Consider the following 72,089-nt stretch of genomic DNA (forward strand, 5'->3'; position numbering starts at 1 on the left):
TATATACACACAAAATATGAAATTTTATTTCTTAGACAATAAAGCTCTAAGAGTGTTAAATTTTCCTCTGGGTTGAGTTTTCATGGTAACTAGTGATAACACATAAAGTTCTATAAACACACTACAAAGTTTGATAAATATTTATTAATTATTATTAATTGTTTGAGACAGAGTCTCACTCCGTCACCCAGGCTGGAGTGCAGTGGCAAAACCTTGGCTCACTGCAACCTCTGCCTCTCGAGTTCAAGCAGTTCTCCTGCCTCAGTCTCCCGAGTAGCTGGGATTACAGGTATCCATCACAGCACCCGACTGATTTTTGTGTCTTTGGGAGAGACAGGGTTTCACCATGTTGGCCAGGCTTGTCTTGAACTCCTGGCCTCAAGTGATCTGCCCACCTCGGCCTCCCATTACAAGTGTGAGCCACCGTGCCCAGCCAAATTTTGATAACTGAGACATAAAAAGTAAACAGTTATTAGTAGAGCATTTGCTAATGAAAGTGATGGAGGACTTTTTTCCAATTAGTTCATGTATCCCGGGATAAATATTGTTTATGTATTGACTGGATGATACAAGATTCATTAGCAACTTCGTAATTGTATTTCTTATTTATTTATTTATTATTTTTTGAGACAGAGTCTAGCTCTGTTGCCCAGGCTGGAGTACAGTGGCATGATCTCAGCTCACTGCAACCTCCACCTCCCAGTTCAAGCAATTCTCCTGCCTCAGCCTTCGGAGTAGCTGGAATTATAGGTGCCTGCCACCACTCCTGGCTAATTTTTGTATTTTTAGTAGAGATGGGATTTTGCCATGTTGGTCAGGCTGGTCTCAAACTCCTGATCGCAGGTGATCCGCCCACCTTGGCCTCCCAAAGTGCTGGGATTACATGTGTGAGCCACCCTGCCTGGCTCATTTTTAAAGATTTAAGCATTAAGAATACTTATGAGTAGTTCAAGCATAAGTATATGGAAATGGAAGAAGTTTTAATATAATAATGACAACAAACTCTTTGTACTCCTTCTGAGTTACATGCCAAAAATCACGGAGTTACATCACTAAGTATAATTTTTAATGACCCATAGATTGACAAGTCAGGCCTCTTTCAATTCTGGGGAAAGCACAGAATTAGAAATCACCTGATTTGCAAATAATTTTTAAAATCCAGTTATTAGAGTAATTCACTTTCTCAACACCAACATCAATATTTCAAATCGTTCCTTTATGTGATGGCTTGAAAGTTTCATAGGATTGCAAATAGATGGGATATATACAGTTCCTTTGAAAGAAGACCTATTTTAAGAGGGAAAGTGAGCTTGGGTACCTTTCCTTCCATCACAGGTTATTTCTCAAGCAGACCAATTTTAGGAGACATTACATATAGAAATTAAATTACACGTCCACCTATCCCTCCGAAAGCTTGGAATGTTTCCAGGGCACACCTGTCCCATTGGTAGATCATCCATCTACCTTAAGACTAGGAAATAGATAATGGAGAGCAAATGGCAGGGTCAAGAGATTTAGGAAGAAAATTGACCTGATGGTGAGGAAATGAGAGAAAATGGTGAAATGTAATGACAGAGTTTCTATTGATCCAGGAAAGTGAACATGTTTTGAGCCCATGTGTTTTTAGCTACGTTAAGTTTAAGGGATGTGTGAAACATTCAACTGGATCTATTTAGAGGTAATGTACATATGTGGCTCTGGTCTTCAGGAGAAAGATCTGAGTTGGAATTATAGATTTGGAAATCCTTATTGTTTAGGTTATTATGGAAGGCACAAATGTACTTATCTTCTTAATGAGAACATTCAAAGTTGGAAGAGTTTTGCAAACATTTTCCCTACCCCTAGAAAGTAAACACTTTGAGAATCTGGTTCTAACTTATACCTTTAATTTTCCCAGGGACCCCAGTACAGGGTTTGGGCAATGTGAATGAGTAAATATCTCTTGCATAACTAGGAAAGCAGAGTGGGTGACTACAGCTAAGCCTTATGCAAGCATCTGGAATCCACAGATTCCTTCCTTAGGCTCCATGCAGACCTGGATGAAATTCTTTTTTGGGGGGAACGGAGTTTGGCGCTTTTTGCCCAGGCTGGAGTGCGATGGCACGCTCTCGGCTCACTGCAGCCTCCGCCTCCCGGGTTCAGCAATTCTCCTGCCTCAGCCTCCCAAGTAGCTGGAATTACAGGCGCCTACCACCATGCCTGGCTAATTCTGTAATTTTAGTAGAGACAGGGTTTCACCATGTTGGCCAAGTTGGTCTGGAACTCCTGACCTCAGGTGATCCGCCTGCCTCAGCCTCCCAAAGTGCTGGGATTACAGGCATGAGCCACCGCGCCTGGCCAGATGAAATTCTTGATAGCTGATAGCAGCGATGGCTTCTGGAACCAAGGGAAAGTATAGTAATACATTCAGCTTTGTAGTCTAACTCTGATTGAGGAAGGCGGTAGTTGTTACTTTACATCCAGAGTAGAGATTTCTAAGACAGCAGAAGTTACATAAATGGAAAGTAAGCCTGAATTCATGCCTCAAATTTCTTCACTTCTCTTAGTTCAACTCATGGACAAAGCTTTAATCATTGCCACATTAATAATTTAAAGAATTGCAGCAAATCCCTGAAAGCAATGACAATTCCCACATTTGTCTTACAAAGAAGAATTTTGACTACACTATGTAATAACGATTGCGTTTTCCCTAGCTTTCTTCTTTCAGGACAAATCAAAGATTTACCCAATGAATGCCAAATCAAATGGCTAAAGAGAATAGAGTGTCACTCGGCAATGTCAGGTTGAATTTTCTTTTCTTTTCTTTTTTAATGTAGAGGTTTTTAAAAATTCCAGATTGTATAGCATAGAACTTTTCTACTTTTAAGCACCTCTGTATCCTTGCCCTTCCTGAGTACACTTGCTTAATGATTCCATAGGAGTCCACTTTAAGAGGTTCATTGTTACAGATTTAGTCATAGTAATGGCCATTTCTCATTTGTGTATCTACTATTCTGTTGCATATTTTATATACATTATCTCTAATCTCCATTTTGAAGAAGATGAAACTGAGGTTCATATGTATGAAAACTTACCCAAGCCCTAACAGCTAGTTAGTAAGGGAGCCAGGATTTAAATTTTGTTCTTTTACTATCCCTTCTGATGCTTGCAGTCACTGAAAATATAGGTACTTAGAGAAAGAACACACTGAAGTCTATGATGGTAGTTTGTTTGTAAAACTGCCAGCCTTATGAAGTCAGTTCTTTTTATTTTTTACATCATACCAATTATATAAAACAATGTTAACTTTAAGAATATTCTGATTCCTATGGTTTAATATTCTTATTGTTATAATAGGTTTTCGTATTGACTTTTCTTTGTGGTTCCATTATTAGACAGGGAAAGGACGATAGTAAAAACTGAGGGTATTTTTAAAGGTATATACCTACTTAACCATTCTTTACTGTTTTACTGTTTCCAGTTTTAGAACTTCAAGTTTTTATGAACCTCAAATATAGCAGAATTTATCCATGTAACCTTACTGTTCATAAAGGCACAATGATGCAGTCACAATCGCAGATGTTAAGACCCAAGTGTAGTGTGGTTATAGACTGAGCAGATTAGCCCTAGATGGCTAGCTTTCCCTACAGGAAAACAGATGATTTCTACAGAAAAACACAATACTTGTTAATCTTACTGATTTCATTTTTGCATATTATCTTCCAATCTTTAACTGTATACATACAATCACAGTATAACCACGATTTTGAATTATATGTTTTCATACATTAGTCTCTCTTATTTTTAATGACTGCACAATACTCATTTGAGTTTCTTCTATTTGTTACCTATGGTGGGCATTAGATTTTTCCAAGTTTTTGCTTTCTAGAGACATTGTAAAGAATATCATCATGCATGTGGATCTTTAAAAAAATATGTCCCCAAGGTAATTCCTCCAATAGCGAATTGAGTTAGAGTATGAATAGTTTAATGATCCTTGATTCATATTTGGAAATATTCCTTCTAAAAAGATAATCAATTTATACTGTTACTAAAAATATAGGGCTAACCCTGACTTGAGCAACTTACAATGTTGGTGACGTGCTTAAAAACATGTTCTAATCCCACAGCTGTGAAAGGCACCCCTCATATGTAAAGCCTGCTGTCAGGGAATCATCAGTCTTCCAGACCCTTCACTCACTGAATTTCTTAGATGGTTTTAAACTTGATGTCAAAATAAGGTGAAGCCAGACTGCATAGGTTCAAAGTCAGTTCTGCCATCTGTCAGCTGTGTGATCCTTTGACAAATTATTGAATGACTTTGCATTTCAGTTTCCTCATCGGTTTAAGCAGAGTACCTACTTCACAGGGTTTTTCTGAGGGTTAAATGCGATGCCTACCACATTTTGAAATTAAGCATATGTTCTTTTGAAATGAAGCCTGTATCTTTTTTCAATATCCTAAATTGTGAACAACAGCAACAACTTTCAGGATAGATTTAATTTTGGTGAACAGCACAAAGCTATTTGGAGGCAGGTCTACAACAGAGTTCATTTACGAAGCTGGGTCATAAATATCTCATCTATCAAATATGTTTAACCTTTTTAAAATGCTGGCATTTAAGCATTAGCTTGGAAAGAAAATTTACATCTTTGGATTCATATTCTCGAGCCCGTCGTTTCATTGCTGATCAATGCCAAACTGAGTTACTGCTCTTTTATTTGTCCCCAGTCTGTGTAAGTTTGCCTTATTGTTTCCCCTTTAAATGGATGGATGAGCTTGATCCCAAAGTAAGTAAGGAGAATATTTTATTAGTCTTGAGCTCTGAGAAAATTAGCTTGTATTATTTACTTGTCTTCTACTCTCCTTAAGAAACTTCTGTTAGACAGATGCTAAAACTTTGTACCTATCCTCCATGTCTCAGTTTTTCTCTCATACTTCGAGTTTTGCTCTGTCTGCATTGTGTTCTATAAAGGAACCAAACTTAACCCTCCACCTCATTAATTCATTTTGTATCTGCATTCATTCTCCTACTGAGCTCATCTATCACGTTTATTTTCATGATTCATTCATTGACTCAGCAAACTTTATCAAATGCTTCTGTGGTGACAGGCGTTGTCTGAGGAACATTTTTTTAGATTCCCAGATCTTCTGGGGGATTGTAACATCCTCAAATCTAAGCTTATTTTGTTGTCTTATTTAGGGTGCTGATGTTCCTCAAATTTCTCGGATTCGATTCACTACTTTGTCCTTTGAGAATGCCTCTGTCCTCTAGGATCATCCATGTGGCATCGGTTCAGTCAAAGGTAGCCCATGTTGATCCTGTGGAACGCTGGCTCGTGCTGCCACATGAGGGAGGCCAGGAGCCCGCTCTCTGTGCAAAAGGGCCTCTCATCTCATTGGGGAGCTGTAGCTACTGAAGGTTTTGTGGGTATTCTCTGGCCCAAGGCCCACAGTCAGGGCTCTGGCCTGAGAACCACTGCTGCTGCCACCTCCTGCTCAGCCGAAGTGGGAGAGAGGGTCACATGATCCAGCTGTTTCAAGCGCAGCCTCCACAAGGGCATTTTCCAAGACCCACTCCTGGTTTGCGGCTTCCCTGTGGTTACTCCCATTTGACCTACACTCCTCATTTCTGCAAAGCCATGCTTTCCTCAGGTCTTATATATCAGATCCTGTTTCTATCTTTCAGAAACCCCTCAAAAGCATTGGTCAATTGATGAGATTTTGGTTGCATCATGCCATTATTTCATTTTTTTGTCTTTTTTTTTTTTCCTTTTTGGTGAGGGATGTTTGGGGAGGAAGAGAAGACAATGACATTTGCTCAGTCTAACCATCTTTATCCCATCTCCCTTCTTAAATGGCATTTACTTCATTTCTGTTCAGTGGTCAGCCTAGGTCTTGGAGCTTAAATCTGTCTAAACTGCCAGATACCAGTAATGATAGTCAGAAGACTGTTCATGTATTTAATTCTCCCTTATTTCATGTATTTATCTCCCTTAAGTGTCATAAGTGAAGTACAAGGAAAGTGCTCTCAAGTTCTGACTTCTCCTAGTTGAGTGAAGGCATCTGAGTTACACCTGGAAAAAAAGGAAGAATTTGACATGTAGGACAGGCATATAAGAAGATAGCAACTAGGCCAGGCACAGTGGCTCACGCCTGTAATCCCAGCACTTTGGGAGGCCAAGGTGGGTGGATCACCTGAGGTCAGGAGTTCGAGACCAGCCTGGCCAACATGGTGAAACCCTGTCTCTACTAAAAATACAAAAATTAGCCAGGCGTGGTGGCAGGTGCCTGTAATCCCAGCTACTTGGGAGGCTGAGGCAGGAGAATTGCTTGAACCCAGGAGGCGGAGGTTGCAGTGAGCCGAGATCATGACACTGCATTCCAGCCTGGGCGACCAGAGCAAGACTCCGTCTCAAAAAAAACAAAACAAAACAAAAAAAAGATAGCAACTAGTTTGGTTTGATGACAGACTAATTGATGACAGAACTTTTAGATACTTAAAGTAATAAGGAAAAAATATTTGCCAATTTTTTGAAAAAAGCTGTGTGAAAGATGCAATAGAAAAAAATTTCAAAAACTTAAAAAGTTATAAACAATAATCAGATCATTTATCACAAAAGTAATCAAGTGATAAGGCTAATATATTTCCATTAGTGTGTGCATAAACATATACAAACATATATACATGTGTATATATACATGTATATACACACACAAACACACTAATGGAAATATATTGGCATATATACATATATACACGTAGTGTGGGTGTGTCTATATATATGTAAATTCTTCATTTATATTACTAAGTCATTTTTTAAGCAAGCATCTGTTTTTATTACAAGAAAATTTAATCTAATACCTTAGAAACTATTGACAAGGTACTTTCGATGGAATGGCCCACTCTTTAGATGTTTTCTGCAGAACCATTGAATAGATTCTCAATCCCAATTGGCATAATTGTGACAGGGTTGATCCTCTAGGGAGTCATTTCTGAATATATAATTTTATTTTAATTCAATATTAAAAGATGATTTATGGCTGGGCATGGTGGTGCATGTCTGTAATCCCAGTGCTTTGGGAGGCTGAGGCAGGAGGATTGCTTGAGCCCAGGAGTTCGAGACCAGCCTAAGCAATATAGGAAGACCTCATCTGTACAACAAAAAAATTTAATTAGCCGTACACCTGTAGTCCCAGATACTCTGGAGGCTGAGGCAGGAGTGATGGCAGCAGTGGCCTGTCTGAAGCATCACGCTCCGTGGAGCCAGTAGGGATGGGAACAGGTGGGAGCCCCACCCCCTACTGAGTTGGCAGGGCAGGAGCCCCACACTCTTGGGCACAGTTGCAGCCACCCAGCTATGGCTCCAGACATGGGCATCCCTGCACTCCTGGAAGCCCCTCTGCCACCACAGGCTCCGAAGTGTCTGCTCCCGCTTCTCCCCACACCTGGCACCTGCTCCAATTCTGGAGCAAAGTTGAGGCTGAACCCAGGTGCTATCTCAACCTGGCTGGGTGTCCGTGTGCAAGGTGGTGCTAACACAGCAGTCCCACCACCTTGGCCCCCTTTGAATTCTGGGCACCAACAAGCAGGGGAGGGAGGCCGAGGGGCCACTGAGAGCAGGTTGGCACAAGTCTGCAGGTGCCCCTTGGTAGGAACAGCCTGGTTGCTGTGGATGACATGTTGATGGTGGCAGGATGGAAAAGGGTGGGTCCTGGTGAAACCTGACCTTCAAGCCAGGGATGGCCTGAAGCCTGGGGCCTGAGCTCCAAGTTCCACGTGGAGTCCACTGTCTGGAGTGAGAACATAAGGTGCTTTTTCCCCCTGACCCACCCATGGCCGCCCATGGACCAATCAGCACACACTTCCGCTTCTGAGCCCATAAAAACCCTAGACTCACTCAGACTCAAAACAGACCCTCAGGACTACCAGCTGCAGGAAGAAGCTACCCACTGCGGGCCTCCTTGACTCTTCTGGAAGCCCTGCCTGTGGAAAGGAGCTACCTACTTCGGGTCTCTTCCTTGCTGAGAACTGGACACTTTTGGGATGACCTGCCTGTGGAAAGGAGCTACCTAATGAGGGTCTTCTCTCCACTGAAAACTGGACACTCACCAGCATGACCTGCCTGCAGAAGGGAGCTACCCACTTTGGGTCTCCTGAGAGCTGTTCTATCACTCAATGAAGCTCCTCTCTGCCTTGCTCATGCTCCAGTTGTCTGTGCACCTCATTCTTCCTGGATGCAGGGCAAGAACTCAGGACCTGCTAAATGGTGAAACTGAAAGACTGTAACACAAACAGGGCTGAAACACGCACCTCCCTCGCCCCACCACTCACCACATTGTGGGTGACGAGAAGAGCTGCAGTTATCTGGGGAGTCCAGACCTAAGGGGTCCCTAAGCCAGGGCTGTGACACCCTCTTTGGCGCTCTGCCAAGCTTCCGGGTGCCACAGTGTTCCCCTTATCCAGATGTGGGTGCCTGCAGTGGAAGCCACATGTGGTACATCTGGTCCAGCTGCAGCCTCGCATGAAGCTGCCTGCGCCAACACAGCACCTGGTGTGCCTGGCTGTGTGCAGTGTCTGGACTCTGCATGCACTTGCCCACACACCCCTCGCTGCTCCGTGCCTGGCTTGCTCTTGGCAGGTGTGGGATCTGGACTGGAAGCAAAAGCCAAGCACAGCCTGCTAGGCTGAGTGGCCAGAACAAGCCCAGTGGGCATGATCAATAGGCAGAAGGCACCACCGGCCACAGATGTTTCTGGCTGGCAAAGTGACACCCCAAGGATCCTGTGACAGGAAGATCACTTGATCCCAGGAGTTTGAGGCTACAGCAAGATATGACTGTGCTACTGCATTCCAGCCTTGGCAATAGAGCAAGATCTTGTCTCAAAAAAAAAAAAAAAAAAAAAAAAAAGATTGACTGACATTTGCAAAATCCTAGCTGAGGAACTGGGGGCAGAAATGGTCAAGTCTATGTCACCAAGAGAAGTCTCAAATGGTGAGGCATAAAAGTAAGAATTTTAGCCTTACCCTAAAGGGACATGGATTTTTAAAAGGTTGAAAAATAGTGCTTTAGGGATGGTTCTAGGGCCTAAATCCTCAATAAATTGCTTTTTTTCTCAAAAATTAAAAATGACCAAAGTTTTTGGAAACCACAGCATATATCTAATGCCACCAAACCATAAGCAAAACTCATCTGTTCTTTAACATATGCAGTTTGGTTCTTCTACTGACTTTTTTTTAATAACACTGACCTACAATTTAAGAAAAAGTATTAGGAATTTAGCTTTTATTCAAAATTAAATAAGCAAAAGCAAAAATTTTAAGAAATTTTTACAAATTACTTACATAAAAGAAAGTTAATAAGGACAGTCACAAATTTGCAACAGATAATTACAAAAGTTTCTAGGGCAGCATGAATATAAACCATGTCGCAGCATGGTCATCTAACTGTGATATGAATAAGGCATAACTAACATTTGCACCGAGACCAGAATTAAAAACAAAAACAAACTTTACAAGCTTAGTTCTATATTAAACTTCTTCTCTTCTCCCAGATCCTTAATGGGTTTATACTATGCATTTTTTTTAAAAACACATCATGTCAAACTATAAATTACATAAATGGGCAGTTAATGTGAAAAGCCCCCTAAAATGTACAAACTAACTGGTACTGAATTGAGTTCTCCATTTACCTTTATGTACAATTAAATGTAAACCATATTTTCACAGTTTTGAGTGTTTTATGAATAGATGCACAGTACCATGTCAGGTTTACAATTGTTCCTGAAAACTGGCTCTAGGTTCTGCATCCAATGCCTGTCGGCCACTGTGATGCAAGTATTTACATAAATAAGAAACTGTGTCATAGTCAATGGTCAAGACAGTTCAGCAAGAGCAGTATTTCCAACAAAGAATGATCCTCAACACGATATTTTACATACTTGTGCAAATATAAGCATTAGGACAGATATATCTGAGGCAAATTCAATTTCCAAAAACTTGTATCGCTACTCTTGTAAACTTGGGCAACAAATGACCCTCAGCAAGTTCTGCTCTCTATGGCTTTTTTGTTTGTTTTAAAATTTTAAAGCCAGAGAAAATGCACACACACTACCCAACCCCCACAAGCACGCACGCACACACGCACGCACGCGCACACACACACACTCTCAGAGTTCTTATTTCATTTTAGAGTATGGTACATAGTGCAACTTCACAATGTAGAGGTTTAACACACATTCACTGCGTGTTTTTCTGTGCAAGTTCTTAGTGGTCTAAATCCTAGTCGAAGGTATTCATTTGCAGAACCACATGATTCAGGAGGTTGAAGGAAAAAGAAAAGTTTCATTACGTTTCTGAAACCAGCACTAGATGTGCAAAGGCAGCGGACAATCTGGCCATTGACGCAGCCAGATTAGGGTAACTTTAAAGGGAGATCCAAGCAGTTACTTAGATTGGTCTCTAGAAAAATAGGTCAGTATATGCTGTATCTTTGTCAACCGTTCTTTCAAAGACTTCATTGACAAAACCGACAGCTGGTATCGTGGATCTACAGGGAGAACTGCAAGAAGCCACCAACACCATGCGGGTCCATTAGGGGTTGCCTAAAAACAATGGACAGTTCATAGTGTTAATAAAACAAGGATTTATGTAACAACAACAGTAGCAAACTACCAAAAAACTACTATTTATTGAACACTTTTACTGTGCACCAGGTGCTATCTCCAATATGCACAGTATAAAATGGGGGAAATTGAAGCTCAGCAATGTAATGTAAATTGTCCAAGATCTCTCGACTAACGTGGCAGAGCCGAGATTCCAATCTAGACCTGACTCGCCATAGTCAACAAGCGCTCTTTCCTCCTATTGCACTGCCTGAAAGCGAGGCTTCTCCGCCCCAGGCTACCGACACTTTGAACCAGATAATTCTTTGCTGTGTGTGGCTGTCCTATGCACCAGAGTACATTCAGCAGCATCTCTGGTCTCTGTCCACCACCCAGCTGTGACAGCCCAAAATGTCTCCAGATAATGCCAAATATCCTGTGGGGGCAACATGCCCCTAGTTGACAGCCACTTTCTTGAGCTATATATTTAAAGCATTAAGAAATGTTAATTGAGATTTAAAATTTCCTCAAAGTATGAGGGAACCCTTGGAAAGATAGAAGAAAAAGGCCCCAGCTTCCATTTTTGTTCAAAAAAGAAACATATCTCCAGTAAAAAGGTCCCAGTGATGTTGTAAGGGCTACTAGCTATTGAAAAAACTAGAAATTTCCATAAAACGATTTGTAAGCCAAGTTCAGTGAACCTTGAACTGCTATTTTATCGGACTTAAAATGTAAAGCTTCAGAATGACAAAAGGAGCTTTGGCATCAGTGCTGATCTCAGTAGGCCCCTCTAGATTCAGATTTGGTTTCTCTATCTGCGTATTGTCTGCTGTCAGCTAGGCATCGCTACCTCCTCAGCTGCATTCCAGAGACGTCAGAACCTGTCTCCCAGAATTCCCTCTGCCATAGGGTTCCAGGTTAGAGTTGGCCGATGAAAGACACTCTTGTGGGGCGTGGAAGCTGGAAGAGAAGTCATTATCCTCTGAAGATTGTTGCAAGGTGTGGGCAGGAACTTTCCAGAGAGCTCCTGGAAACCCCTTCCTCCACTGCTGCAGACTGAGCTAGTGGTGGGGACTCGCTGGGATTCTGAAGAATGATAGCCACTTCCCCGCTAGTTCTTCAGAAGCACCCTGTTGGCTGTTTCTGATGCAGGATCTCTGCTGGCAGATTCCCTGACTTCTGTAGGTGACACCCTGACCTTCACTCCACAGCTCTCCCAACCACTATATCAAGTCTACATCCTGCATTAAACCCTTCATTCCGGAAAGATGAAGAGTGGTTGCTTTTGCTTTCCTGCCCGAATCCTAACTCACACAACATCGCTATCAGAAAGCAGTGATAGAGGGCAGGGTAATCAAAGGCAAGGGTGGTGAAGGTGATGGGAAAGTTACATTGAATTTTTCTATAAGCTGTTTTGTTATTTAAAATTTCTTAGTCAATGTTGTTCTTATCAAAGCCTATTTCTATAATGTTTAATCAGATTCAAGTAATCAGTTAAAACAAATAGATGGCAACTGATAATATGCTAAACAGAATGAATACGAAATTTGGAGATGGCCTACTGTTGGTGTTTCAAGTTGAGGTGAAGGATTCACTTGGGATTCAGACAGACATAGACCAACCCTTGAAAACGGGAATGAGGCAATGTGCATTACAATGAGATCTATTATCTCTCCATCTTCACATATTTACTGACAGCCATTCCTTTGTAAAGTCTATCACCTTCTGATCAAAAACGTTTAATTCAATTCAAAATGCTTATGCCTAAAACGAAGTGCTTCAGTGAGTCTATGATCAGATTTTCCAGGAACCAGACCCTTCTTTTATGCCTCCTGCAGTTTTGCTTGCACAGAAAGTGCCAGATACACATTCATTAGACTAAGCTTAAGTGTAAACCCTAAGTACCAGCAAGATTAAAAGAATAAGTTTCATGAGGAGTGAGGTATTAAACACGAAGAGACAAAAATGAAGTGGTAGGGTCAAATGTTGGGAGATACAAAGAAAGGTGAGAAAAGATGCTTTGAATGTATAGAAAATGGTAAGTCTCGCTGCTGTCAAAGAATAACAGCAACAGGCAATGGGCTTGAAGGCATGGTTAGTTGTCTCACAGTCACAGTTTCTAGATAGTAACATCCGATTTTTAATTTCCTACCCTCCTAAAAATCCTAAGGCCTTGCTCCCTCTCTGGCACTCCCTGCTACAGGCATCTCAGCTGACACCTGTTCCCAGCCTCTACCTGTACAGAATGTAGTGGATACCACTGCTCTAGAACACTCATGATTCTAAACCAGGTGGGGCCGGTGCAGGGGAGGGGGTAGTCAAAGAAAATGTAGTGCAGAAAGGACAGTGAAAAAACAAATGTAGAAGTTTGCAAATTTGGGTTTACAAAAAAGTGACTTTTGTTAGAAGAGAAAAGCCACCATACCTGAAGGTTTTCTTCCCTCTCGGGCATTGATCCAAAGTGCTGAAGAATTTGGCTTCGAAATCTGTCTCTTAAATTCTGAAACCAGCTGCAGGCTTGAGAGTAAACCAAATCATGAAGCTCTCTGAGATTCTTAATCTCATCTTCATCCTCAACCTAGAAATACAATAGTCAGTAAGACTTCTGTGTCTAATCCCCCATCCATATGCCAACTGACACAAATGGAAAAAGGCATCAGAAGAACAGGGCAATATCTGTTTCAGTGCTAACCTCCCAAAGAGTATTATTCCTATGCTATACTACATATTTCTGTCTCATATGGGGCTGACCAGACTAAAGACAGACAGCAAGGCCTGACCTATGCCTAACCTTGCTGACTTAGCAGTGCAACATTGCAGAACCCTACTAAGAGCCCCCAAGTGGGAGGAATAAGACGGAGAGTACGTTTTGGTTCAAAGGTCTACACTAATTTGGAATTCCTTTTGTCTTTATGGATCAATGGCTTTTGAAAGCAGTGGCACAAAAAAGTGGATGATAGTTGCTACAAAAAAGAAAAGATGAGTGGTTAGGGTGTAGATGACATGACAGAAAGTAGTAACAGGAGGAGTCCCCGCACAGTTACATCTTTTACTAGGGAACTGGGTCAAAACACAAACACAAGCAAAAAGCTACAACAAATAAGTTAGCATATAAAGCCAGTATGTCAGAGAGTCAGTTACACAATGATGAACTTCTGCTGGAAATGCCCAAGGCTATGGCTACCTCTGGAACCCCTCAGTGTATTCTTTAGACTACTGGGTCACCAAACTGCAAATGTAAAATTAATTGCATCAGGCTTCCAGCCTGAGATAGAAGGGTAGTCTCAGAGAACACAGGTGGGAATATCTAAGTTTAACTCATCCATCTTATATTGATTTCTTTAATGCACACTTACATCCCACTTGCTACGTGCCAGGTCCTGCTCTGTCTCATATGCACAAACTCATCTGAAAAAATACCAGGCCTGACTCAGCCTTTCATACTTCAAGGATGACTCATATAAAAACAACAAAGGGACTCCGAAAACATTTTGAAACATAAAAATAAGACTACAGCACACCAGAGACTAAAAAGCATACTTTTTACTTTGGAAAGATTTGAAATGAAAATTAAAACTAAAGTTTAAAGAGCATCTGCTTTTTGCATAACAATGTGACTATACTTAATGCCACTGAAGTGTGCACTTAAAGATGGTTAAAATGGTATATTTTATCACAATAAAAATAAACTTTTATAAGCCACACAATTGAAGAACTGTGGTCCTGAAATGACTACACAAGATTCGGGCCGTTGCTAACATACACTGACAGGAGCAAGAAACAAAACTTATGACTTGTTCAATTTTTTTTTTTTTTTAAAGCATCTGCTCTGCACCCTCACAAAATTCAAGAAAACAAATGACAGGCTCTAGTAAACAAAGAATGATAACAATTATAAGAGTCTGTGATGACAAACAGAGCTGGCCAAAAAGCAGGCAGAGATGCTTTTAAAGTCTCTGCCTGCTTTTTGGCCAGCTCCATTTTAAAAGCAAGCTTTTAAAGTCAAAGTACTTTACTGTGATAATTTTAACAGAATTTAAAATTTCATTAGAAGTCACAGAAAACAGAATTATTATAAGAAGAGGAAAATTTGCTATAAAAAACAAATCTGAGAAGGTTTTCCAGAATGGATAAGAAAATCATTATATAGATGAAGACATTATGAGGAGGAAAAATTACTGGACATTCCGAGGACCACAAAGAGGACTCAAGTTTATAAATAATTTATAATTATTTATTTAAAAAATTTTATAAAAAAATTTATAAAAGTTTATAAATATCAAATCTGTGATACTTTTAGAATGTGATTCCATTGCCTACACGTTTATAAGTATTAATACATATAGTCATGTAATTTAGCCATATACTCAAGTGATTTTGTCATCAAATCCAATATGTGAAGACATAATTCTACATGAAACTGAAATAGGGTTATTAACTTTACAAAGGAGAACCTTTAGCAAGTGATTCCATTAATCAAGTATGCTTAAGGTTTGTTGGCACAGATTAGACCAATCAACTCAAAATTTCAACTCACACAATACTTTTGGCCAACTGCACAGGGCAAAGTACCCCAATGCATTTTTATAATAAGATAGGACAGCCAACGTCAGACTAATCAGGTTTATCAGCAGAGAGCCAAATGGCATAATGATAAAGCTCAGAGCCTGAGTCAGAGAGTTTGCTTTAATCATTTTTGTTACATTATAGGATCTTAGGCAATTTAATTAACACCTCTGAATTATACTTTCCTCATCTACTATTTCATAGAGTTGTGAAAATTCTATGAGTTAATGTTTGTGAAAATACCTAATGCCAATATCCAATAAATGTTGACTGAAATGAAGGGCCTAAACAGATCAATGAACACGTGACGGTATAAGATCTGTTTTTATAATGCCTTTCCAAAAGAAATTGCCTTCAATTTGGTATTTATAGCATCATAAGTCATTTTTCTGGTTCCTAAACTAACTGCAGTAGGTAAACTGGGTATTGCAAACATCAAAAGGGCCACATTAACCCTATTCTAGAAAGACATCACAAAACCGCTACCCTGCTAAGATATCACCAACATGTACACTGACAGTGCTTTCTATGTCTGCCCCAGGGTCTTCACACAGCATTCAACTCTATTTTATAATTAAGGTTATCTTAGGCACAAGAACAATCTTAGTATATAAAACAATTCTTACAAGACTTGATGTGTTTACATTTACATGAAGTTTCAATCTACTAATTCCATCAGCTTCAACTACTAATACATTCAATAAAACAGGGCAGAAATGTAAACCTTTCAAAACTTAGATTGGCTGGAAGTTCAACTTAACCACTATTAAGTATCTATCATGTGTATACACACATGCACATGTGTACATATACACATACATTCTAGGGCACTGGGCTGGTTGTTAAGCCTGTAGAAATAAAAAGAATCTATGTTCTAGTCTTCCAAGTTCTCTTAGCATGTGCAACAATTGCAGAGCAAGATACGAAAAAGGTAACTTGGAGCGCATTCTCAACAGTGGTAAGGCTCTCTGATAAGAAGAACTGGTTCATGCGCCTAGAAAATAGCCTGCATGCCTGTACCAATCCCTGGAACAGGATACACTAAAGTATGCTGGCAAAGCACATTTTAAAATACCTTAACATCTTCCAGATATTCAATGTCGGCAGTGCAATATCCATCTTTCATTCCTCTTTTTAAAACCCTAAACCGCTTTCCTCCAACTGTATCAACCACAGACCTTCCATCAGGTAAGAAATGCACATTTCTAATTTGTAACATACAACCATAATCTGCAAAACTAAAAGAAAACCTTGATTAGGAACAAAGTTGAAACATAAACATGCAAGTTCTCATCCATATTGAGAGGTCTAACATAAATACAAATATTTTAGTTCACAAAAAGCATACCTATTTTGTGTATCACTGACACACATGCCAAACTGTTTGGTTCCAGTCTGTATACTTCTTCGAATCATCAATCTATATCTTGGCTCAAATACATGGAGAGGGCAAGGCACAGTGGGGTAGGCCATAGTGCAAACAAATATTGGAACATTCTTGGTCAAGCTGAGGGAAAAACAGTTTAATTATTGAGTTCATACAAGAAAAATATTACCAAACACACACAAAAAATGAGTGAGGTTTATAACAGTAATGAACTCATGTAAAACAAAAAAAGAGTAAGTTCTAAATAAGGTGGTTTTTATTCTTGGCAAGAACAAGAATCAGCACCCCGTTCATTAAGCTCACACTGATGAAATATTAATACTAAAAATCGGCTGTGATCCTCTTACTTATAAGAGTAAATTGAATTTTAAGACACCAGATTATCTTACAGAGCTAAGTATCTTTATGAATCAATTTATTATAAGTAATATTTTATATTAAAATCTGTTTAAATATTTATAACATATGACAATAAATATCTTTTATCCAAACACTCATAGTTACTCTTAGATAACAGTAAGAAAAAGTGAACTCCCACAACAGACAAAAAGCAAATAATTAAAAATTCTTAGGCATTAAAGTATTTTCAAACGCAAGATCAGAAAACATATTCTGATGAGATAACATTTTTTCCAAGTAATTAAAATGGTATAACATTTTTCATTGCCAGATTGGTAGAAAGAAAGAGAAGGATAAAGGCAATGCCCAGTCCTGTCTGAGATATGGGAAAACTGGCAGCATGGGGGCAGTCTGAAACAGCACAGGCACACTAAAGACATGGCTACAGACAGCAGAAACCTTATGTTGTTGGCAGGAAATGTTCATGTTCTTGGAACCAACCAGCTTCTTTTCAGACATGAGTGGACAAGTGCTACATGAATGTTCACTGTAGCAATGTAGGTAGTAACCAAAATGTAGAAGCATAAAGAGGAGACTAGTAAGATCAATTATGGTACATCGGTAAAACAGAATACTATGTTTCCATTAAAAGATGATGTGTATGAACTGAATTAGAAGAAATGCTTATATCAATGAGAGGAACAGGTTTTAGATATAGATCATGAATAACATGATCCCACCTTTGTTTAAAGCCTGTTTATACATACTGCATTCAAGTTTGGAAATACGTATGCCAAAAATGCCAACAGTTGATTCCCTTTGGGTTGCAGATTATGGCTTTTTTTTTAAATGCTCATTTGTATTTTTGAGTTTTTTTCAAAATGACCATCAATTACTTATATAAACATAAGATGAAACATGTTTAAAATATGTGTTTTAAAAAACAGCCCCATTAGTAAGCAGCTGGACACCCTGACGCTTCTCTTCTCTCCAACACGCAGCTCTCTGTGTGTGACTCCCTCCTCTGTCCTTTGAGTCTACCACTCCTCTGTGGGCGGGCTGGTTGTGTCACTGTGTTTAAATTTTCAGAAGTAAAACTGCAGCTTTCTTAAATCTAGATGCTTCAGCATGGATCAGAAAGGTTCATGATTGTCACATCAGAGTATTCTGTAAATCACACAATAAAATACCAATTCTGTAAGAAGACAAATCAATATCTATTTCTATAAAGAAAAGAGTGGTGATCTTTCTTCTACGGAGGGCCCCTGGCTCACTGAAGGCATCTGATGGACACATGTTGAAAAAGGAGAGTCTACAAGCACAGCTTTTGTTAGAAAGTGACATACAAAATGTTCAATTTATATTTTGAAAAGTAATGGAAACAAAAAGTTGTTAAATGAATAAAACAGCATACAAAAATTATAATTTTGCTTTTTAGTGTGTTCAATTAAAAGAGAGTAAAAGACATAGAGTAAAGAAATTTAAAACCCGTGAATAAAATTTAAAGAGACCCAAGTGACTGGTCAGAGGGAAAGACTTTTAGGGAAAAGAAAGGGAGAAAAATGGGAAAGAAAAACAGAAAAGAGACAACGAGCAATGCCTTGCCCTGCCTACCCAGCTCCATCAGCTGCTGTGTTCTCTGCGGAGTGGTCTGAATTACCAAATCCCAAAGTTACCTCTGAGATTTTCACCCTCCCGACACCAACTCAGTTGTGCTCCCAGTCAGTATCTTCATTAAGTGAGGATTTGGCCCTGAACACCTCTCTTCCAATTTCAATCTCAGATCTCAAAGTTTGGAAAGCCCCTTCCGGGCCTCCATGTGACAGAAAATCCCCTGCCAATCTAGGTTACTGACCCTCAACCTTCCTCTCGCCCTACCATGACACATGAGAGCTGCCATCACCACCAATGTCACTGTCACCGGCGCCCCCTCTCTATTTCCCATTCCACTGCCTGATGGCACTGTAGGAAATTCCTCCTCCGCCTAAAATACTGCTTCAGCCCACAGAGCTGAGTCAACAACTCCCTGTAAAACATCCGGATGTTACCACGTGAACTTTTATAAAATTCTGTCTGTTGAGGGCCACACCAGTACTTCTTGACTAGACTGAGATGAACTACAGACAGGATCCAGCTTGCGGTGAGGTTTTCCCTTACTATTAAAGGGTAGTAGTTCATAATTTTTTCTTTATGAGAAGAAACTTACTGTGAGAGTTCAGCAGTTTCTTCATCATATATTTTTTTTCTCTCAGACAGTTCATCAGGCAGATACTTCACTATTAATTCTTCCAACAGCTGTGTGACACAGTACCTCCTATCTGCTAGATACTAAAAGACAATATTATTTTACATTCCAGCAGTGGTTTTCCTACAGTATAAAACAGGCAACACAGTTAACTGATATATTAAAGCCTTTATTACATATTTATACCATCAATTCTGGATTAATTAGTGAGGGGAACATTACAATGGATGATGCTAAGCAAAAAAACCTGTCTAAAGCTTTGCTCAAGAGCATTAAAGATAGTTGGCTGCAACCTGAACCAAGTCCTGTACAGAAGAACTGCTTCCTGCTGTGACCACAGCTCCTCTATGAGCTGCAGAGGGCCCTGCCCTGCTGTCTTCCATAACAGAAGCCCTTTTCCATCTGACAGCTCATGAGCACTAAACTGTCATTTTAACTGAGATACAAAAAGGAGATAAGGAATAAATAAAATAACACATTTGCCTTATATAAGAAAAGCAAAACATCTGTTCTGTTCCCAATTTCAGACACAGTCTCTAGATAATTTTTCTTTCAGATTTTTCTTCCATTGTCACCCACTACTGAGTAGAGGAGTGGACCTCGACTCTGTCCTTGAGTGACCCAAGGACGGTGCGTTTCTTGGGACACTATCACTCAGACCTTATCAAGATATTGCTTTTCCTATACGATCCATCCACCCCAGCTCTATATAAAATCGTACATTTGCGCTGCCCCCTAAATATTCTGAAAAAGTACTATCCTCGTGCATTTTTGTGTCATTCTCTATTCCAACTTATAAGTCATCTCTTTCACTCCTGCCTATGAAAAACATGTCTATCCTTCAAGTCTGACTCCAATTTTACCTTTTTCACAAACTCTTCCTTAGTTATTTTTTTCTCTCCCAAGAACCCATATTTTACTGTTTTCACCACATAGTAGGCATTGTAGCATGTAGTAGATGCACACAGATACATTACATCTCTGTAGTTAAAACTAAAAATTGCTTAGGGTAGGGCCAGGGACATGGTCAGGGTGTGTGCACATAACTTTGTACAAAGAAAATGCCCAATACATATTTATTTCATAAAATTAGTGAGGAAAACCTCCTGGGAAACAATCACAACATGAAGCCATCCTTGAATCTGCAGTCAGTAAAAGCAAGGGTTTTGTCATTATCCAATGAAGAACAGATGGGGAAATGCGAGAGGTTGGGAAATTGGTGGTGGTTTTCAAAGTTGAGCATGAATCAGGGCTTGTTAAAATACAGACTACTGAGTCCCACACCAGAGTCTCTGAGCATCTGGGGTAGAATCCGAGAATCTATGTTTCTAACAAGTTCTCAGGTGATAGATGCTGCTGGTCAGGGGAGCATGGGGAGAGGTGGCCTTGAGCGGGTAATACATACACAGATAATAAGTGTTTATCATAAAATTAAATTAGACATTACAAAAGCAATTCCATTATCATTTTCTATTAAGTTAATGAAGATGTTTCAAAATCTAGGGAAATACAACCTCTCTTACGTTACTGATAAAAATCTGAATCAATGTTAACATTTCTGGGGATGAGGCAATCCAACAATTGGTTTCAAGGGCTTTATAAATATATGGCTTTTGATCCCATAATGCACCTCCCAAAAATTTAACCTAAGGAAATAGTCAAAGATGCATAAAATCATTGATTTTAAATGATGTTGGCAAAAGCATGGTATATGAGAAAGAGAACAAGAAACCTTATATATCCAACAACAAGGAAATGTTAAATCACTGGACTATTATGCTGCTATAAAAATCATGTATCTAAAGTAGATGGAAACGGAAAAATGAGCAAAATAAAATGACAAGTAGGAAAAATGTAAAACTGAACAGCATACCAATATTTTTTTAAAGTATATGTATTTTGAATTTACAAATTATATTATGCAGGGTATCTTCAAAGTTGGAAACAGGATATTGCTAAATAGTATGTTAGTTATACTTTCAAAAAATATGCTTAATATATATTTTTCAATCTCCAGGCATTTTTTAAAGAAGGAATATCCCTAATCAAAGCAATGGATCTAATATTATGCCAAAAACCGCAATTACTTTTGCACCAACCTAACAGTTAATCTGGAAAAACAAGCATCATAGTTATCCTGGGGAGTATTTAAATAAAGTCTGGAAAAATAACATGTTTAGAGTACTTCATCTAAAAACATTGACCTATTAGCTGAAAATGGAACTAACAAACTCTTTTAAGAATAAATTTATCTGATGTTTCCTAACTTTGAGAACATTGTAAATATGCTTTTGTTTTACATATCAGCTTGTTACATATATATGTAAGACACATCTCAAATGTAGTAACAGACATGCTATTATGACATCCGTACTGAGTTGTTTTTTATATAGGAAACACTGTATGTATATTCATAATGGTTTTACAAATTTTTCAATTCATATTTGGAAGATACTTTTCTTTAAGCAATCCTGTCAATCATCAGAATCACTTTCCCCAATCAATGCTACAAACTGCAACTGCCTCTCAGAATCACGGGCTGTAGCCTGACCGTAGGTGATCTGCAGTCACTCGAGCATGATTAAGAGGGTGCTCTCTTCTCATCAGTTAGAGAAGACACCCGCTGAGATCTAGCTACTTTCCTATCACAGGTTATTAGCACTGATCACTGACTCTGCAAGAAGGGGTATAGGAAGCTGTACCTCCCTCTCTTCTTTCCAGTCTACCACTTTTCTAGAGCTGCACTGTCCAATGTCGTAGCCATTAGTCACATGTGCCTACTTAAATTTAAGTTAATAAAATGTAAATATAGTTCCTCAGTCGCACAAACCACATTTAAAAGCTTAATAGGCAAACATGGCTAATGGCTGATATATCAGACAGCAAAGATATGGAACATTTCCATCAATGCAGAAAATTCTATTAAGCGAAGTTGTTCTAGATGTTAAGGAAGCTGAAACGGTCCTCAAATCTGGTTTATTATTGAGGGTTGGAGGCATGGCAATAGGGTTTCCCCAATATAGTCATCACCAAAATTGAACTTATCCCTGACCAGATAACTAACCATACCCACTTTTGTTTAAAAAAAAAAAAAATTAAGTACAAGGGGTTTGGTCTTCAGCATCTGTCTTCTTTCCTCCCATCCTCTTCAACTTCATTTTCTCCAACATTAGCATATGGGTAATAAAACATTATCCTTGTTAGTCACTCAGCATACACAATGTAATTTTGAACATGATCATCACTATTTCTAGAGCTGAACAGAAATTAAACCATGCTGCCAAACTTAAGACTAACAAACAGACACATATACAAATATTTACCTCCTTTAAGCTTTCTTTGCAAAGAGGACAATATGGTGCATGATCTAAACAACGCTCAAGACAATTCTTACAGAATGAATGTCCGCAAGGGGTTGTTACTGGCTCAAAAAACAACCTGAAATCAACCAAAATACATGTTAGTTTTCACATTAAACTATCCACTGGAAAAGCTTGTACTACTATAGAACCATAACACTAATCTCTATTTAAAGGAGGAAGAAGGAGGGCCCGGCAGGCAGGAGAGGAGGGAAGGGGCAATGATAAGTGTAACCATACCCTCCAGAATGTTGTAAAAGTTCTCCATCAACAGAGGCTCCTGCCAAGAGCCTAGAGCTGTCCTGACTAACGCAACAGCCCCTGGACACTATGGCTACTAAGCACTTGAAATGTGGCTAGTACAAGCTGATATGTGCAGTGAATGTAAAATACATACCAGATTTCAAAGACTCTCTGCAAAATAAATAATGTAAAATACATCATTAAAAATTATGTTAGCTTTTGTATAGCCTTTAGATTCCCATTTTAATATCAACTTAAAAATGATTCCTTAATAGCTTTATAAGAGCCTTATGATTTAAAACTCATAAAAAGATGATCTAATAAATAATGCAGGTGAATCCTAAAGAAATGTTAGGCTTAATACTAAATGTATTATTCAAACATTGCAGAAAAACTAGTTTTACTTATTTTTTGAAACACGATAGTTTTGAATTTGCTAGAAATAGATTTAGAGGTACTTTAGGAACTGTTTAGTATAATCCCCTCACTTCACAAATGAAGAAACCAAGGCTCAGAATTAAGACTTGCTCAGGAATATAACTGCTACCAGCCTAATGTGACCAGCACTAGGCCTCCTGACCCTGTATGAATCTTTTGATCCTACACAATTCATGTAAATGAGAAATGTTATTTCAAAACATTTAGTCTTCTAGAATTATAGCATTCTGAATAATGGAAACCCTTATCCTTATGTTACTTTAAAAAGATTTTATGGTTAATATACATTAATAAGATAGGATCATATACATAAAATACATAATTAGAATTCATACCCAAATTTAAAACCATGGAGAGAGGTAAGTTTCGATAATAATATCTATAACTTTCTTAGTACTTTACAATTTCGCAGATTCCTTTTATACTGAAGTCATGTGATTCTCACAACAACGAGATGTAGGCTATGCAAAGCTTGACCCCACTTTCTAAATTAGGAAACCTGAGGTTCAGAGATTCAGTTATTTGCCCAAGGCATGAAAGGTAAACCCAGGACTAAAATTCATGTCTTTTGATTTTTATTCCAGCACTCTGTTACTTTACATTGTCTATTATTACCTTTATCTACACTGTATTTTATTTATGCTAACATAAAATATTCATCTTCTATAAAGTTTTATATGCTTACCTCATGCAGAGAGAACACTCGAAATCTGAGACATCGATTAATTCCTCTGGAATATCACCATAAGCTAAGGAAAACATACAGACTTCATTGGGAGTTTCTAGTAAAACAAAGACATGGGGTTTTCTTCTTTAGGAAAAACTTTAAAGACTATTCTGACTAAATAAATTTATTTTATGTAAGTGTAGAGCAAAATGTTTACCTCCTTGTTTTTTAAGCTTATTTCTTCCATCTTCATTTACAATCACATCCTGTTCTAAAAGAGACAACTTTCTTTTCAGCAGAACACCTTTTTCTTGAACAGACAGAACAGGTTCTGAGGACACTCTTTTTAAACAGTCCTCTCTGGCAGGCGTTTCTGTTGAATTTATAGACTGTGCTGACTGAGCACGGTTTAAGCTTCCTTTGACAGGCTCTGAAGTGACCTCTGGTATTTCTTCACTCTACAAAAATACAATAAACAAAGGTAACCGTATTTCTTTACTATCCTTTATTCCTCTCACCAGGAATCAAACTGAAATGAAATTTCAATGCCTTATAATGCTCATTTTAATGTTCATTTAATAGCACTAACTTGATTCCAACACTGTGACAAGTAAATGATTTTTGCCAGCACAGTTGGCCCTCCGTATCCATAGGCTCTGCATCCGTGGGTTCATCCAACTGGGGATAGAAAATATTCTAAAAAAAAGCCTGAACATATATAGACTTTTTTCTTGTCATTATTCCCTAGACAATACAGTATAATAACTATTTACATAGCATTTACATTGTATTAGGTATCATAAGTAACCTAGAGATGATTTAAATATACAGGAGGATGTGCATAAGTTATATGCAAATACTGTGCCATTTTATTAATATATCAGGGACTTCAGCATCCTTGGATTTTCGTATCTGTGAGAGGTCCTGGAACCAATCTCCCACAGATACAGGGGATGACTGTACTTACACAGCCCTAGAAATCAAGCTGACTTACGTTATAATGAGGTTTAAAAGTAGTTATGCTATAACACAGCTGTTCCTACCCTGAGGAAACATAAAGGCAATGTTCTATACATATTTTTAAATACCTAAAAGTTTCCTGACATTCACGTGACCTAAAATTGTGATTCATTAGCAAATATTTTACATGAAAGATTTTAGTGTAAAATAAAGGCTATAGAAAAAATTCTACTAAGATAACTAATCAGGTTAAAAGTACTTAAGTAGGTGCTAGTACTTGAAACTAGGAAAGTGAAGATCGTAGCTTGTAAAGAAATAGATACGCTAAATTCATGATAACCTCGTCCCACCCCATACCTGCTTTGGGCTAGGTTCACTGGGAGACTGAGACTCTTCCATCACTGAAGGAAAATCAAAAGGTCTGTTTTTAGTACATGGTAATGAACTCCAGGAAGATTCCTTCAGGCCTTCTTTTAAGTTTTCAGGTAATAATAAATCACATAAAATCTGTAAGAGAAATATTAAAGGTAGAAAATATAAAATATTTGGTTAAGGATAATTTCATATAAATTTACCTAATTAAGAATATTTAGAAAGTTTATAGCAGACATTATGTTTAATGAGCAGGACAGGAACAAGGTAAGCAACACTGTAAGTTCAAAAGTCTTGCAAAACTAGGTGTGCCTCATGGGGTCAAATCACCCGCAAAGAAACTATTCAAAACTTTGAAAGGAAGGCATGGGAGTAGTTAAGACTCAGGATAAAGGCTGATCTTTTAACACAAGGAATATAAAAAGATCTTAAAAGAAATATTAAATATTTATCTCTGAATCTTAGTGAGCCCTATCCTATCAAAATAGTTCATGGTTTACCTCAATTTATATTTATGAGGTTGGCCTTGGGGCACTTATGTAAACTAAACTTGGACTTCTAACTATAAAACTACAAAATTCCTTGGATACACTCAATTTAATCTCTCACTGAACAACTAACCTGTGTGGGCAGTTACTGCTGCCCAATACTTGGTTAGGAGCACCCCATGGCAGCTTCCCTATAATAGCTAGGAAATAAACTGGGAGACAGCTGGAGAATCAAATTTCTGGGTGCTTATCTCAGGAATACGCCTAAAACTCCAACAGAAACAGGCTAAGATAGGGGAATAACGTGGCTAGAATAAAATGAAAGGGATTGTGATATTTTTGGTTGTCAAACAATCTGTATTTATAAATACAGCACATATTAAAGTCTAAAGTGGAGGTTCGGTTTTTCAGCTGTTATCTTTCAAATATACAAAAATCAGAATCAATCACAAATCATTCATGGAAATATAAACAATGTAGATAAAAGCATGTATCTTTGGTAGGTGCTCAAATACTCCATTTAATAAGCAAACATTTAAAAATCTGTATATACACATTTATATTTCCTCTGTTTTAAAAAATGTATTAAACACACATCCACCCTAGAACCCAGCAATTCCACTCCTAAGTTTTTGCCAAAGAGATGTAAAAACATATGTCCACAAAATGACTTGTACGAGAATACTCATAGCAGCTTAATTTATATCAGGAAAAAATACTGGAAACAATCCAAATGAAAATCACTACTAACTGAAAACCACAAATTCCATTATGTTCATATAATGGAATACTTAGACAACAACAAAAAAAATGACTTGATGTATCTAAAAAATATTATGTTCAGCAAAAAAAAAACAAAACAAAACACAAAAACCCAGACACAAAAGAGTAAATATTGTATGATTCCATTCCAATGAAGTTCTAGAATAAGCAACACTACTCTACAGTGACAAATCTGAACAGTAGTTGCCTCTAGGAGCAGGGGATGGAGGATTTACTGGAAAGGAGATGAAGGTATTTTCTAGGGTGATAGAAATATTCTCTGTTTTGACTGGGATGCTGTTACACAGATATATACATTTTTCAAAATTCACTGAAGTGTAAAATCCACGCATTTTATTATATGTAAATTATACGACAACTTAGAAAAAGTATATTTGAGAAAAACAAAATATTCTAAAGCATTATTTGTTTTGCATCCACCTGATCCTATTAACCAGCAAACAAATAGTTACAGAAATAGAAGGATGTTTGGCAGCATGCAAAATACAGAAACACATGCTCTTAAAGTTAAACTTTGCAAACTTACCAAGAAGATAACACTAATGAACATGGAACAGTCAGAAAACAGATAGCAGTAAACATTTTCTTCTTAAATCAGTGGGCTAGAATGTATAAGCAAACAAACCTCATAGAGGCTATACCAATGCCAGCTGGATTCTTAAGGGGGTTGAGATCTGAGAATAATCTCAAAGTTCTCATGCTTCAGGGTACATGAACATCTCTTGGGCTGCTTCTTAAATGGCTGCTCTGATTTCAGAGATTCTGAATCAAAGACTTGTAGTTGGTGGGCCCAGGGCTCTTCAGGTTTAACATGATCCCCACATGATTCCGACAAAAAGCCACACTCTAAGAAACACTGCAACTGTGATAAATAATGTGGCATGTTTTGAGTATATGGAGGAGAGCATCATGACTGGGACCCTGAATTTGTATTAGCACAGATTTTCTCAAAGAATTTTTTGAAGACCCTACTCTTTCCAGATATTCTGTGAATAAGTCTTGCAAGAGCTGAGTGCTATTTTATTTCATGCTGGCATATCAAAAGCTATGAGATGTTCTGGAGAAACCTAATTAACATGGCTTAACCCAATGCTTCCCAAAGTCACTTCATCAGACAGCTCCCTTCCTTCCCCTATCCCCTATTTTAAAAAATTAATAACTACTAACACACCACAAATAGAACAAAGTATGGAAAGTGACATATGGAGTATTGAAAAATATAAGGCAAAACAAGTGGACTGGGCAATACTATTGGCAATCCTGGGGAGTAAGCAAGGACAGACCTGAAGTAAAAGGCAAAAGGCAGGTCGATAAGGCTTCTGAGCAGGAACATCGTGATAGCAATGCTTAATTAAGGACCATCGATCTGGCTCAGATTGAACAAACTATTAGAAAACTGACCAAAAAAATACATAGAAATATCTGTGAATGAAATGTTTCGATTTCACTACGAACTCAATATAGTAAGTATACGAACCTGAAAACCACTCAGATTGTCACATTTGTTCCTAAGTTAGATTTATTTACTACTTATGTTCTTATTCCAACTTTTATTAGCATTTTTTTTAAAAACCCTGCCTGTCTCTTAGCCCTATCTTGAACTGTAATTGTTGGTAAAGTGATTACCTTTTGTACTTGCAGCTTTGCAGGTGCAAAATCTTCATCAAGGGCTAAGCACTGAAGAAAGAGTTGTAAGGCATCACCTAAAAAACCAGCATCGTAGAGTACTTTTCCTTTCCTGAAGTAGACCTTCAATAAAAGCACATATATAAAACCTTTGTGGTAAGAACTGCTTTTTAAAAAATCATTATCAAGTAAAGAAAAACAACAGTTTGCTCAGCAATGCTGATTTTGGGCCGAGTGCGGTAGCTCACGCCTGTAATCCCAGCACTTTGGGAGGCTGACAAAGGTGGATCACTTGAGTTCAGGAGTTCGAGACCAGCCTGGTCAACATGGTGAAACCCCGCCTCTACTGAAAATACAAACACTAGCCAGGCGTGGTGGCATGCACCTGTAATCCCAGCTACTCGGGAGACTAAGGCACGAAAATCACTTGAACATGGGAGGCGGAGGTTGCAGTGAGCTGAGATCACACCAGTGCACTCCAGCCTGGGTGACGGAGCAAGACTGTCTCCAAACAAACAAAAAATGGAAATGCAGATTTTAAAATTCTGAATAATTGAGGCCAAAGCATTTTAAAGGCATACCTACACACTATCCTGGAGAAAGACTAATAGGGGAACTGAGGCCCAGACAATGACTTTTTGACCAAAGTTCCACACCAAGTCAGAGCTTGGCAGGATCAGAAATACCATGTCCCCACACTTTAAGGAAATTACTGATTTAAATATTATTGATTTAATAAGAACTGTTTGAGGGAAAAGGAAATTACATGTAAAATTATACTGACTTTAAGAATGCATCAAAATTAAAGAAATATTAAATGTGAAAAAACTTTGTCCTAGATTTAGGGCAATATGGTAAATTTCTTCCAAGTTATTAGGAATCTATAATTGCCCATGCTATTTTTTAAGAAAGTACTTATAGACATAACACTTTTCATAAATTCCTTATTTTGTCTTTCACTTTTCTCCTTTGTAATGTGAGTTCAGCAAACTCTATGACAAAAATTAGGATCCCACTAATTATCACTGATAAACCCAAAATTCAGTTTGTGGGTTGGTCCAGCAACAAAGTATCAACTGGTAAGCTTTAAATATTCCTTGCTTATGTGATTAGAATGAAAGAGATTCTTACTATTAACATCAGAGGAGCCTAAAGAACGTTCTAGTCAAACAGTTTTTTAGCTACCACTTTAATGGCTGAAGAAAACCTTTCTGATTACATCACTTCTGTGGTAAGTCCAGAAGATTCCTTTTCAATAGTTTTAAAGCCATGCACGCCAACCACTGCCCTCTTATTCTGAATATATTTGCCTTGTACTAACCAGTCATGCCATCGTGAAACTTCGTATCATTTCTCTAATTAATTTATAATTTTTAGAGCAGCCTTACTACACTGTCCTCAAAGGCACAGTTTGAATAGAGGGGAAAAGTCACATAAAAGAGTAACTTGTATCTTAAAGAACACATTTGGACTAATTTGCCTTGACAATTTGATAAAAAGGAGAATCTGTAAACTGATTGTATGTCATACACATTCGTAAGTCTTTTTATAAGCCACATGAGCAAGGCAACTTCCTTTGTCCCTATCTTCTGAATTAAATCACTGCCTAATCACCTAGTTACCATATAATACCTCACAAAGTTTCCAACTTTAAGAACCTATTCTCTTTCCATTAATAAATCTCATTTAATGAAGTCCAGTTTGCATCCATCTTCACAATATGGCAAGTTGTATTTCTTTGCCGATATTTTGTATAATAAAGTCTTTTTTTTCCTGTACCATGAATTGTTTGTTCCTAATTTATGAAAGAAAAGTCTCTTATTATTAAAAAAAATTGTGAGATGATACTAATCCTCTCAAAATACTGAACCCAGATTGGTTTTTGAGATGGGGTCTGTCACCAAGGCTGGAATGCAGTGGTAATTCAGGGGTACAACCTCAATCTCCAGGGCTCCAGTGACCTTCCCACTTCAGCCTCTCGAGTAGTTGGGACTACAGGCACAAACAACCATGCCAGGCTCATTTTTGTATTTTTTGTAGAGACAGAGTTTCACCATGTTGCCCAGGCTGGTCTCAAACTCTTAGGCTCAAGCAATCCGTCCAACTCAGCCTCCCAAAGTGCTGGGATTACAGGAATGAGCCATTGCACCTAGCTGAACCTACATTTCTGGAGCACTAGGTATTTTATTTGGAGTCAACCATCTACTTTGTTAAAGTTCGTAACTGTGAATGAATGCATGTCACCTATAGTTGAAATTTTACAATTTATGCAAACATAAAACAGTAATTTTACCTCAGGCCAATCTGGAAGTTGAAAAAGAACTGCATTTAAATCTTCAATGGCTGCTTTAAACTCTTGGAGACCAGCATATGATTCCGCTCTGTAAATTTTTACAATCAAGTCACTGGGCTCTGAAATAAATATTTTATAAGGATATGATTATTTTTAAAAGATTATTACATAATCCACAAAATATGATCATACCAGATTAAGAAATGACTTAGTGATTCCAGGGTTAATAATCACCAAACTAAAGTCTATAAGCCAAGGGCAGTACAGGCACAACCCATTTTACATGTTGAATCTTATCTAGAAGTTGTATCAAATCATTGTAAGTAGATAATTTTAGTGGAGGAAACTGTTTTCCAGAATATTGTAAATACTTTTATAATATGAATAATCACTCTTAAGAAAACTTTTTTTTTAACAAAGGGTAGTCTATAAAGATTTTGAAGACATCTTTCTTAGATGTTTACATTTGCCTTTTTATAGTAAATCTTATATTTTTACCCTACTTTCTAAGTCCTCATTGATAAAAATAGCCATATGTGTAACTATTGCATGTGGAATTCCCACAGTGACAAGGGACTGACAAAGGCTCAATCTTATGAGGGTATACAGTAGTCTTGATTCTGGAGGAAATGAGTTAATATAATAAGAGTCAGCTTTTAAGAGAGCGAATTTTAATTCCTGCCACTAGCAAAAACGGTATTGGCCCACTTCAAAATATATTTAATTTAAAATACTCCTGAGAAAAAAGGCTTTGTTATTCGTTTCACTATCATCTACATCTGTACTTAAGAAGCCAAATTATTATCTTATGGCATTCAGAATTTCAGACACTTAGCTGGTTCACTGACATTACTGCAATCAATTACTACAGGTACGCAGATTCTAAAACTGATGTCCAAGCAAGAAATTAATTTTTAATATAGCAACAAATGACATCAACTTGACTCTTATTTTAAAGCTATCTTTGAGATCTTTAAAAACATAAGGTATTCATTGTAAGATGGGCATAAAGACCTTAATGCCTCTAAATAAAATTTAATAAAATTCATCAATAGCTGCCGGGTTTACTCTAGTTTTTAGATGACTGCTTTTCTACTGATAACTCTCACTTGAGCAATTAATTTAGGAAGGCCTCTTTCAGTTGCTGGTGCCTGAGAACTGGAATTACAATGTTCCCACAATTTTGTATCAATGAAAACATTTAAAGAGTAAAATTAATATTTTATAAAACTTTTTACTTCTTAAAAAAGACATGTCTAGAGTATTTTGTCTGGTGCTTCTTAAAGCAATGAAAAATTATCTCTGAACAAAATGCATATGAATTAAAAGTTCAATATGATTAATCTATCAAGAATTAAGAGTTCCTAACACAAACCTAGACCCCATAGGTATTCAAAAATGTTTTACATTATTCCTGTCTTTGAGGAGCTTATAATCTAGCTAGAAAATTTTACTGTGAAACAGCATCATGCAATACAGACTTGTCAAGTACAACTGGAGTTGAGAAAACAGAGCGATGTATGGCAAAATAGTCTAACAACGAGTAGTAAAAGCATCAGCATCAAAAACTCCAGGCTATAAAGGACTGGGCTCAGAAAGTGCAGTTTTCCACCCACAGCTGGGGTGCTTCCAAAAGCATCCTTGAGACAGACTCCGCTCTAGTACCTCCAGCGAGAAGGAGTTCACTATCGCAACAAGCAGCCCATTCTTGGATTTTTATTTTTTTAATTTCAATTTTTTTATTATATATCAAGTTCTCACTCCTTTATATTTGATGCCATGCACATTCAGAACTGTTGAATATTTCCCCTTTTATCCATGCCTTCACTGCTCAATCACCTTTATAGTTTCTTTACGGCAGCAGTGAAAGAAGTGACTCAGAAGATCTGTCTGAAAAAACAGTCAAACTATAAAATGTATCCACTCTGACCAAAGCATAAAAAGACATATTCCTTCCCCTCTCCACACAGAAAACTTCAGGATATTGAGATCTCCCTAAAGGAGGTCCTAAACAGTATATGTTGGGGTAAGAAGAGAAGATGCACGCCCTAGAGATAAAAAGAGCCAGATTTTAAAACACTTGCTCCCTAACTCCTTGTATGTAACGTTCTTATTGAGAATTTCCAGTGTTAATGGATTATTTTGAATGATTTAAAAAAACAACAACAACAACAAAACCCTCATCAGGTGAGTTCAAACTTCCAATACTTTTTTAAAAAGATTAGGACCATCACACTTACTGATCTCAAATTCTTTTTAATTCTAAAAAAGAGCCAAGTGCACTAAAAGAGCCCCTTTGAAAAGCATACACAAGGTCTGCCTTCCATGTAAACTTTCAAGAAAGGCAACAAAATGGCAATCAGTTCTGACTGTATCATTAACTTAAGTTTGAAAGAGTCAATAAGTATTTACTGTATGCTATGTGACCTTGAGGACACTAGAGAGAACTAGTCACCTCGCTGCACACACCATCAGGGAAGATCCTGGTGCTCACTCCATTACTGCAGGTATCTGTAGTGCCCAGCAAGTGCCTGGCATATTATATACTTTCCATTTTTGAAATTGACAAAATTTCAGATTTTCAAAATTTTCCAAAAAAGTTGTTAAAATTTGATAAAGTTGTCAAAATTGACAACTTTGACAAAAATCCAAAGACAACATAGTTTGGGCTAATTGTATTGAATATGACTGTGGTACTTAACTCTGTGATCTTATTCTAAATCACTTGGTGTCTCTGGTCTTGTTTCCATATCTACCAGAAGCAGGGACAGATGTACTAGTCGTCATTATTTAATTAACTCCCTGATCTTTATCTTTAGTCCTGATTTTTCACCCTAACTTCAGATTCATCAAATTTCCAACTGCCTGCCATACTTTTTCTCAAACTCAGCATGTTCTTCACCAAAAAAGCATTTTTCACTGTATTCTCTATCACTGACACCACTAACTTCCCAAATCAGAATCAACTTTGTAAATGTCACCTCCTATGATATGCCTCCAATCTGCCCTTTTCCAATCCTATTGCTAGTAACCCTGGGTTAGGCTCCCCAAATCTCTCTCTAGTACTATTGCAATAGCTTGCTAACTGATCTCCCGGCCTTCAGTTCTACTCTACCTACATCCTTACCATCCACAAGATAAAACAGGTATTATTTAGTACAATTTCCTCCACGCCTGGCTCCTGCCCATCTCTCCAGCCTTAATTATCATTATGAACCTCCCACTCACTCAAAGTCCCAACTATACCTCACTACCCACACTGCCCCATGCATACCATTCTATTTCATGCCTCCTTCCTGGGCTGAGCTCCTCCCTTATCATACCATTCTTTATCTTGATAACTTTTTATCATCCAGCAAGACTCAGCTCACCAATCTCCTCCCAAGATGCTTTGCTTTGGGTCTTCCTCCACAATTTATGATAACCACCAAGAGCATGATCTGGCTCCTCCACCTACTCACTGTGACTTGGCGCAAATTGCAAGTAGTATCTGTACTTTAATTTCCTTAGCTTTAAAATTCAGGGGCTTTTAAAACATTAACACCACTATGTGCTGTTCTAAATGATTTACAATCTTCAGCACAATTCTACACGGATCTAGCATTGTCCACATTTTTATAGAAAACAGCGGAGAGCTTGCCCATGATCATACAGCTAGTAATTGGTGGATTCGAGATTCTAACTCAGGAAGCCAGCTCCAGAGTTCTAGCTGTTTACCTCCACACTATTAATATGTTGGTAACAGTCTCTACCTCAAGGGTTACTCATGAGAGTAAGTTAATGGGTGCAAAGTACTTAGAACAGGGCTTGGCACACTGAAAGCATGGCGTGTTTGCTATTACGATTCTGTACCTTCATTGTATATATATGGCAATTATTAATTTAAAGATTTGTGAACTCCATTATTTACTGCTTTTTATCCTCAGATCCTGGCTTTGATAAATGTTTCCTGAACTACGGAAAATTCATTAAAATTTGATTCCTTAAGCTCAATTCATGTTGCCATTTTCTCTTCTTTTACATCCACCAGTATTATCTGTAAGTCATTCGGCAAGTAAAAAGATTTAAATAAGACTCTGCTCCCAGAGGAATCTAATCTTCAGCTGTCCAAAGCATTTATTTCATGGGATGAAGAGAGAGTTGGTCATGGTTTCCTATCTTTGTTCCAATCCTTAGGGATCTGTGATTAGTAACAGGAGTCTTAAAGTTGTTTCTTTAGTTCACCTTCAAGAAAGTTTTTTTTCAAATCACAAAAGCTTAAAAAATGTTTAGTCATAAAATTTGAAAAATATAGAAATAAGAGTTTAAAACTATCTTTTTCCCATCACAAAGAAACAGCCAGTGTTGGTATTAACAAAAGAAAAAAATTACCACAAATCTAAAGTTCGGATTGGCTTTTATTTGTGATTCTAGAAATGGGCAACACCTCATTCTACAAAATGAGTGTTCTGATGAGCTAAGCAGAGGAGGTTAGCCTTCTAGGCAGAAAAGGGCTGAAGAAAGCAGAAATAAGGGACAAAAAGTAGACTGGTTGTTTCAAAGTTGAAAACTTTCTTTACAGGGTTAAAACACAGAGGACTTTCTTATTTCACTAACTCATGTTGACTGAAATCTCTTTTTTTTTTTTTTTAAGAAAACTGGCTCATATCAATTCAAATTCAAAGTTCAGTTTGATTATGTGGCACTTAGCACAAGGGCCTGCATTCTAATTCTGTCTGGTCTGCTGGTGCCTAATGCGGGAGGTCAGTCTAAAACAACGGCCTCCCATATATTTTTGTTCTTTATGTGTGAAGTACATTTTTAACATGTAGTTTTATAAAATATATCACATATGCTGTTTATAATCTGCTTTTTTCTTCCATGTAATACTAGTCCACATGATTTTTAATAGTTGCAAAATATCCTACTATATACACAACCTATTTAAAAATTTCCTACTCTGCAATTAAGTTACTTCCAACTTTTGGCAGTATAAAAAGTATAACAAATGTCTATTTATCTATCTTTATGTATCTGCTTGCCTTTTTAGTTATTTGCTATACAGTATGTAGAAAGTTATTTATTTACTGTACTTTATTTTATTTATTTGAGAAAAGATCTCACTCTGTAGCCCAGGCTGGAGTGCAGTGGCATTATCATGGCTCACTGCAGCCTCGACCTCCTGTGCTCAATAGATCCTCCTGCCTCAGTAGCTGGGACTCCAGGTGCATGTCCCCACACCTGGCTAATTTTTTAATATTTTGTACAGATAGGGTACCACTATGTTGCCCAGGCTGGTCTCAAACTCTTGGGCTCAAGTGGTCCTCCCTCCTTGGTCTCCCAAAGTTTTGGCATTATATGCATGAGCCACCATGCTGGGCCTACAAAGTTATATAGATATACAACATTTCCAACACATTCTGCCAACCCTTCTTTTATAAAAACTTTATTTTACACTCCCACAAGCTGTGTTTTTTCTCTTTGCTAGAAATATATAAATTAAAAATAGCATCATAATTTTAACAACCTCCATTTCTTCATTAAGTTTGACCTTTAAAACTTTGTGTTTATTCAGTATTTGGGCTGTGTATAAAGTTCTCTATTCATATCCTTTTTCTCATTTTTCTGAGTGTCTTTTTCTTAGATTTATATATCAAGCTATCAAAATTTCCAAAGGCTAACCAGAATATCAATTTTTTTTTTTTTTTTTTTTTTTTGCTTCTATTGCTTCGTTAAGTTCAGTATAGTAGGACTTGGTTACCAGGGCTGAGCTCAAAGCTACCAACTGATAAGTTGTTGATGATTGATTAAGAATGTTCAGGAGTAGGAGTTTGGGATAGTAAGATCATAAACACTGGATACAGAAATTGGGTTCACATCCCCTTTTGGTAGTTTAACTGTTTGAACTCTCCTCACCTATAATATGCTTACCTCTAAAACACCTACATTTTATAACTGCTGTGAGGATTGAATAAGATAATGCATGTTAAACAGTTAACACCACACCTGGGACATACACGTTCCATCTATAAGAGTTGCTGATAACATTCCAAAATATCTCAAAACAAGGTGATGAAGATATTAGATTAGCCCTTGATGCAAGGTACAGAAGAGTATTTTCTACCTTGTCTTTTACCCGCATAAATGGTAGCCTAGATAAGAAACATCTTTAGGGATCAGCAGAGCAGACTGGACAACAGACAGCACAAAGGTGGGTCAAGGGGAGGGGAAGCAAAAGAGCTTACCAAAGGGAAAGAAAAAACCAAACAGAAGCTTCCATCTTGCATTAAGATGCATTAATGACTTCCCTGAAGTCATTCAACTTCAATAATAAAACAATTCCAATTTTCAGAAATATCTTTGGAAAGAGGCAGAACACTATACAAAATCATTTAAAATTTTACTTGAGATTTTCCAAGCCTCTTAGAAATATTCCAACAAATACACAAATGATTCTGAATAAACAAAAAGTTAATATATAAATAACTCGAAATCTAAGATAATTCAGTTTTGGTAAATTCTGCATTTCATGAATGAGAAACAGATTAAAAAACAAATTATTCATTTGAAATGGGACACTTCAATCAGTTTTTTTTATCATTTATATCAATAGCCATTATAGTTGACCTTTTTAGTAACCCTGAGGCACTAAAAAAAAAAAAATCCTTAAAGTATATTATGAATCAAAGAAAACAATTAGAGATACAGTCTTCGTTAAGAAGAAGTCAATTAGGCAGTAAACCCCATTTTCTAGGGATTTTCAATTTGCTGCAATTATAAAAGAAACAAAAAATACAAACTCTACAAGGACAGGGACTTTATTTTACTCCTTTTTATATTTCTAGCACCTAAAACAATGCCTGGTATATAGTAGCTGCTCAATAAAAAACTGTTGAATGGTAAGATTTATGTTTTACATGCTAATTTTAAAATAAACTTTGCATTTAGAATCAATATGCACATATTTGGGTTCTGCTTTCAGTTTTAACTTGGTCACTTACTTGCCTTAAGAAAGTCACCTAAAATTCTTGGGACTTTTCTTAAATCTGTGAATTAGGTGTACTAATACTTGCCCTCCTATCTCACATGAGTTTGTGTATGGATCAATTACGATAATAGAAATGAAAATACTTGTGAACTACAATCACCATACAGACATCAATGTTTACTGTTTCAAGTCCTCTGCACAATAAGGAAGGACATAAATAAGTTACAGGAGCCTCCCTTTATCCGGGGGGGATACGTTCCAAGACTCCCACGGATACGTGAAACTTTGGATAGTACCAAGCCCTATATATACTATGATGCCTATGATAAACTTTAATTTATAAATTAGGTATAGTAAGAAATTAGTAACAATAACTGATGATAAAATAGAACAATAATAATATGCTGTGATAAACGGTACATGAATGTGGTCTCTCAAAATATTTTATCATACTGTACTATGTGGGTAACTGAAACCACAAATAAGGGGAAACTACTGTATTGTTTAAATTCAAATTTCTTCATTTTAACCTAGTTGAGTTATGAAATAAAAACCCTCCACATTTTCTTTAAATGTATTCAGTGTTTACCTATAATTTGACTGATCTTCTGATAGCTAAAGCTTTTCAGTATCTATAGTTTATTGATGAATGCTAAACTGCTAGTTAACATGTGTAAACTAAAATCAGGATGTAATCTTTACTCTCTACCAAGTGACAGAACAGAACAGGATGTAAAATCTCAAGGTTTAGATTCCAGTTTCAGTGAAATCACCTTCTGGCCAAAACACACTTCTACATTTTAAAAATATTTAATCAATATTTACTGGGCATTACTCTGTGTCAGGCACTATTTAAAGCACTTAGCATGTTTTTACTCATTTGATTCTCACAACACTCTATGAAGTAGAGACTATTCTCATTTTTCAGATAAGGAAACCAAAACACAGAGAGGTTAGGCAACATGCACAAGGTCGGAGAGAGCCGAGGGCTGTGCTGGGAATGGAAGCCAGGTGTCAGCTTCCAGCATGCAGAGCTTTAATCACTAAGCCACACTGCATGTCCATCCATAGGTGCCTCAGTTTCCCTCTGAGGATAATATTATGGTACTCCATAGAATTCTCTGTGAAGATCAAATGATATTAATATGAATAATGTAAAAATACTGGGTAACAGTCAAGGATCATATTTTTATTTTTATTTATTTTTTATTTTTATTTTTTGAGACTGAGTCTTGCTCTGTTGCCCAGGGTGGTGTGCAGTGGTGTGGTCTCTGCTCACTGCAAGCTCCACCTCCAGGGTTCAAGCAATTCTCCTGCCTCAGCCTCTGCAGTAGCTGGAACTACAGGCACGCACCACCACGCCTGGCTAATTTTTTTCCATTTTTAGTAGATACAGGGTTTCACCATGTTGGCCAGGCTAGTCTCAAACTCCTGGCCTCAACTGATGCGCCCACCTCGGTCTCCCAAAGTGCTGGGATTACAGGTGTGAGCCACCATGCCTGGTCAAGGATTACAGAATTAATATTAAAGACAAAATTTTCCTTACCCAAATATTTTAAAACAAAATGTTCTCCCCCTTATAACCTTTATTTTTCTTTTAACCTGTACAAATTGTAAATTATACTGTTCTGTTGTCTTCTTTTAGGGGAGAGGTGAACACACGAAGGAGACAAGTCAGTGTAAAAAAACGTTAAACACAAAAGGCAGACAGCATGGCTTAGTGGGATCATTTCAATAGGCTCAAGTACAGAGATTCAGTGCAGGAAAAACTTTACATAATATCCTTGAATACTAAAAAGACAGAAAGTTATGAAACATCTGAGAGTTAATACCAAAAGATCAATGGTTTAAATGTTATCTAAATATATTTCAATTCAACAGAAACTTATGTAATCTAAATGGGAAACTTCTGATTTTGGCAAAGGTTTTCAAGCTTTCTTTTGCTGCTGGCAGAGATAAGTTTGGATGTGTGTGGGCTAACTGTAGACTAGATTTTTTCTAGTTAATAGTATTTACTTGTTTCATTATAAGAATTACATGAAAAAATTATAGTGAAGATCTTTTTTTCATTATCAATAATGACAGGATCATTAATAACTACAACTGTACAGTTATATAAATACATGTCAAATGCCTAACTTGCCAATTCCACAGAAGTTAAAGCCTAACGATCATACAAATGGATTATGACTGCACTCGTTAACATTTTGATTTACACCCATAAATTGTGAAACACTTATAAATCGGCCCTTTACCAACTCTAATAGCTCTGAGATTTTTTTCCCATTTTACTTCACATTAATAATTCAAAAGATTTAAAAAATTTATCCTCATTAGTGCCATTCGGACATTTTCAAGTATGGAATTAATGATTCTTGAAAGAACTAAAAATGAGGAAAAAATTAGCTAATAAGGTGAAAGTCAGAAGACTTGGGTTCTATTCCTGCAAGAGTAGAATTAAGTTGCTAAGTGCACAAAATCCCCACGTGCAATCTATGCAGCTTGTAAAAAGCAGAGATTACATCTTTCAGAGCCTTTTCCTGTTAAACATAACATCCTCGATACAAGAATCAAAATCTCTGTTAATTATTATTGGTCACAGAATGTTAAGCTAGACCTCAATTAGCAAATGTGTTCACTGTTCTTCCATGGACCAGGACCTGGATTCTTGTTAAACACCTAATTTAAGGTCGAATCACTACATCAGTAGTACTGTCCATAAGTTTCAGCCTCAGTGACCAAAAAAATTTCTTTGGATATGTATAATAAACATTTTCATCGGATGAGCTATAAGGCAGGATGAACCCTAGACCAACGTTTAGGAGAAGTGGAAGATACAGCGCTGCCTCTCAACCAGTTAACAGTGTGACTGTGCGCAAGTCTTCACTGCCTGGCATCTGCTTCTTTGCTTTAAAAATCATACCATGGTCAGTTACTAGGTGGTCTGTACAGCTGAGTCCAATTTCTCTTCTCTTTATTCACCCAGAGAGACAGAGTCATCCGTATCAGAATTCTGTATTCCAAACACTTTTCTTTTGTTCTGAGCCTATCTTTCTATTTTATAACTGCCTACTCCTCATAAAGGCACTGAAAGAATACAAAAATCTCCGGTGTTTGTGCTTCGAACTCTAAAGATATTAAACAATGCAAGATCTTGATGTAAGTTCAATATGACTAAGCACTTGGGACAAAAGATGACCCGAAAGATGATCCTTTCCGTTACACAGTCTATAAATTTACCTGTAATACCTAAAGTCAGCTGCTATTCTAGATGTCTATTTTCTTGGGGATTATTCCCCCAACTCTCCCCCAACTATCATGCCATTCCCCCAACTATCATGCCAATGGATAGACACTAAAATCTTGAAATACGCGTAACACAAGGTTTATCAACAGTGGCACTTGGGGCCTGATAATTCTTTGTTGTGGGAATCCTGCTGTGCCTCATAGGATGTCTGAGCAGCACCCCAGGCCTCTCCCACTAGATGTCGGTACCAGCACCACCCCCACAAGAGGTGGCAACCAAAAATGTCTCCAGATATTGCTCTAGATAATGTCCCCTGAGAGAGGGGAGGTAAATCCCGCTGGTAAAGAACTACTGATTTAAAGAACAACTCTTCCTTTTACATAAGAGAAGCTTGACACTGCCCCCTTTCAGCGCCTAAAACCACCTTAAGAAGAAAGTGCTAGCTAACCTAGGTTAGGAGGCCGAGGCTGCTTCTTGGAGACTAAGAAATGCACTCAAGACCTACAAGGCCTTTCCCCGCAGCTTGATCCTAAGTGGAACGGCCAAGAGAAGCGTGGCAAAGAACTCTGGATCAGGAAGCCCCTCTCATCTTTACCATAAGCTAGGTGCACTGCAAAGTACATAGGAAATAAGCATGATCTGAAACAGGCCGGCTAAAACTTTCGAGAGAAACCAGTTCAGGCATTTCCAGGCAGCAAGGGACCACCCGGGGCAGCTCCGCCCCGCGCCCCAAGCCCGGCGGCCTGCGGGGCCTCCCGGGGCCGGGTGCCCGCCCGGAGCTCCCGCCACGCCCACCGGACGTCACCCGTTACACAACGACCCCCGCCCCCAGCTTATGCAATTCTGCCCTCCCGCGGCTCCCAATTGTCCCGGTGACTTTTGTGGGTGAGGAAGGGAGACGCCGCCTTCCCGGCCTAGTTGTCCTCGCGGGGGATTCTCTCCCCACCCCGGCAGTCGTTTCCCCGCGGCGGGCCTGGCGGCGAGAGTCAATTCCCGGAAAGCGCGCGGCAGGAAGCGAGCGGCCGCTCGGGATAGCCCAGCTCCCACCCATCCCGCGCCGGGGCAGCCACGGTCCCGGTCACCCACTCCGCGCCCGGAGCGCGCGCCCGACGGCCAGGCCGCGGCCGAGGGAACCCCGCGCCGAGCGCCCCTCCCCGCGCTGCGTCACAGTCGGCTCCCAGGGCGATCCCCATTGTGACCGAAGCACCCCGGGGCGCCGCCCCCTCCCACACCCCCCAGCACCCCGAGAACCGACACGCCAGTGGCCCAGCGGCCCCGGGGAAGCAGAGGAGACTCCCGGGACGCAGACAGGCTCCGGGTCCCCGGCCCTCGGGGCCAGGAGGGTGCGGTCGGCCCAGCCCCGCCGCATCCCCGCGCGGTCACCTGCTCGCAGCTCCTCGCAGGCGGCGGCCAGGGCCTCCCGGTAGCGCCCCTGGTGTAGCAGCTCCCCGAGTCTGCCAGCCGCCCGGGCCCGCTCGCGCTGGCCTGGGAACCACTTCTCGGCCAGGTGGTTGAGGACGACGCTGGTTCTGAAGTCTGAGGCGGCGATGGCGGCTGCCAGAGGCGGCGGCCGCGGGGCGGTCCCTTCAGCATCAGTGGCACTGGCGGTGGCGGGCGGCAGCCGGTCCCGGCAGAGGCGGCAGCGGGCGCGGAGTTCCCTCCGCAGGCAGCGGCGGCAGTAGCTGTGGCCACAGGGCACGGTCACCGGCTCGCTCAGGAAGCCCCGGCAGCCCAGGCATCTGAGGAGCCCGCAGGCGCCGCCGTCCGCGCCCGCAGCCGGGGCCGCGCTCCAGCTCAGCCCGTGGCGGAGCCGGTAGTTGAACACCAGGCAGTCCACCAGGGCGCCCAGGCACTCGGGCCTGGCCGGAGCCCCGCGGCGCAGCGCCGCCGCGAACGCCTCCAGCGCGCCCTTCAGGTGGCCGCCCAGCGCCAGCAGCTCCCCGCGGCGGAGCAGCAATTCCCAGCGCTCCGACTCCGCGGCCGCGCGCTCCAGCCGAAGGCCGCTGCCGCCGCCCACTTCCCAGAACCGGCCTCGGCCCTGCGGCGCCGGGGCCATCTCCCGACTCCCTCCCGGGGAACTCCTCGCCACTGCCGGAGAGGACATGGCCCGCGGAGGGCTGCGCTGCCGCCGCCCGCCGCCACGGTCCCGGAGCCTCCCGGGCGCGCGGCTCCGCACGCGGCCCGCGAGCAGGGGGGCGTGGCGCGCGGACACGGCGGGGCGGCGCGCGCCCGGGAAGCCCCGGGGGCGGGGCCTGGCGAGGGCGGGGCCGGGCTCGGCGACGGCGCCGGGACTCCCCCACGCAGCCCGCGGCCGCGCTCCCGAGGAGCCGAGCGCTGGGCCCCGCCCCTCCCGAGCCCCCTCCCGGCGGGGGACGCAGGTCGGATGATTCCTCCGTCGGAGATCTAATTGGCTTCTCCGGAAAGGAGGGCTCGGCTCGTGACGGAACAAAGCCCGATGGAGCCCAGAGCCTCCGTCCCCGCTTGCCTGCTCGCCGACGCCCCCACCTGCGGTGGCCCGCGCCTCTGCCGCGCGGGACTCAGGGTCACCACCCCTCCCCCGACGCCCCCGCCCAAGCCGGACCTGCCCCAACTCCTGGCGGGCGGGGGTCTCCCGGCGTGTCCTCACGCTTGTGCGGGTCTGCATTTTCATTCCTCTATGCCCAGGTTCCAGGTGGGCGCTCCCAAGCAGGGGGCCTGGGAGGGCACCTTCGGCAGATGACTGGGACTCTTCGGTTCTAGAGGACTCAACTTTAAACAGGAACACAAAACCCACGTTCCTGGGGCGACTCCCTCCAGAGGGCAAGGAGTTTTTCCTGGTGCCAGGTGACTGCTGCCCTTTGCTTAAAACTCATCGTAGGCCCACCTCGAGGGAGAAAGCCCACAGGTTCCTCAGGTGTCTCCACACCTCAGGCACTGCCTTATAGCTGGTTAAGGTCTATATTTGGCATATTTAAAAGAAGACACCGAGAAAAATGTTTTTCACGTGGCGGTCACCGTATTACTATAACCCAAGCAGGGTCTGCAGTTTTACCAACATAAGAAAATGATGGGGTTGATATATAATAGGTGCTATTTCCCTTAAACTTCACAGCGGCAAGTTTAAAGCTCTCCGCTGAAAATATTTATAGATTTGATTATAGGGTATTAGATTGTTAATGTTAGGAGTCACTTAGAACTTCTAGTCCTTTTTCAAATGATTGGAAATAGAGGGAAAGTTATTTGTCAAAAATCACACAGCTAATATAGATTTTAAGATCACGTCTATTCCACTATTATGTTACTACGTTAGACTGATCATATATAATATTTAATAAAATAATAGTAATATTTCATAGAAATAGATTGTCAAAGTAAAGGAAGTTGCTAATTGGAAAGTTCACCTGAGCATGGTATGTCTGAAAATGGTATAAGTTTAATATTTCTCTTTATAAGGAACTGCAATTAAGGCTAAAAAATGTTTTGAGTTAATGTGTTTTCACTACACAATGAGCAAGTCGTGTAACGTCAGAAAAGATAGAGATATATTACCCTAAAGGGAATGAATAAAAAAGAGGTGCTTGAGAAAAAGCCAAGCCTCCTGTTCCAACAGGATGCAGACAGAAACAAGTTCATTTATCATTCACATTGCACCTGAAGCAAATTGCAGCTAGATCCAAGGAGCACCTCCTCAGCATTTGGCGTGGGAAGCACTGGGATTAAATCATGAGATAACCTTAAATCCAATCCTAACCCCCGAAATTACTACCTTCCCTCAACAAGCAGAACAGTGACTTTCATCTGATGTCCACATACTCCCTTGAGACTTGAAATCACAATATAACAAATATCCATGTGTACACGCACATTCATTTTTGTAATGCATTCTTGTTCTTAATGGCAACTTGCAAAATGTACAATAGTAAATAATGTGTTCATGTTTATTACAAGGAGCATAATAATAAACACTCATAAACTTCTTTTCAAATATAAAGTCGGGTTCTATTATGGGATTTCTGCCAAAAGTACAATATGTGGTTCAGAAAAGTAATGTGAAGTATTATTTGTCCTTTGGCGTTCCTTTCCCTAATAAATATGACAGATAACCGCATCTGATTCTGATGTGAAATAAAATGGCACAATTATGATAATGTGCAGGAGAAAAAAATGGGACTGTAGGAGGAATCTTACCGTGTTCTCCTTGGCATTTGTGAATGGTTATAATTCATGTTTGCTGGTTTATACATTTACATAACTTGTTCTCATTTATGTAACTTATTTATGTAAGAGGCTGTACTGCCGCTGTGGCCTTTGTGTGCTGCATAACTTCCCTCTGAATCAGGAAGTCTAGGAGAAGCAGTCACTGGCACTGTCACAGGTCACCCTTCCATCATTCTCTGCCACCCAAAGTTGCACGATAATGTGACTGCTTGTTTAAATTCAAAAGTGAGAAAAATTAGTGTCCTTCTACTTTCATTTCCTAAAATTTAGACAGGTCTCTGAGTCACCCAGCAGGCTGTGATGGAGAAGAGGGAATCCTGCTAAACTGCCCCTGGCTGGGAGAAGTACAATGGAGTGAAGAGCTCTCCTTTTCCTTCCGCATTACTTGCTTGTGTCATTCTTTGCTAACAAAGTAGTAAAATCATGAGATTTGTATTCTGTTTCGGTTTTTGAGTGTTGTCTTCTAAAATAGATCAGTTATGTAAGAGAGTAAGAAGAAAAGCGTATCTGTTTCCTAATTTGGAAAATGCTTATCACCATCATTGCCTGCTTATCCCTGCCTCCTACTGCCACACCATAAGACTTTTCCTGATATAGTTTGGTAAACTCCTATTTAAGAGTAACATAACACAGTGCTTTTCTTGTATACAACTCAGCTGAAGATATGTATTTGAACCTCCTTTTTTTTTTTTTTTTGCTGTGGGTGAATTTACCATTTGTTTCTTTACATTCTTATTAAAAAAGAAACTGAATTTGTCAGTCCAAGCAAAATACGTCCCATTCCTGATTCATTTCAGTTGATAATGTTCTATTCAAAGAGAGTAAACTATAACATTTCATATAAACAGTACCTACCCAATAGCTTTTTCTTTTTGACACAATCTAGCTTTGTCACCCAGGCTACAGTGCATAGTGAGTATATAGCTCACTGCAGCCTTGACCTCCTGGGCTCAAGTGATCTCCCACCTCAGCCTCTCCGAGTAGCTGTGACTACAGACGCATGCCTCTCTGTCCAGCAAATTGCTTTTTTTTGTTTGTTTTTTAAACTCGTTGTAGAAGCAGGCCCCGTTATGTTGCCAGGCTGGTCTCAAACTCCTGGCCTCAAGCAATTTCCCTGCCTCAACCTCCCAGTGTGCTGGGATTAGAGGCATAAACCACCATGCCTAGTCCCCAATAGCATTTTTCAACACAATACACAGATGGAGGGGGCTCTAGAGACCACCTTGTCATACCTCTCATTATATATATATATATATATATATATATATGAGAAAATTGAGATCTGAGAAGCTGCTAGTTTCATAGAAGTCATACCAGCGAGGGAATCTGGACACCTGGTGCTGACTGTATTTATGCCTCTATGCCAGGGAAGAAGTCACCTGGGTTCCCTGGGCCTCATTTGCTATCTGTAGAAAGAGGGAACTGGAACTACCCGTAAGGTGCCTTCTGCCTCTGGAGCCAAGCCCCAGGGCTTGGTTTGAACACAATAAGAGGAGACAGAGCGTCTCCCAGACTGAGGAACACAGCAATGTGATACCTGCTGAAAATGTAACAGCAGGTGAGGGCTGAGAATAGAAGAGAAGGGTATCAAGAAACACATTTTGTTGGTGCGTACCCATCCCTGTTTAGAGAGGGCCTGAACACCTGCAATCACTGTACAGGGATCCCCTATTGCACTCACACCTCCTTGCCCCTACTGTAAAACTGTGGGAAGCTGAAAGAAAGCCGGGGGTGGGGGGGCCGAGGGGGAGCTGATTATATAACTTGGGCATTTGTGGGAAACTTTATATAAGATGCTAAAAATACAATATATTATTGCTATAATAGCGTTCCAAGTGAAAAGCCCTAATGAGGACAACTCGAGTAGGTTAAATAGAGCTTATATGAAGTGTAAGTCTAAAGCCAATTGCCTGCAATGACTACCAACTAACCAAGTACCGTTTACTGCGCATTCTTTGTTATCCCTACAGGGTACACAAAGTGCGCAAGGGCCACTACCCTTACAAAGGGTGCTATGCTTCATTCTTCGTTTCTAATACTCTGAAGAATCTAGAAATACTAAGTGTGTGACCCGTGGCCTATTTTGCTGGTAGTCAAATTGATTAAATGAATACATTTCCCTATATCAAGCTGTTTAAAAAGTAGACATAGGAATAAACCCCATATATTATTTAACAAATTCTAAGAATTTACTACATATGAATCCCCCTGGTACTTTTCCATCCTCCTTCCTTGCTGCCCCCGCCGCCCGCACCACGCTCCTGCCTTCGGTACTTATCATCTGACATATTACATACACATTACTTATCTCCACCCTCCAGAATGTAAGTTCCCTGAGATTTGGGATTTCTGTACATCTTGTTCACTGACATGTCTCTAGCACCTGGGCACCAAGAAGACACTAGAAAATCATTGTTAAATGAGCCCACCCACAGAGATATCATGTACTATTCTTCATTCTTGTTAGTGATAAAAACCTGGTGGGGTGCAATGGCTCATGTCTATAATCCCAGCACTTTAAGAGGTCAAGGCGGGTGGATCACCTGAGGTCAGGAGTTGGAGACCAGCCTGGCCAACATGGTGAAACCCCATCTCTACTAAAACTACAAAAAAATGAGCTGGGTGTGATGGCACATTCCTGTAGTCCTATAGCTATTCTGGAGACTGAGGCATGAGAATCACTTGAACCTGGGAGGCAGAGGTTGCAGTGAGCCAAAAATATGCCACTACACTCCAGCCTGGGTGACAGAGACTCTGTCTCAAAACAACAACAAAAATCCACTTACCATTAATACATTGGGGCAATTTATTTTCTTTATTTCTCCTCTGTTATGGATTGAAGGTTTTTGTCCCCACAAAAATTCATACGTTGAAATCTGATCCCCCGAGTGATGGTATTAGGAGGTGGAGCCTGGTTGGAAGTAATTAGGTCATTAGAGTGGAGCCCTCGTGAATGTGATTAGTGCCTTATAAGAAGAGGCCAGAGAGCTAGCTCAGTCTCTTTCCATCAAGTGAGGATACAACAAGAAGTAAGCAGTCTGCAACCCAGAAGAGAGCCCTCGCCAGAATCTTACTGTGCTGACACCCTGATCTCAGATTTCTACCCTTCAGAACTTTGAGAAATAAATTCCTGTTGTTTATAAGCCACCCAGTCTATGGTATTAGGTTGGTGCAAAAGTAATTGCGGTTTTTGTCATTTCTTTTAATCGCAATTGCATCAACCTAACACTTTGTTACAGCAGCCCAAGCTGACTAAGACATCCTGTCTTTCTCTGATACTTCCCATTCGGTGTGTCAGACAGTCCGCTTCACCACTCTTACCCCTTCTCCCCCAACACTACCCTGGCCCAAGACAGTAGCATCTCTTGTTTTATTTATTTATTTTATTTTTATTATTATTATTTTTGAGACAGAATCTTGCTCTGTCACCCAGGCTGGAGTACAGTGACACGATCTCGGCTCACTGCAACCTCTGCTTCCCAGGTCCATGCGACTCTCTTGCCTCAGCCTCCCGAGTAGCTGGAATTATAGGTGCCTGCCACCGCACCCGGCTAATTTTCGTATTTTTAGTAGAGACGGGATTTTGGCACGTTGGCCAGGCTGGCCTCGAACTCTTGACCTCAAGTGATCTGCCTGCCTTGGCCTCCCATGTGCTGGGATTACAGGTGTGAGCAACCGTGCCCAGCCTACATCTCTCGTTTTAAAATTAAGACAAGTTTGGGTATTCTTTAGGTAAGAGAAATAATTTTGCACATGGAAACAGATATAAAGAAAGTTATATTCGGTAAACTATATATACCATATATGTGTCAATCAAGAAAGCAAAGAAATAAAGCATTAATAATTTGAATATAGACTCCAGCATCATTATTGGCATTAGTGTTTTAATGTGCTTCCTAAACTCCTGGGAATATCAGCAAGGTCTGAAGATTTTAGATTTGGTGGGATGCCTATACAGGTCAAAAGATCTCAGAGTTTTTCTCGACTCCTCTCTTTCACTTGGCATCTGATCTGCCAGAAAATCCTTTTGGGTCTACCTTCAGAGAATATCCAAAATCTGACCCCTTCTCATCTCTCCCTGGCCACCACCCTCCCCGAAGACACCAGCATCTTTCTCCTAGATCCATGCATCAGCCTTCCAAGCAGCCTCTGCTTTGATCATTTCACTCCTTCTTTCCTCTACAACACAGCAACCAGAGGCATCATCTCAAAACTACAAGTAGGTGCTCTTCGAAACACGGTGTCTGCTTCCCATTGCACTCAGAAGAAAATCCAAAGTCCCAACTGTGACCTGGAAGTCGGCACTTAATGTGCCCTCACCCTGCAACCTCATCTCCGGCTGGAATCCCCAATCTTCACTACTGTCCAGGCACGCTGGCCTCTCCTGGGCCTTTGTTTTTTCTGTTCTCCTTGCCTGAAACGCTCTTCTGATACATAGTCCCAAGCCTCCTTTCCTTCCTTCCTTCTTTCCTTTAGACTTTTATGCAATGCCACCTGCTCTATGGTGACTTGCCTGGTCTCCCTATCTCCTTTTCCTATATTTTTATCTCTAGCATCTATCCCTAATATACTGTCTATTTAATTTATACTATATATTTGGTTTTGTACATTTTGTATATTTGATTTACACTGTATATTTGATATTATTTATTGTCTTCTCCAAATAATATCAATTCCACAAGGGATTTTAACTTCTTTGTTCACTGCCGAATATTTGATGCTTGGGACACATAATTGATCCTCAATTTATAAAACAGTTGTATGAACAAATGAGAAGAGGGCTGTGGTGCTACACACAGAAACGTGTTTGCTTTGATGCTCAGCACCTGACTGTGATGGTTGTGGTCACTTGTGCCACAACTAGAAGCGGGAGTGAAGCCTGTGGAATTAAGGATGTGGACTGGAAGCTCTAACATGGATTCCTAGGACAGGATCTAACAAAATATTAATTATTTGTAAGAGAGAGAAGTAAAAATCAAGTTATAATATCCAGCTTCTTGGAAAAAAAAAATCACTAGCTCTAGTGACCAACACTAAGTGATTTTTCTCCTTTGGAAGGTTCCTGAAGATAGTGGCAATCAGGTAAATTCCCCACGCCCATCAAATAAAGAGGAGCCCCTGCCACTGTTCTCCTCCCATGTGGTTTTGTTTTAGTCCCAGGATTATACAGCGTGGTTGGGCTGTCACCTAGTTTAGAGGACGAAGGCATGCAGTGCAACTTTACTTGGCACATTTTCAGCTCCTGTGTTATTTTTTTAAATCTGAGTTATGCCAGGCATGGTGGCTCACACCTGTAATCCCAGCACTTTGGGAGACTGTGGCAGGTGGATCACAGGGTCAGGAGTCCGAGATCAGCCTGACCAACACGGTGAAACCCCCATCTACTAAAAATACAAAACATAGCCGGGCATGGTGGCATGTGCCTGTAATCCCAGCTACTCAGGAGGCTGAGGCAGGAGAACTGCTTGAACCCGGGAGGCAGAGGTTGTAGGGAGGTGAAATTGCACCACTGCACTTCAGCCTGGGTGACAGAGTGAGATTCTGTCTCAAATAATAATAACAATAATAATCTGAGTTATTAGGTAAATTGTAAAGGATTCAGGATGGCAGTTCATAAAATAATGAGTGACAAGATAAATACATCTATAGTTTTGTTTAAAGGACTGAAGTAAGTTAGTTGGGTGGGGAAGATGTTTGGCGAAGGAAGTCAAGCATGTTAAGTAGAAAAACACCTGTAACTAGGTTAGACCAGATGATCTCTATTCCAATATGGCCTAACAAGGAGACATGATGACTTCAGATGATGGAAGAGTTCATGATCAGGGGATGAAATTGTATAGATCAGAGTCAAGACCAGGAAGAAATGGCAGAACAACCAACCAGGTCAGGAGCTTAGAAAGTCAAGAGAAACAGGAGGAGAAGCAAGATGTAAAATACATCAAGTCGGTGTGCATTACAGATGAGTTTTAGTCAGTGTCTAGTACATGTTTTAGGACAGGCACAGGTCTTGGACTAAAGAGAAGGACCTTGGATGAAAGAGGAGGACACACATCTCTTTTTCCAATTCTGAAGTAGCTAGAGGAGAGGACATTATTTTCAAACTGAAGTGAAATTAATTAAGTAGAAAACATCAAGGACTCTTTTCTGTAGCATGGAACACTAATGTCTCTATTTGGATGGCTATGACAAAAATACTGTAGACTGGGTAATTTATAAGCAACCAAAATTTATGACTCATAGTTCTGGAGGCTGGGAAGTCCAAGATCAAGGCAACAGTAGATTCTTTGTTTGGTGAGGGCCTATTTCCAGTTCATAGATGGTGCCTAGTTGCTGTGTCCCCACATGGGAGCCTCCTTCACATCTCTATAAAAGAGGCACTAATCCCATTCAATAGGGCTCCACCCTCATGACCTAATCACCCCCCACATCACTATCTCTTAATACTATCACATATGTAGGTGCCAACATATGGGGGGACCACAGCAAATAAATATCACAAAAGTTAACAAGATATAAAAAGGTTCCAGGCCGGGCGCGGTGGCTCAAGCCTGTAATCCCAGCACTTTGGGAGGCCGAGACGGGTGGATCACGAGGTCAGGAGATCAAGACCATCCTGGCTAACCCGGTGAAACCCCGTCTCTACTAAAAAATACAAAAATCTAGCCGGGCGTGGTGGCGGGCGCCTGTAGTCCCAGCTACTCGGGAGTCTTGAGGCAGGAGAATGGCGTGAACCCGGGAGGCGGAGCTTGCAGTGAGCTGAGATCCGGCCACTGCACTCCAGCCTGGGCGACAGAGCGAGACTCCGCCTCAAAAAAAAAAAAAAAAAAAAAAAAAGGTTCCAAGGAATAATGGATACATTAAAATACTACTAAGGGGATGGGTGCAATGGCCACACCTCTAATCACAGAACTTTGGGAATGGGAGGTGGGAGGATCACTTGAGTCCAGGAGTTTGAGGCCAGCCTGGGCAGCACAGTGAAACCCCGTCTCAACACAAAACTAAACAGTTAGCTGAGTATGGTGGCTCATGCCCATAATCCCAGCTGCTTGCAAGGCTGAGTCAGGAGGATTAATTGAGCCTGGGGAGTTGAGGCTACAGTGAGCTATGATCACACCACTTCACTCCATCCTGGGCAACAGAGCAAGACCTTGTCTCAAAAAAACAAAAAACTACTACTAAGGGAAGTCAGGCTCTACAAAACTTCAGGTTAGTCAAGAAAAGCAATGATGTTTTTTCATGATCTATCCGTTGATATTTCTGTCATTAAAAAAATGCCAGGCTGGATGGTCCAGAGGGCTAACATAGTAGGATGGTTCCCACATTCTTATTTTTAAATAAGTATTTAAAACTTTCATTAGCTTTGGGGTTACAAGTAAATTTGGGTTACATGGATGAACTATAGTGGTGAAGTTTGAGATTTTAGTGCACCTGTCACTGGAGTAATGTACATTGCAGCCAATATTTAGTTTTTAATCTCTCAACCCCCAATATTCTTCTGTCTCTACCTAGTTAATGCCATCAACTCCCTTATGAAACCAAATCACGAACATGTAACAACTTGGAATAAAATGCCTTGCAATTGGAAATATCTTGACCAGACAAGTCTAAAGATGTAGAAAGACGTTCCAGCACATGTAAGTTTATGGTGACCTTTTCCACACCCAGCTCCTGTTCATATGAGCCTTCAGAATTCTGATCACCAGGTTAATCCGATGCTGACCCTGGTCTTTGTGAAAATTCCAGACAACTCTTCTAATCCAGTGTGGGGGGAACCAAAGTTCCCTGTGGACATGTTATTCCCAGAGTAACCTTGCTACAAGTGCTTTCGGCTTTAGAGGATTTACGAATCCAGTTGCCACTATATCATTGTCCCCAATGACATCAACTCAGGCCTAAAAAATTAAGGTCTCTCCCATATAAAGTGGCTTCCTCGATTTAGATCAAACCTTTCTGAGCAGCACGGGGGGAATTCTGAAACACCTACTTTTTTGTTTTCCCTAAATTTGATGATTCTAAATATGAGTAGACAGCTCCAATACAGCCAACAGTTACTGAGTGTACTCAACTTTCATTAGTATCTACTTACATAAACAGCTTGCTTAAAAGAATGCTTTGGAATTGCTTATATGATAAATCAAGCTTGTTTTGTGTCTATATGGAAACAATATAGATCCCTGTATGTGCACAGGAAAATTGGCAACTGCCAAGATGGTATTGTCACCTGCAATCCTGCCTTGGGTTGGATCCTTTAGCCAAGGAGATCAACAAAGTCCGAACTCTGGGCCAGCAGTCTCGGTTCTCGTGATAGTGAGCAAAGAATTGCGAACTAACCCTGAAATGCAACCTCAAAACAAGGCTTTCTGAAGCATAGTAATGCACTCTCAGAGGGAGGCTGGGCTGACCTCCACGAAGTGAAATCAGCCCCTCTTTATAGAGCTCAGGGTGCTTTTGTGCAGTTTGTGGGGAGGAGTTGAGGCTTGGGCTGTGTTTGAGTGACAGGATTGTGTCATTTGATTCGCAGTTTATGCTTATATCACTGAACTTAGACTGCACGTCTTTACTTATACTTTGTTAAGGAAAGTCCACTCAGGGGGGCAAAACCACATGTACATTTTATTATAATTACTGTATAATGAGGATGAGGTTACCCGGGTTTATGGCCTAGATGGACTGGGCATGCGCCACGTTAGGGGATTTTTATCTGTGCCCAGTTCTTCTTTCTCCAGGATGTGCTGGCCACAGACTTTACCACAAGCTCCATCTATCAGGGTGGAGTTAGGGTGGTCTTGGGGGCTGAACTTAGGTGAGCCAGGGCCTGTCTTAGTGACAGCCCTTCTGCCCTCCTCTCTCGCCCCCTCCCAGTTGCTAATGTCTATCTAACCACCTAACATTATGAGTGGGACGCTATGTTCCTGCGGTAATGCCAAAAACTGTATTACCAAAGGGTAAGTCTCCTTGATTCTGTCCAGCCAAGGGAGAAATTTCTCCAACTCTATGTAGGAGGAGAGTGTTGTAATAGATCGTTTCTAAGGTCCCTTCCAGTTCAGGGAGACTACAATCTCCGAACAAACACATTCCTGTCATCCAGTGGAAATGACGCCTTCAGGGCCCACAGGTGATACCTTTTATTTTGCAACTTAAAACAAAACCACCCCTGAGTCGGCCCTCGGCAGAGTGGGCCAGCCCTGTGGAGGCAGTGTCTACACAGGCCTTGCAGCTTCCACCCAGCACTGGGCAGGGTTTCTGGTGCGTTGCGGGGCAGGACCACCACGTTGTGGGTGTGGGGAGGGAGATGTGAGGACAAAGGGCAGAGTGAGGGTGATAGGTGATAGGTCACAGTGGGTAGAAGGATGGTTTAGGTGGAGACGTGGGAGGAAGGCGAGCAGTGGCGGATTGGGCTCGGGCTGCTGTGAATGAGTGTCTGCCTGGGAGGCCCTGTCCAGTGCACCCCCACATCTGTGCACCCCCACATCTGTGCGCCCCCACATCTGTGCTCCCCACATCTGTGCGCCACCACATCTGTGCACCCACATCTGTGCGCCACCACATCTGTGCACCCCACATCTGTGCGCCACCACATCTGTGCGCCACATCTGTGCACCCCACATCTGTGCACCACCACATCTGTGCGCCCCACATCTGTCCGCCCCACATCTGTGCACCCCCACATCCGTGCGCCCCACATCTGTGCACCACCACATCTGTGCACCTCCACATCTGTGCACCCCACATCTGTGCACCACCACATCTGCCCACCCTCGATGGGATGGGCACAGTCTCGATCCTGGCACAAGCATCGACCTCAGCTGGCACCAAAGACCTGAGTAAAGGGTAATCGTTGTCAGCATTCCAAACCAAGCCCCCCGCTTCCCGGGTGTTCTGGAGCAAAATGGGGGCCTGCGCAGGAGCCCCGAGTTCCAGGGAGACCTGGCGCAGCAGGGCAGCCTTTGAGATGTGGTGAGAAAGGTGTGAAGCAGCCACCAAGAGCTGTCTTAATGAAACATTGCCATGAGCTGCGAATCTATGTAACCATATTACCCGGTGGAAAACTGCCAGCAGAGGGCAAGTTTAACAGCTCCACGGGGAAGCTCCAGGGACAGCTGTGCAAGAGAGTGTACTGTTTTCAAGTACACATCGTTCTGTTGAAAGAAAAAAACTTTAGACAAATTAAACTGAACAGAGTTTAATTGTGCAAAGAATGATTCATGAATCAGGCAACACCCAGAACAAGTGGAAGTTCAGAGAGCTCCCTGGGCAGGGATTATTTATAGACGGAAAACTGGAAGTACCCTACAGAAATAGCTTGATTGGTTACAACTCCGGCAGTTGCCTGTTTTGGACATGGTCTGATCAGTGGGTAGCCTGTGATTAGCGGAAGTTCGGTTGCTATGACTGGCTGTGACACAGCTATTTGTTACAAAAATATGCTCCTAAATTAGGGTTTCAGTTTGTTTACCTACTAAGTTAGGTTGTGGCTCCTGACACAGAAACTCAAGGTATGGAGGCAGCCTCAGGCCAAAATTAAGTTAATTTAACAGATTTTTGAAAGAGACTTTTTCCACATAGCAAAAGAAGAGCGATGATCCATCTACACACCACGGGAATGGTGGCTGTGGACCTTCTTTCCACCAGCCCCAGCCGGGAAATATCTGACGCCATGCTGCTGGCATGACCAGAAGTGGCTGAGAGACTGGGCATCGTGGTTCACACCTGTAATCTAGGCACTTTGTGAGGCTGAGGCAGGTGGATCACCTTAAGTCAGGAGTCCGAGACCAGCCTGGCCAACATGGTGAAACCCTGTCTCTACTAAAAATACACACACACACACACACACAAATTAGCCGGGCATGGCGGCGGACACCTGTAATCCCAGCTACTCAGGAGGCTGAGGCAGGCGAATCACTTTAATCCAGGAGGTTGCAGTGAGCCCAGATTACACCACTGCACTCCAACCTGGGTGACAGAATGATACTCTGTCTCAAAAAAAAAAAAAAGTGACTGAGACATCCAAGGTAGAGGCTGTAGGCCTATAAAGACTTTCGAGGCAACAGGGCTGCCTCCTTGAGGTTTTTAAAGATGGCCGTCCACAGTCATGACAACAGTCCCACCTGAAGCTCACCACTGGCCACTCATTTCACCTGCAGCTGTGCCCCTGCAGATGCAAAAGATCTGGAAAAACCTTGTTTATCCCCTAAGATCACCAAGGGAGGCTTACATCTGTACCCAGGCCATCCCAGCTGAGGACACAATGGGCATACCTGTGTGGGAGGCAGAGCCCAGTGGCCATCGTGTTCCATGGAGAAGGATTAGGCCAGCATTAGGAACTTCCCACGGTCCCTGAGGTGCTTGGGGTCACCTCCTCTGATTATGCTTAGGGGGAAGAAATTCAACACGTCTCTGGCACGTGTGTTCATGGAAGTGCACTCTTCTTCATTCATTCATTCATTCAATGCAATCAGTGCTCAATGAAGGGGCAACAGCAGCGGTAGCAACAGGCACAAAAGCAGGTGCTATGGACACACAGGCCACTAAGTCTGCAGACTCAGAGCACATTAACACAGCACCAGCAAGAGCTGCCTTCGTGGATCCAGTAGGACGTGGAACCAGCACATCATGGCAGGTGTGCTCAGAGGATCTTTAGGTAGTTGGAGCAATTGCTTACAAGCATGTCCCTGTGCTCAGAGGGTACGTCCAGCATGCCAGGAGGAACTTCTGGTTCCCCAGAGAGCAACCCGAGTGTGGTGGCTGAAGGAGCAGAAATGACTGGAAAGCCTGCTGCAGAAATTGTTAAAGGCCTAATGGCAAGACTCCTCGTCTGGGCCTTGCAGATGAAGGCTACATGAGTGAATGAATGAGACAGAAGCCAGAAAAGTCTCCCATCCCAAGACTGAAGCCCAGAGAGAGAGAGAAAGATAAAGGACAGAACTCCCACAAGACGCCACTGCCATCACCAAAGGACTGGGGCATACAAGTCAACCCTATGAGCATTCTATTCTGGTCCTTAGCTGAAGATGGTCCCTGCAAGGAACCAATAGGGACGAAAAAAGGAAAAAGCTAGAGCAGTCCAGGAAGCTGAGGACACGCTTCTCCTCTCTACGAAAACACCAGTCCCATTCGCAGCACAAAGGAGTCTAGGTTATCTCAAAAACTGCGGGGGAGCACACACCTATACTCGCAGTGACTCAGGAGACTGAGGCAGGAGGATCCCTTGAGCCCAGGAATCCAAGACAAGCCTGGGCAACATAACAAGACTTGTCTCAAAAAAAAAAAAAAAAAAAAAAAAATTAATTAAAAAAAAAAAGAGGGGGAGTCAAACTATAACAAGTTTAGGGTCTTCAAGCGAAAATGACTCTTCGCGAAGCTCAGAGCCTGCTTCACTCACCTGGAAGAGGGTAGAGAGGTGGGATCAAGTCTGAGACAGCAGAAAAGAGCAGCACGGAACACCGCGGTCAGCAGAGTGTGGCAGGGGCTGGGGATCGCTGGGACCATAGCTGAGATGAGGGGGACAGTAACTTTAAAGCCCACCAAAAAAGGAATCAGAGCATGGAGACCAAGGGGTTTCTGGTATAGGTTGCCTTGATTTAAGTAAATAAATATAAACAAATAAAATACCTTCTCAGAATGAAAAAACCTGTTAAGTACCATCCAAAGGCACGTGTCATTTCATTTCATCATGAAATTCACATATATGCATTGGGAAGAAGCTTTGTTTGAGGTAGGGAAGGAAGAGTCACACACCTGAGTGAAAGGGCGACCATGGCCTGTGCTGGTCTGCAGGAGTTTCTTACCTTCCTTCTTTTTCTCCAAAAGGCATACATTTCACTATTGAGCTTTGTGATTCTTAAATTGTAGTGGGTCTGAGAATCATCTGGGGTGCTTTTCTGAAATGCAGATTCATGGTCCTAGACATACTGAACCAGGATCTCATAGAGTGGGACCATCTTAGGTGATCCTCATGGGATGATTCAAGGTGTGGACTCAACGCTAACATTGGTACATGGTCCAAAGTAAGAAGTGGTCTTGAGAGTTAACAAGTAGGTTTTCATGTAAATGTGCCCATCCTTTTGGACTATGCATTGGTTCATTTCAATCACAGCTACTGTCAACATTTATTCATTAATTAACCAATATTGGAATAAGAGTTTACTACATGCCAGACACTGTTTTGGCTGCTCTACTAGTTGAACCTTACATTTCTTGAAGATCTGGTTTTTAGAATGCTACATGTAGATTTGCCTGGTGTTCTTTAGATGCTGGCTGGGATGCCACTGTATGAGTGAGTGTTGTACAACTGACCGTTCCTCCTAAGGGAGAGGGCATGGGAAAGAGGAAAGGGACAATGGCCCTCTTTATCCTTTTCCTTCTGACAATAACCTTTGCAAAGTATAGAACATTCACTGACTTTCCAAGGCTTTATAATGTGTTATTTATTTAGAAATATAAATACACTGTGAAATATGTGATGGGGGAGGTTGTGAAGCAACCGTCACATAATACATAAGAAATTATAAGTCTTTCTATTTTGAGACAATGTCTACATTGAGAAACAGATAGATCTATCTACCCCTCCTTTTAATCAGTAATCTTATCTCCAATAACACTGGATTGCACTTGCAGTAACTTGCAAGACTGGAAAATAGGTTAATGAGTAGAACAGCATACATATTTCAGGAAAAGAAATAGAATGCTTGATTGCCTCAAGATACCAAATAATTGCTTCTTTCTCAGTATTATCTCGTCTCAGCCTTGTAGAAGTAAAAAAAAAAAAAAAAAAAAAGTCCTTCATCAAACGATAGTCACCTTTAGAATATTGTTTTGCTCTGGTTTTATACATCAAGAGAATGAGAGGTCTACCATCTTGACATGTGTGGTCTAAGGTCTAAAATTAAGGCCCAGTGTTATGCGCTGCCTTGACATCTGTTGAAATTGGGAGGCCTTGAATGTTCTCACTGCAATTTCCCCTCCTTGCTCTGCTCTTGTGGATAAGGTCCCTTGGCTGAACAACCTTCCTTTCAAGAGTACGAGAGGCAGTTCGTGCTTATCCTGGCGTATCCTGGGGTTTCAACTTCCTGCTAGTTTTCCAAATTGTTCAAACAAGCCAATCACTTCTTCCTAAGAACCAACAGACACCTCACCCTCTTGATATTACGAAGCCTGCCTCCCGCAGCCCCTGGTTGTCCACTCTGCTCTTGAATACAACCCTACTTGGTCTACGGTGTCCCCCTAACTCCCCGGGCAGTGAGTATATCTGACTAACAAATTGCTGTTGATCTTATCTTTCCAGTGTTGGTAGTAGCATCTTCAGCCATCCTTATAACCCTAGGGCACGAGTCCCTCCCTCACCAACTGAATGAACAGGAGGTGATTAAAACACGTTTTATCCACTGAAATAGGATCTTGATTAAAATAAAATATATATGTGTAATTTTAGAAAGCATTAAAAATTAAGTATTTTTTTTTCACCAGTACTAAGATAACCAGCAAAAGGGCTACTAGGATATTTTCTTTTTACTGTAATAAAAAGTAATATTTGTCTTTGTAGTAGTCTGGAAGCAAAAGTATGAATGGTAGGCCAATTGCACAGTGTCTTAAAGGACCATAGGTTATCACAGTCACTAGTGAGCCCAGAAATTAGTCAATACTGGATGAGGGAGGAACTTCTCAGGAAGCTAACTAGGCAAATACAAGAAACAAGGCCTCCCACAAGTTTATTTATATATGGATTAGGAGTATGATAACACCTATGGGTTGACTCAATAAAAATAAGAGCTCGGGTCACAAGGCTCATATAGGACAGCAGGCATCATGGGTGTAGAAGAAAGGTTTGGTGGGAAAGAAGGGAAGAGAGTCCCGGGAGGTATTTATTACCATCCAATCACTTCTCTGACTCTACTGTACATGTCAAGCAGGGGCACAGCAGCCCTTCTTGATTTCTACCCAGGCATGATTGTCATGCCCTAGTGCCAGGCAGCAAGGCCATCAAGGCTCACGTAGGCTCAGTAACGATTACATTTTGTAAAGGATAACCTAGGAGGTGAAGCCAGCAACAGGGAAGAGGGCTTTGACCCACTGAAGGCAGCACTTGGTATGGCGGTTGCCTTCGCTTGTGTTTGTGACTGCCTTCAGAGTGCAACGCTGAAGTGAATCATACAACTTATCTGCACAACATCAAATGCAGCTGGCTTTTCTAGTAGCAAAGTCGCTACCATTTATTAGCAACTACATGGTTGCTAATCACACACTGGTTCATTATCTTCTTTAATCTACTTCATTTTTTGAGATAGGTACTCTTATCTACCTACACCTTGCAAATGAGGAAACGGCATTAAGCAACTTATTCAAAGTTGCATAGCTAATAGAGCCTGGACTCAAAGCCAGAGCCAGGGTTCAATCTTTTTTTTTAAAATCGATTTTATTGTATATATTTGAGGTTTACAACATGACGTCATAGGATACATATAGATAGTAAAATGGTTACTCTAGTGAAACACATGAACATATCATCTCACAGAGTTACTGCTTTGTGACAAGAGCAGTGAAAATCTACTTATTTAACAAAAATTCTTAATACAGTACAATTTTATTAGCTATAGTTCTTATGCTGTACATTAGATCTTCAGACTTGTTCATCCTATGTATCTGCCACTTTGACCTACATCTCCCCATCCCACTCCCCTGCCTCTTGACCTTTATGTTGTTGTTGTTGTTTAGATTCCACATAAAAGTGAGATCATGCAATATTTTTCTTTATATGTCTCGCTTATTTCACTTAATATAATGAAAATGGTGTGTGTATACACATATGTATGTATGTATATATTATACGTAATATATATAATGAAATATTATTCAGCCTCAAATTAGAAGGAGATTCTGCCATTTGTCACAGCATGAATGAACCTGCAGGATTCATTCTTAATAGCACCCAGGGTGTGTCTGAGCATTTCTGGGGAGAAGGGACTAGAGAAAGAAGGTTACCTAGGACAATCAATTCCAAGTACAATACTACTAAGAAAATAGGCCATGTCTTTAATACAAGTATAGGCAAGTTTGTTTTTGACAGAGGAAAAAAAAAAAAAACTCAACCAGGTGTCCCACAAGCATATACCATTAGGACCTATTCATTGTAGACTAGATTTCAATAGACTAGCCATAATAGAGCTGAATCCTTTAATAGAAAGTGATGTTATAACTAAATAACATGAAATAAACGCATATGTACACTGTGTGTTTTCCTGTCACTTCCAAATAGCTTGCAACTTATTGTACAAATTTATCGAGGCAGTATTTTGTGTTGTACAGAAAGCACAATCCAAAACATGGGTGCTGTGAAGGGCATCGATCCGCAGCCAGCACTGTTCTGCATTGGTTATGCGTTTCTCTCTCTTTTCCTTACGTAAGCGTGTTTATGTTATATAACATCAATACCCAGAGCAGTAGCCAAATGATCTTATGCTAACTGATGGGAACAGAAAAGTACTGCAGAGCTCAGCACCTCACAACAGCCCTTCCTTCTGATGGTATCTGGTAATTAGAAGCTACTCACCTTGAGAACACACCCCCTGTAGATCTGTAATTAGTTCATTTAGTTTTACTGCTTCTTTGACATTGATCATTATCTCCTTTGAAGTACCAAAAAAAAAAAAAAAAAAAAAAAAAGAAGAAGAATAGAAAAAACTGACCTGGCTCATACCTGGTGACTTTTATCAATGGGTCTTGTATGAATCTATTGTTATGAGGTATTTTGGACATAATGATTTATAATGGCATTTATGGAGCTTAATGTTAGGTCTAAAAGATTCACTTGTAAATTATATAACTTCAGTACATTCATGCTAATTGTGTTGGTTCAGAAGAAATGTTTAAATTGACATGAAATCGCTATGTTTTGGAGACACTGTCTTTCATTAAACCTGCTCATGGCAAAACCAGACTACTTTAGTATCCTTCAGTACTTATTATAATTAGTATTTATGTACACTATTTAAATATATAATTATCTGCACACATATGCTCTATAACCTCTAATTTGCTTTGACTCCTTTTTTGTTGTTGTTGTTGTCGTTGAGACAGGGTCTCTCTCTGTTGCCCGGGCCTGGAGTGCACTGAAGCACAGTGGTGCAATTGCAATTAACTGTAGCCGTGACCTCCTGGGCTCAAGCGATAACTCCTTTTTAGCCTCCCAAGTAGCTAGGACTATAGGCACATACCACCACACCCTGATTCTTCTTTAATACATTGCAAGTTTTATGTGAGGATGGATATATAGCTTCTGCCTCCACAGGCTTCAAAACTCTGAGCAGAATTCTCTGAATATTGTAAACACACACACACATACACACACAACAGGATGTTGTTGGACAATAAGAGTTTCAAATCAATTTCAAGTCAATTAACAATATTGTAGCTTTGGAAGTATCTCACAGGAATCAAACCTACATGACTTTTCCCAAATACAAGCCCTCTCTTGGGTAGTTTTTTTCTTAGAGTAAAACACTTTCAAATTACTTGTTTGTAGTTTATATAATCAAATGGCCTTATGCTTTGCTCCTCTGAGAGCAAACGTTAAAAGGAAATTCAACATCTAAGTATTCATTTGCAAAACATCTTACTGTATCTAAAGGTTAAAGATAGTTTAAATGTATATCCTATTTCTAGGTTATGCTGATTTATCTACTCACCTTTTTCCCAGCTTTTTTATTCAGATCCCATCAGTAATATTTTATTTTCCCAGCCCATGTAAGCAAGTATTTTAGATCCATCAGTTACCTTATAGGTGTTCCTTATTTAATAAAATCATATATATATATAAGTCCAAACTTCCCCAGTGGTTAAATTGGGAGAGATATTATTTTACATTACAAATAATTTTTCACTTTATAAAAAGGACCTCTCATTCCTTTTTTCTAGAAATATCATTGATTATATTTGTAAATGAAGAGTTCTGTAGTTGGATGGTGGTGACGATAGCACAACAATGTGAAAGTATTTAATGCCCCTGAATGGTACACATAAAAATGGTAAAGATGGCAAATTTTATATTATGTGCATTTTATCACCATTTTATATATATATAATTATCACAATAATATATATATAAAATTATCACAATTACATATATTATATATGTGTGTATATATACGTGTGTGTGTGTGTATGTGTGTGTGTGTTTGTGTATACATATATATAAATAATTGAGGCATCTCCGTGGGCCTGCACCGTGCTGGGTGCTGCGTGCTGGGGCTGGGGCACTGAGTGAGACAGAGGTCATCACTACCCACATGGAGCCTGCAGTCTAGTGGGACAAACATCTAGTCCATTGACCACGTAATCCAGCAAATGTGGCCTAGTGCTATCAAGGCAGGAGATCAGCAGGACTTGTTTTCGGAACACTGGTCATGACCCCAGTGACGACCCCGCTGATTAGAGCAGGATCTAGTCAAAACAGGGTGCAGTGAAGAAGCTGGCCAAAACCAGTAGATGGTGATGAAAGCAACCTCTAGTTGCCCTCATTGTTCATTAGCATAAAGACACTCCCACTAGTGCCATGACAATTTACAAATGCCATGGCAATGAACCACAGCAATGGCCCATAAGTTACCTCATATGGTTTCAGAACATCCCTGCCTCATTTCCAGAAAGTTCTGAATAACTTGCCTCTTAATTAGCATATCATTGAAAGTGGCTATAAACACAGCTGCCAACAGCCCATACATTGCTACTCTGGGCACACTGCCTATGGGTTAGCCCTGCTCTGCAAGGAGCAGTCCTCTGCTGCTGCTGTACAATGCTGCTTCAACAAAAGTTGCTGTCTAACACCGCCAGCTCACCCTCAAATTCTTTCCTGGAAGCCAAGAACCCACCCCTCTCAGGGTGGTGATGTGAGAGATAGCCTAAGCATTGTCATCTTACCTAAAAATTTCCAGCCCTTTCTCCAATGTCTCTACATGCCTGCCCAGATTCAGCAACTCTTAAAAAATAACTGAGAAGTAGTGTGTAGATGAAGGAAAGTGTATACTGGTAAAAGCATATTAACTTCTGAAACAAATGAACCCTACCACTGCAGTTAACTCAGTACACGTTTTTCCTGCCTCACAGTCATCCAAATGAGAATGTGGTGCCGCCTGCTCCTCGGACTCATTCAAGAATCCAGGTTGCCAGAGGCTCTGCCTTCTTAAGTAGTTGGCTTCCAAAATTGTCCTAACCATCAACATCCAGCAAGCAGTTGTTGGAAAGGAATAGATTACATGTGGGAACTTTTGCTTGCTCAGACCTGGACAAAGTGTCCATCACTTTCACTCACTTTCCTCTACATAGAATTCCACCTGCAAGGGAACTTAGAGATGTACCCTGGCTGTGTGTCCAGGAAGAAGAGGAAATGAGTTTGATGATCACTTAGCCATCTCGGTCTCATCAAAGATGCTGTGGTTCTCATATACAAAGAGTTATAAAAGTAGGAATGGAGGACAGATGGTTGGAAATTGTATTTTATTTACTCATTTGCTTATAGCTACAGGGATCAGAAATTAGGAGTCAAAAAACAATAATTTATTGTTTTATAATAGAAGAATATGTATTAGAAATTTGGAATAGTTATCAACTTCCCTCAACTAAAGATCTGGACAAGGAACTTGGTTACAACCTACATTCAGGAAGGGGCTCAATAGTGATTCATATATAATATATGTTGGCAAACATTAAATTAGTCTCTACTTACTACAAGTAAAGATAAGAAATAAATGGATCCTATAAAAATTTGCTCAGATGAAATGAAATGAAATAGCATATGAAGACAAATTAAAAAAGCACTCCTGAATATGACTTATTACAGAAATCAGAAGAAAAGCACCCTCAGTAGACTGTAAGACTGCAAAGCTTCCAGAAAATAAAAGGTGTAAGTACAAGGAATGAAAAATCAAGAATGAAAGAATGGTCACGTAGAGAAAAGGAAAGGAGAGGGTTATGTATGACATTGGGCAGGATCAAAAGGACTCTAAAAATACAATGGAATAATTCACTGTTGAAGATGTGTAAGGCACAATTGGAGTAGATGAAAATGAGTTAGGGATATGGAAACAAAGTTGAGTTCTCACAGAATGAAAATAGAGTGGATGGGTGTAAAAAGATGAAAGAAGGAAGGTAGCTATGATCAGAGAACTCAGAGCATCACACGAGGATGAAAGAAAGGAAGATAGCTATGATCAGAGAACTCAGAGCATCGTATGGCTAAGTTAGGTTCTAGACAAAAGGTCAGAGAAATACTTTGCAAAAGTGATCATATATACATACACATATATATGTGCATATATATAGAGAGAGAGGGAGAGAGAGAGAGAAGAGTTTAAGAATCATTTAATTCCAGGCAAAAATCAAGTACAAAGAGATACAAAGAGCTACATCCCGGTGGCACTCATTTTGAATTACAAGGATAAAAAATTTAAATCGTATCCAGGCTAAAAGACAAGGTACTTAGAAAAAAAAAGGACAAATGGACAAGATTCACCTGGCTCTGAAAGTTTTGAGATCAGCTGGGACAGTTCTATCTAATATTAAGACAAAATTATTTCAGATCCAGCTCTTTATACGCAGCCAAATTGTCCTTCAGGTGAAATAAAGATGTGTACATAAATGCCATAGCTCAGAGATAAGTATCATCCATGTAAATTTTTGAAAAACTATTACTTGATGATATAATCACATTTATTATGAATGAAGCAAAATTATTAGCTCAGGAACAGGAAAATAATGGCGCAAGAGTACTTGGAGTGAGCACCAAAAGCATTTGTATGTAGATTTAAATCTAATCCATGTGCAAAACTAAATGATCTAAACTATTTCTTAAAAGAGAAAATATATAATGTAAGATAATTTAAATACAGTAATATTAACCTATATTCTCAAGTTATACTAATAAAAACTGAAAAATCAAAGGGACTGTGATTGTATTTATTTCCTTAGCTTAGCTAGAAGATGACCCAAAGGATTTATTTTGGTTCAGATAATTAAGGAAATAAAAATCAAAGAAGGCTTTTGAATCTTAAAGCAAACCATGAATAGTTTAATATAGAGCTGTATTTCCCAAATCAGTAGAAACGATAAAAATAAAACCATGTCTGCATTTTTAGCAGTGAGAAACAAAATGGAGTCATTATTTAAAAAAAAAAAAGCACAAAACAAGATGACATAAGTGAGACCACACGATAAGGCATAAGAAAAGATGTCAGAAAAGATGTCAGAAGTTAGACTAACCTTATTAGTTATAACAATAGATGGAAATGTACAAAAATAAAAGTAATAAAAGCAACATCAAATGGATCAAAATTCCCAAATTAACCTCAATAGGTTCCCGACTTATGATAGCTGGACTTATGATGTTTTTGACTTTATCATGGTGCAAAAGCAATACGCATTTAGTAGAAGCCATACTTTGAATTTTAATTTTTTCCCAACTGTAGGTTAATGTCAGTGTTCTGAGCACTGTTAAGGTAGGATGGGCTAAGGTATGATGTCTGGTAGGCTAGGTATATTAAATGCATTTTCGACTTAAGAGATTTTCAACTTATGATGGGTTTATGTAGATGATACGTTTATCATTTATGCAAATAAAGAAGTTTAAAAGAAACATAAAACAAAACTATGAAAAACAAAAGTATGGAATTCATAAAGGTAAAAGCAGAAATTCAATAACACAAATACATTATGTCTTAAACATTCTCATAAACCTTATAGATGGAACACAAGAAGTTCTTAGATACGAGTTATCTCAGGGAAACAATATTTACCTAAAGCCATATAAACCAATGTTATGTTCACTTGTAATGTGTCAATATTTGCTAACAATGACGGATTATGACCTTTTCTTGTCGAAATGACTTACCATCACCTATGTCGGTCTAGAGTGGCTTTTAAAAGTCAGATATTCACTATTGCAGATGTGTGAAAAGACTCACCTATAAGGATACATCTCATGATATTTTTTTCACTGTGAAAAATTGGAAAACACCTACATTTCATAAAAGGTGGATTTTAATTTAATTATTCCATCAATATGGGCTAACACTGTGCAATCAATAAAATGGTACTACAGAAAAATATCAGACAACATTGAAATGCTCCCAATATGTTAAGATTCCAAAAAGCAACTTGCAAAATGTACTGCAATCTCATTTGTTTAAATACAGACACGCACAGAGCACAGAGAGAAAGGGAACACTAGATACTGTAGATAAAAATTACAGTGGGGAGGGGAGGGAACTTAGAAGACGGGTCAATAGGTGCAGCAAACCACTGTGGCACACGTATACGTATGTAACAAACCTGCATTTTCTACACATGTATCCCAGAACTTAAAGTAAAACAAAATTTTTAAAAAATCTCAAAAAAATTACAGTGGGATTGCTAGTGATCTTTTTTTCTTTGTATTTCTCTCAATCTTTCCATTTCTAACATGAATTTATTTTATATTCAGAAAAACAAATCATAAATATTATATTTTTAAAAATATTAATGCTTCCTGTAATATTTTATAAGATGAGAAAGTCAGGTAAAGTAATACCACAATTAGTCTTTCTTTTATATTTTTTAAAATATTAATGCCTCCTGTAATATTTTATAAGATGAGAAAGTCAGGTAAAGTAATACCACAGTTAGTCTTTCTTTTACTTAGCATATATTTATAGGGTGTGTACTAACTGGTAGGCACTGTTTATACACTGGAGATACAACAATGAACAAAACCAAGTCCCTACCCTCCTTTCACTATAGAGAGAGGGAGAGAAGATAAATAAAAGTAATAACATTTGGTAATAATGTCATGAAGGAAATTATAGCAGCACAAAGAATAAGGAGTGATAAAGACAGACGTGTTATTTTATAGTATAGTATTGGCTTTTTTCCTTTTTTTGTTTGTTTGTTTTTGAGATGGAGTCCTGCTCTGTTGCCCAGGCTGGAGTGCAGTGGCACCATATCATGTCACTGCAACCTCCACCTCCCAGGTTCAAGGGATTCTCCTCCTGCCTCAGCCTCTTGAGTAGCTGGGATTACAGGTGCCCGCCACCATGCCTGGCTAATTTTTGTATTTTTAGTAGAGACAGGGTTTCATCATGTTGGCCAGGCTGGTCTCAAACTTCTGACCTCAGGTGATCCACCTGCCTTGACCTCTCAAAGTGCTGGGATTACAGGCGTGAGCCACTGTGCCTGGCCTATTTTTTCCTTTGATTACCAGTTGACACACAATTGTACATATTTATGGGATACAGAGTGATATTTTGATACATGTATACATGTGTAATGATGAAACGTATAAAGATAAAAATAACAAACACCTCCAACGTTTATCATTTGTTTGTGTTATGGACATTCAAAATCCTCTCTTCTAACTTTTTGAAAATATGCACTAAATTATTGTTAACCATATTTGCCCAACAGTGCTACAGAATACTAGAACTTACTTCACCTATCTAGCAGTACAATGTAAGTTTGTATTCATTAACCACTTTCCCTATCCTGTATCTCCTCCTATCATTCCCAGCTTCTAATGACTACAATTCTTCTTTCTACTTTTTTATAAGCTCAGTATTTCTTAGCTCGCATACATGAGTGAGAACATGTGGTATTTATTTTTCTGTGCCTGACTTATTTCACTTAACATGATATCCTCCAGGCTCATCCATGTTACTGCAAATAACAAAATTTCATTTTTTTTATGGCTGAATGGTATTTCATTGTATATATATACCACATCTTCTTTATCTATTCATCTATTGATGGACATTTAGGTTGATTCCGTATCTTGGCTATTGTGAATAGTGCTGCAAAAAATCATGGGAATAAAGGTTTCTCTTTGATATAGAGGTTTCCTTTCCTTTAGATAAATTTCCAGCAGTGAGAACGCTGGATTTTATGGTCGTCCTATTTTCAGTTTTTTGAAAAACCTCCATACTGTTTTCCATAATGGCTGTACTAATTTACATTCCTACCAACAATGTATGAATTCCCTTTTCTCGGCATACTTGCCAGCATTTGTTATTTTTTGTCTTCTTGATTATAGCCATTCTAACTGGGGTAAGTTGATATATCATTATGATTTTGATTTGCATTTCCCTGATGATTAATGGTGTTGAGCATTTTTTTTTTCACATAATTGTTGGCTGTTTCTATGTCTTCTTTTGAAAAATATCTCGTGACTATAGTCCCAGCTACTCCAGAGGCTGAGGCAGGAGAATCGCTTGCACCCAGAAGGTGGAGGTTGTGGTGAGTGGAGATTGTGCCATTGCACTCCAACCTAGGTGACAGAGCAAGACTCCATCTCAAAAAAAAAAAAAAAAAATATATACACACACACACACACACACACACACACATATGATTGTTTTCTGTGGGGTTTTTTTTTTTTTTTTTTTTTTTGCCTTTTTAAAAAAAGTTTCTTGTATGTTCTGGATATTAGTCCCTTGTTGGATGAACATTTTCTCCCATTCTGTAGGTTGTCTCTTCACTCTGTTGATTGTTTCCTCTGCTGTGCAGAAGATTTTGGGTTTCATATAGTCTCATTTGTCTTCTTTTGTTTGTATTTGATCCTGTTTAAGTCTTACTCGTAAAATCTTGTAATGTCCTGAGGCATTTCCCCTATGTTTTCTTCTAGTGGGTTTGGGTCTGCTGCATTAGCCTTTAATCTATTTTGAGTTGATTTTGGTATATGGGGAGATATAGGGGTCTAGTTTTATTCTTCTGCATATAGATATTCATTTTTTCCAGCACCATGTATTGAATAGGGTGTCTTTTATCCAATGTATGTTCTTGACACCTTTGATGAAAATGTGTTGGCTGTAACTGCATAGATTTATTCTTATGTTCTCTATGCTATTCCATTGGTCGATGTGTCTGTTTTTTTATACCAATGCCATGCTGTTTTGGTTACTATAGCTTTGTATGTATTTTGAAGTCAGATAGTGTAATACTTTCAGCTTTGTTCTTTTTGCAAAGGATTGCTTTGGCTATTTAGGTTTTTTGTGTGTGTGTGTGTGTGATTCCATACAAAGTTTGGGATTTCTTTCTATTTTGGTGAAAAATGTCATTAGTGTTTTGATTGGGATTCCATTGAATCTGTAGATTGCTTTGGATAGTATGGTCATTTTAACAGTACTAATTCTTCCAATCCATGATTATGGGATATCTTTCCATTTTTGTGTGTGTCTCCTCTTCAATTTCTTTATCAGTGTTTTATAGTTTTCATTGTAGATATATTTCACATTTATTCCTAGGTATTTTACTTTTCTTATCACAAGTGAGATTGCTTTCTTAATTTACTTTTCAACCAGTTCATTATTAGTGTGTAGAATTGTTGCTAATCTTTGCATGCTGAATTTGCAGCCTGCATCTTTACTAGATTTTTCTATCAGTTCTAAGAGTTTTTTGGGGGCATCTTAGGTTTTCCTGTATATAAGATCATGTTGTCTGTAAAGAAGGACAGTTTTACTTCCTCTTTTTCAATGTGGATGCCCTTTGTTTACTTTTTTTTTTTTTTTTTTTTTTGCCTAATTGCTGTGGGTAGGACTTAGAGTACCATGTTGAATAAGAGTAGTGAAAGAGGCAATTTTGTCTTGCCCCAGTTCTTAGAGGAAAGGCTTTCAGCCTTTCTGTATTCAGTATAGTAGCTGTGAGTTTGTCATATACGGCCTTTATTTTATTAAGGTATGTTCCTTCTATACATAATGCTTGTAGAGTTTTTTTATCATGAAGGATGTTGAATTTTATCAAATTATTCCTGCATCTATTGAGATTATCCTTTTTTTTGTCCTTTATTCTGTTGATGTGTAGAATTACAAGTACTGATTTGCATTTGTTGAACCATCTTTATTTTTATTTATTTATTTTTTTTGAGACAGAGTCTCGCTCTGTTGCCCAGGTTGGAGTGCAGTGGCGCGATCTCGGCTCACTGTAAGCTCCGCCTCCCGGGTTCCCACCATTCTCCTGCCTCAGCCTCCTGAGTAGCTGGGACTACAGGCGCCCGCCACCGCGCCCGGCTAATTTTTTTTTTTTTTTTTGTATTTTTAGTAGAGACGGGGTTTCACCGTGGTCTCGATCTCCTGACCTTGTGATCCGCCCGCCTCGGCCTCCCAAAGTGCTGGGATTACAGGCGTGAGCCACCGCGCCCGGCTTGTTGAACCATCTTTGCATCACTGGGATAAATCCTACTGGATCATGACGTATAATCTCATTGTGTTGTTAGGTTCAGATTGTCAGTATTTTGTTGAGGATTTTTGCATGTACGTTTTCTTTATTTGTTGTGTCCTGGTCTGGTTTTGTTATCAGGGTAATGGTGGCCTCATAAAATGAGTTAGGAAGAATTCTCTGTTTTTCAATTTTTTGAAATAGTTTGAAAAGAATTGTCCCTAACTCTTCTTTAAATGTTTGGTAGAATTTAGCAGTAAAGCCATTTGGTCCTCGGCTTTTCTTTGTTAGGAGGCATTTTACTGCTGATTCAGTCTTATTACTCTGGTCAGTTATTGGTGTGTTCAGGTTTTCTGTTTCTTCCTAGTTCAATCTTGGTAGGTTATGTGTGTCCAAGAATTTATCAATTTTTTTTCTGAAATTTCTGAAATTTGATATTATTTCTATTTTTTATATTTGTTGAGATTTGTTTTGTGGCATAAAATATGATCTATCCTAGAGAATGTTTCATGTGCTGATGAAAAGAATGCATATTCTGTAACTGTTGGATAAAATGTTCTATAGATGTCTGTTTGGTCATTTAGCCTATAGTGCAGTTTAATTCTATATTTCTTTATTGATTTTCTGTTTACATGACCTGTCCAATGATGAAAGTGGGATGTTAAAGTCCCCAACTATTATTGCATTGGGAACTATTTCTCTTTATCTCTAATAATGTTTGCTTTTAATATGGAGGTGTTGGGTGCATATACATTTACAATTGTTATATTCTCTTGCTGAATTGATCCCTTTATCATAATCTAATGATCTTCTTTGTCTTTATTTGTTTTTTTTGACTTATAGTGTATTTATTCTGATATAAGTATAGCTGCTCCCACACACTTTCGCTTTCCATTTGTGTGGAATACCTTTTTATAACCCTTTACTTTCAGTCTGTGTGTGTCTTTACAGATGAAGTGCATTTCTTGTATATAGGTGGGTCTTCAGTTTTTAAATCCATTCAGCAAGGCTATATCTCTTAAATAAGGGATTTAAATGGTTTACATTCATGATTGTTATTGATAGGTGAGGAGGACTTACTCCTGTCATTTTGTTAGTTGATTTCTGATTGTCTCATATATCCTTTGTGACCTTTTTCCTTTCTTGTTTATCTTTGCAA

The 72,089-nt window shown here is 39.8% G+C and overlaps 1 protein-coding gene across 2 annotated transcripts; it reads right to left on the reverse strand.

Moving 5' to 3' along the window:
• Positions 1-9,249: 9,249 nt before the first annotated feature.
• Positions 9,250-42,774, reverse strand: LONRF1 (LON peptidase N-terminal domain and ring finger 1). Of its 2 annotated transcripts, none has more exons than XM_007961695.3 (12): positions 41,948-42,774; positions 30,351-30,469; positions 28,058-28,180; positions 25,146-25,295; positions 24,046-24,286; positions 23,847-23,910; positions 22,445-22,559; positions 19,083-19,204; positions 16,499-16,657; positions 16,226-16,388; positions 13,010-13,162; positions 9,250-10,584 (listed from the first exon to the last, which is right to left on the reverse strand). In XM_007961695.3, exons 1-12 carry the CDS (start codon positions 42,666-42,668, stop codon positions 10,426-10,428), a joined length of 2,289 nt encoding a protein of 762 aa, XP_007959886.1. In that variant the 5' UTR covers positions 42,669-42,774; the 3' UTR covers positions 9,250-10,425. The 2 variants fall into 2 exon arrangements, with proteins under 2 accessions (XP_007959886.1, XP_007959885.1); XM_007961694.3 differs by having other exon boundaries at positions 23,847-23,943.
• Between the last annotated feature and the right edge of the window lie 29,315 nt (positions 42,775-72,089).

This window comes from Chlorocebus sabaeus, chromosome 8, assembly GCF_047675955.1.
Source record: "Chlorocebus sabaeus isolate Y175 chromosome 8, mChlSab1.0.hap1, whole genome shotgun sequence".
NCBI lineage: Eukaryota > Metazoa > Chordata > Mammalia > Primates > Cercopithecidae > Chlorocebus > Chlorocebus sabaeus.

Bases quoted from the DNA above. Each gene is read 5' to 3' on its own strand.
- LONRF1 (XM_007961694.3), bottom strand. From the start codon at position 42,668: ATGTCCTCTCCGGCAGTGGCGAGGAGTTCCCCGGGAGGGAGTCGGGAG. The intron at 30,470-41,947 runs GTGACCGCGCGG...TATTTATTTCAG, and splicing joins CTGCGAGGAGCTGCGAGCAG to AGCCCAGTGACTTGATTGTA. The intron at 13,163-16,225 runs GTATTTTAAAAT...TTGTATTTCTAG, and splicing joins AATATCTGGAAGATGTTAAG to GTTGAGGATGAAGATGAGAT.